Raw genomic sequence first — 64,233 nt, 5'->3', positions numbered from 1 at the left:
TTGAATATGTATTTGATTTGGAGTATCATTAAATTAACTACTTTTATTATTTTGAAAAAAGAAATGTTTCCATTTGTTTTAACTTAAAAAAATATGTAGGAAAGGAAAAGAATTTATAATTTATTTCAAAAAGGAAACTACGTTAAGTTGTTAAGTTGATTTTTTATGTAACTTAGATTTCATGCGAAGTCATCATTAACGTTGTTAGGATCATCTCCGAAAATTGTTAAATAAATTTGTTTCGAAGGTGAAAAAAACTTGGACTTTAAGTAAAAAAAGATTTTTAGTTGAGTTTAAATAATTAGTTTTTGAATGGGATTGATTTGAGTTATGTGATTTTTTTATATAAAAATAGACTTAAAAATGCCTAAAATGAGACCGAACTCACAATCTTTTGGTTGAGAGTCATACTTCTTTGACACTAAATCAAGCTAATGGTTATGTAATTGAGTTTAAACATTATATATATACATATTGTTTTTCATAAATATATATATATTAAAAAAAATCGGGCCTAGCGAGGTGTTGAGCCGAGGGCTATCGACCATCCTGCCCTCCTTGAGAGTCGGCGCTTAACGTCGCCAACACCACTACACCATCGTCATATAGGTGTGTCAAAGGCCTTTAAAGTGGCATGAACGTTAAATGTGAGATTGGGTTTACTGCTTTAACCAATCATCAACATCTTTTATTCGTTTATGCAATTTTTTATTTAACCAATATAACTTTGTGAAAATGATTGGTTAGTTAAAGTCTCACTGTCTATATAACAATGAAGTGACACTTTTAACAAACGCTTCAAGTTAAAACCATAACACATAGTCTAATATACTTAACATGAATAATGAATATGGTACCATGAATGTTGTTACTCACACAAGCCTATATTCCTATATTATTACAGGGATTTGAACTTTCATTCATTAGAAAAGCTAAATCTTATCCAACAACTTGAGACCATTACACTAAATTCACTCTCGTCCAGTCTTAATTTATTTAATCACGTTGTTTCAGTTCATTTTTATTAAAATTGTGACACTCTAGTTAAATACCTAGAAGCTACTTAAGTTATGTACTCATCATAGTCCATTACACATATAAAAGAAACATTGTTAACGAAAAATATGTTGATGTAATGAGTAAAATTAGAAAGAAAAAAATTAGTGTGCGTATTACATGGAAAGAATATAACTTAGATGCCATTGATAGTAGCCATTAAGACGTAAGCCTGACTTGAAAACGATCCATCACCTCCTTTCAAGTTGAAATTGTATTCATATTTATTAGTTTTTTACAATTTAATATATCGACACAGTAAATCTATAAAGAACTAGGTTGAGTTATCTAATACTTACATTAAGTCGAGCTCAAAACCTTACTAGAAACAGAACATGTGAAATGGTCGAGTTGTCCAAATTTGTTCTATTTTACAGACTACGGTATGTGTTTAGTAATATTATATACATTACTTAATCATGAAATTTAAACCGGCAGAATAAAAATGGTGACGTGTCAAACTTCAGCCTGGATCGACTAAGGCAAGCCTTATATTGAAGTAGATGGGTGTTTCCCCGCTTCTGATTCACATAATCCGTAAAATAACATTAGCATAAAGGTATTTCATCTTTGCTCGATTAATTTTATTGATCAGTGTCTAATTACTAAGAATTGATCCAAGATAATGACACTCAATCAACCAATATAAAGTCGCAACTCGTAACACTTCCATTTTAACTTATATTATATTCTTTTATATGATACTTAACTCATTTGGTACATGTCCAACCCATATGATTTTTTTTAAATTAAAAATTTTCCATGATGTTTGCAATATACAATTTTTGTTTGTCCAAAAATCTAAAATGATACAATTATTGAAGAAGTGGTTTGTATTTATTGGTTCTTGATAGGTTCAAACATGTATAATCAGCATCCATTAATCAAATCAAAAAAGTCTCCTAATAAATCCAGTTTTAGTCCCATCCACCCCTACTCTAGGAATTTGGAAATGCTTCTTTGTTGTGTGAGAGTTTACTTTTTGAAAATGAAAGATTATTTAAAATTTTTTTTAATATGTCATTTTTAATAAGAAAACTTGGTTATACATATTTAACTCATGATTAGAAGAACCGAACGAAAATGATCAAAGAATCATGTAAAGTTTAAAAGAGAAAATTAGTCACACTATTACAAATTAAAAGTTAGAATAAATTAAAATATTTAACTTCAAATTTTAACATTTCCATTTCTAAAATATAAAGAGCTTTTATAAAACCCCTTAAACGGTTTAACAGGTTAACTAATCTATTAAACGCGTCATGTTCCGTTTAACCGTTTTTTAACGTGCTGTGTTTGGTTGATACGTTTAGTAAAGTGGCCATGCTAGACTGCTAGCCGCAAAATCTATAAGTTTCCATAACGCATTTCGTTTCGTTTCATCTTAGGGATTACCATCTCTACTGAGATTATATCATTTTTCATGTTAACCGCTTATTTGTTGACACATTATTTAAACACTTGATCATGTAAAGTATTTATGTATTATTACAGTTTTTAAAATGTGGTACGAGTTATTTAACAATAAAGTATATATATTGAACGGATATACTTTTTGTATGTATTTATTTTTATGAAAAGTCTGTAGTAAAAACAAATATATCTCCATCAAACCATGTTCATCCATAACATTGTGCCTTCGCTAACTCCAATTTTCGCAATAGAGACATCAAGTTGATAACTATAGTTGATATCATATGCCATTCGACACGTGGCATATAGTAACTGGTTATTAATTTTTTTAACATAATTAATAAGATTTAAGTACACACAAATTATGAAGGATATACCAATTAACAAGTTAAATTGTTTAAACATATATATATAGTGTGAACGAGACAACAAAGTATGTAATACGATTTTATGACCGTATTACAAAGTATGTAATACGATTTTATGACCGTCTTATGTATGACAATTAAATTAATAGTTTTAGTATTTATATAATTCCGTAATCACAACAATTGTATTCTTTTTCTTTCCTCCAATCTGTTCCATCTTTTCATTTTATCGTACTCTCTCTCACAACATCAAATGCAACAACAAATGAATGCACTTGGAGTAGGACTTTTCCACCTTGTATATCTCGTCATTTCTCTCTCTCTCTCTCCTTTAACTCATGATTCATATCACAAATGCATCATCTAAATGCTTGATTGGTTTTGGTCCTAATAGTGTCATATGCCTAAATTGTGTTTAGACTGTCAAAATGGTGTATTAATTAGTTTAATCAACCATCACCAAATGGTCTCATGTTTAAACCTTCCTTGGGTAAACATCACATCTTGGATGACCATCACCGTTAAAAAACAAAAACCTAGTTTAATTTACAATTGTTGGTTTTTAATGGTCAGTTGCACCTAAATAAATGCTATTAGGGTTTTAAATTGCAATTGAAAATGACACAATATGAATTTAGCAAGTGTTTGCGTAGAACACGTAAAACGAAGTAAAGTAACAAGCCCATGCGCTTTAACTCAAATCTTTATGTTAAGATATGGTTTAGTAGATGTTTATAGTTATGTGCGTAAGAATGAAAAATGTTTTGTTAGGGTAAAATGGGTCAATTAAATTAACACATGAGTTAATTGAACTATATGTTATTTTGGTTTACTCTTAAGAGAGTCAACTTGCTTGAAGAATGTGTAATAGGAATAGGAAGGCTTTAATACAAAGGTGTCTTCATACAAACTCTAATTATTTAGGTATAAACTATCTATATTTTAGATAGTAAATAAGAAAAAGTTTATTTGTTGATGAAAGTTTATGCACTTGTTGTATGATGTTTGACTTGAAATGGATGTAGAAAACTAGAAGTGGTGAATATGTTTTTTTTTCATTTTTTATATTTTTTGAATTAATTAATTATAATATTGTTGATAACTTGATGAACTCCTTTTAGAACTCAAGAAGTTGAATGGTAATAAGTAAAGAGTTTAAGTAATAGAGATAACAAAACCGATTTATACATGTTTAAATACATGCTAACTAACTCCGTTATATTGTAAGTTTCAGTACTTGTCTGAAGAAACACTAAGTGACCCGGGGCAGATTACTGATAATCTGGGGGTTAAGTAATGTTTCCCACGAGGATGAGGTCCAGCAGAGAAGGTTTGTTCTTCAGGGGACCTGCAAAACAGACACCGTAAGCTCGTCACTGAGAAGGGGGGGGGGGGTTCCTCCTTGTGACCACCCTCCGGCGTGAGAATCAGACTAGATTGCTCTGAATATAAGTGTATATTAAGAGATTGCTAGATAAGATTGAGATATCAGATGATGTCCTTACCATTCCCAGGTGTTGGAGTATTTATAGCCGAAGGTAGGTTTCCTAGAAGGTACAGCCGGCTGAATAGTATTCCTGTTCCACCAACAGTGGACTACGCACAGGCCATGCTGGTTGGTGGATAGGTTACGGCTGACAGTAATAAGGTCGGCTGTACACTGTTCCTTTACTACCGGCTGCGCACTATTCCACCAACTGTAGGCTGCGCACGTCCCATCGTAAGGGTTGGTGAGTAGGCAGCGGCTAATAGTGACAAACAGTACTAGAGGGTGCTCCTCCTCGTACTGTTGTCGGTGAGCTGTCACCCTGTGATTGGATCATGGGCTGTTCTGGTCAAATCGTCTGTTCTACCCATACCTTAGTAGGTATAGTACAAAAGATCTTCCAGAAGCATACGGACTGGCTCATTTAGGCGGGAGTATTCCTGCCTTGCTCATTCCTTCATGTGACTACTGAAGTAGCTAATGCCTTGTGCGTGTAGCCTTTCTGTTAGTGCGGGTAGCCTTCCCTGATGGCTTGTATCCGCAGCTGCGGGAACAGGCGGGGTACTTCACCATTGGGAGGCTTTCCCTGCGGGTACAGCTGGCGTACTGCGCGTAAGGTTCTCTGAGCATGGTGGGTCCTGCTGGAGCAGTTGGTCGTTGCGCAGACGTCCCTGTTCAAGGTGAGTCTTGCGGGTCCAACTGGGCTCTGCTGGGACCTACCTCTTCAAGTCCCCCCAGTCCAATGTTCTTCTCATGAATTATTAATAAGTGATGTGAACTTTTGGACTTAGCAAGGGGTTTTGAAAAGGGTTTAGTTTTTAGGTTTTCCGTGGTGATTCTTCCCGCGGTTTTCCTGGTGTCACGCAGAAATTCCCGATTTTTCTGCTTGATCTTAGGGTATGAAGCGGGTAGGTTTGTAACCTTCTCGCAAGTCAGGAGCGTTGAGTCCCACTTGTGTGGATTCTCCATGGGGTTTTGATAGTTTTCAACATAGTGATCAATTATGCTAAAACCACCACTTCCATCTTAGAGTTTCAAACAATATAGTTCTCGACGTTCCCGTCATGCGGGGATGTTATTCCCGTTTCCGCAAGCATGGCCCAGAAGATCCTTCTTGGTTTGGATTCCCTGCAGAGTGCCAAGTATGTGAAGGGTTTTGCCTTGACACTGTACCCGCACTCGTCTTACGGTTACTTTATTCCCAAGGTATTCCTGGTGTCAATTCCCTGCGGGTGCTAAGTATGTGAAGGGTTTTGCCTTGACACTGTACCCGCACCCGTCTTATGGTTACTTGGTTACCAAGGTAAGGGGTATTTTCCCGCCTACTTTTGAATCTTTTTTTGAATTTTTTTGAAATTCGAAGAGTTGGTGAAAGGATAAGAACAGTCCAAACCTCTGAAACGTCGTGCGACGGTTTCTTCTGACTGTGTCAGGACGTGCAGGAAGTTATGGTGACGTGACAGTACATGGTCATTCTAGACGCTTTTTCAGGCGCGTGGGCGCGATTTTTCGGGCGCGTGGCCGCGAAATTAATGGTACGCGTCCTTTCAACAGCTGTTGCCAGCTTGCTTTTTGCCACGCGTCATAGTTTCATTGCACCTTCGATTTCTCTCTCCTCCGCATTAAATTCATCGCATTAATTGCGATTAGTATATAAAGGGGGAGAGGGTTCTTTATAATTCACACTTTCACTTTTCTCTTCATCTTCAGAACGATTTCCGGTGAATACTCAACTTTTCAGTCGAGCCTTTTCTCGAAATCGTTTTCTTTCATCTGCAAGATGTCGTCTCGTGATCTCGAATCTACAGCCGACGACAAGAGTACTGCTGGCGAGTGCCAGTGTGCTTTGCCTGTCGATCTGTACCAGTACGTCGTCAGGAAGTTCATGCTCGAGTCTCTCGAGCCTGAGTTTCCTGAACCCCATCAGACAGTGTACGATGCCCCCAGAGGCAAGATCGGGGTATATGCTGCATTCTTTGTTTATGGGAATCTTAGGTTCCCATTGACAAAGTTTGTGTACCGTGTCCTGGAGAGGCACGGTGTGCACCTGACCGAGGTGCATCCGATGGCGATTGCCAAGATCCGGCACTTCGAGTGGGTGTGCCGGATTCTGGGCATTGAGCCCTATGTTGACCGCCTGATGACCTTCTACTCCTAGAGGTGCATCCAGGGGTGGTATACGTTGATAACCCGGATTAAGGGTTTGAAGATTTGCGCAACCGAGCGCAGTCTTCGCTCGTGGAAGCGGGAGTTCTTCTACATCTCCGCCCGCGCCATCCCCCTTGCCATGAAGTTCAAAAATGGGCAAGCACTTCCCAGCCTTCACGCCTCCAACTACGAGGAGGCGGAATGGTTTTCGAAGATATCCCGGGTCCAATCTCCGGTTTACCGGTTTGCGGAGCCCGGGATGGTAATGCTCGGGATGAGCCGGGTGTGGAAGGATGCGGATGCGCGAAAGATCCCGATCGTCCTCGAATACGGTTCGAACTCTGTTCCTTACGGTATGCTTTGTTTCTTTTTGTTGATTTAGAATCTCTTCTAACTTTTTTTCCTGTTTATTTCAGAGGGGAACGACTTGCAGTCGCTCCTGCATCCGCGGGAGGCTGACAGTCCCGCTCGGATGGGTACTCGCGCTATAGACGAGAACGAGTTGCCCATCCTAGAACAAACGGCGGATCGGTTCGTGGAGGTCTACCCGCTAGGCCACGAGATCCTGAGCGCCAGGCGGCCAGGTAAGGCGCTATTCGACCCTCGACCCCTCAATGTTGAAACCTCTGCTGGAATTCCTCTAATCTTATGTTCTGATGAGGAATCCGCAGATGGTCCTCCGTTGGTGCGGAAGAAGAAGGCTGCATGCGGGAACGGGAAGGAGAAAGTGGCCTCCACTGCCGATCCGGTGCCTCGGTCTGACTCCGAGGCCGAGAGCGAAGAGGTGGCGGGGAACCCCGGTGGTGAGAAGACCACCGCTCCGGAGGCTGTGACGACTGTCACCTCCGGAGAGCCCCGGATGACGACGGTGAGCGGCGCAAAGAGGCCGGCTCCATCGGGTTCATCCCCGCCTGTCCGTACTTTCAGGCTCAAGAAAACCCGTAAGTACAAACTTCCTTTATCTTTAACTTCATAGTTTTTCCATCATTAATACTTTTCTTTATGTAGGCGTGGATGTTGACGCATTCCAGGGTGGAGCGCAGAGGAGTACCTCCCCGCCAATGACGGTAGGCTTGGTCAGCCTACCTGAGGCGACGACCCAGGCGCCTGCGCCTGCTTCCGCTGGTTCAGTTGCTCACTCCTTTGAGCAGACTGTTCCAGCTGTGATGACGTCACCGCCGGCTGTGAGTGCTATTTTTACAGCATCTTTCACTGAGCCGGCGGTTACTTTTGCTGCGGACTCCGCAACGGCGACCGCGGCGGCTGTTACCATGCCGCCTCCGTCATCGGCCACGACGGCCGATCCTTCAGGTATGCCCGGGGCTTATCGCCAACCTCTGCCTCCTTCCCATCTGCCTGACCTCTTGGATGGATTTCCGTTGGGTTCAGGTGATGGGTTTGGCGGCTATCGGCCTGTTATTGACCCTACAGGTGCGTAGGGTTCTTTTGGCCTATTTTATATATTTTTATCATCTTTTCCTAACTGCCTTATGTTTTTTTGCAGTGTCGGATTCCAATGAAGTGTATGTTCCACGCTGGAACATCCGCCGAGGAACAACCCTTCGCACACCTGTGGAGTGCGTGGAGTGGGCTCGTCACGCTGCTCCCAGTGGTGCGTTGGGGGAAGCCATGGCTAGCTACCAGGAGGGTAGGCTAAGCAATGAGCTTCGGGTTCTCCTGGCCCGGATGCAGCCGCGCGTCGAGCTGCTTTGTCGTGAAAACGACAAGTTAAAAGCAGCTCGCCTTCAGGAAGTAGCTCAGGCGCGGGCTGTCCGGGAGGAGAATAGGAGGCTTTCCGCCGCGGCGGCGGAGAAGGAGAAGGCGTTCAAGGCCCTTGAAGTTGAGGTTCAGGCCCGTCTCGAGGCTCGCTCCAAGGCTGCCCAAGCTGTTAATGAACAGCTTCGGCTGGCTAAGGAAACTGCTAGGAACGCAACTGAAAGGGCCACCAAGGCTGAAGCTGTTGCTGAGCCTCTACGCGTGGAGAATGAAGAGCTTAAAGCCAAATTAGAGGCTCTCCAGCAGGCTCATGATGCCTTGGCGATGGAGGACGCGAAGAAGCTCCAAGAGATCCTGGACCAGAGGGGCGTGCTTGACCACACTGAGCGGAAGCTAAAGGGCGTCGAAGAGGCTGCTGCAAAGGAAGTGTTGCTTGCCAACCTTAATAAAAGTGAAGCCGAACGCGCCTGTACCCAAGCTCAAGCCGCCCTCCAAGAAGCTCTGGTTGCCAAGGAATGGCTTCTTCGAGAAGCGTTGTCTCAGGTAAGCTTTTCATGTCTTTACGCTTTTCTTTGTAAATAGAAAAGGTTCTGATACTTGTATTTTTTCTTTGTAGGTTGTGCATCGGGTCTTCTCAGAGACGTCTTATGACGATGCTATGAGCGCAGCCCTCAACGCTTCTCATGAGGATGGGGAAAAGGCCGGCTTCCTGCTTGGTCTAGGGTTCGTTGAGAAAGGCATCCCGCCTTCCAACTTCCCTTTGTACAATGTTGATACTGAAGCTGTTTACGACCAAGCAGTGAATCAGTATGCCGCCTTCCCGCATCCGGTGGTGGAGAAGGTGAACGAAGTCGCTGCTGCTGATGATGGGCTAGCTATCCTTAAAGCCTTCCTTGAACCACCACGCTCTACTGATGGAGCGGGTCCAAGTGGAAGTGGTCCTGAAGCTTGATTCTGAAGATCCCTTTCCACCATTAGCGTAGATTTTTGCTTTTGTATAGCTATCTTTGTAATATTTGAATTTGATGGAATAAAGATTGTGTTAGTTCTTTGCATTGTTTATTTTACGCCTGTTTTGATCTAACTTAGCAACTTCTTTAGTACTTAGATAAGTTAACTTTTTAACGTGGTAAATTATAAGTTTGTTTCGCTTCCTCTTTTATGATTGTGCGGGTATGACCGTCACTTACACTTAGTAGGATGGCTTAACTTTACTTATATCTGACCTGCGTGGAAGTTTTCCTCATCTTTTCCTTTGAAATTTTCTAAGTGTTCAGAATAAGTTAACCTTTGAACGTGGTAGATGATAGGTTGAAGTTTTGCTTCCTTGTTCGTGATTGTGCGGGTAAGACCGTCACTTGCACTTACAAGGATGGCTAAACTTTACTTACATCTGACATGCGTGTAGGTTTTCCTTAAAACTTGAGATTTTTAGCGTTATGTTTATGCGGGTTTTGCCGCCTTCCACACGTAACGACTTACTTCTTCCCCCATTTATGCGGTGAATACCGGCACATCAGTGTGGGAAGTTCATAAGTATAAAGGTAAGGCTATCAACACATTGTGAAAGGAGAATCATTTCCATTAGAAGTGGCTCTAGGCCTTTTCTTTACAAGTTTGGAATTGATCTACATATAACATTTGCGTAATTGAGCTCCATTCGATGTTCTTGGGATGGGAGTGCCATCGAGCCTTTCGAGCCGGTATGCGCCCTTTCCCAGGACTTCTTTGATAATGTATGGCCCTTCCCAGACCGGGGCCAGCTTTCCTGGGCGTTCTTGGTTCGAAGCCTCGTTGTTACGCAGTATGTAGTCTCCTACATTGAAGTTGCAGAGTTTTACCCGCGTGTTGTAGTACTTTTGCATTTGTCGCTTGTAGTTCTCTTCACGCACTGCGGCTAAGTCTCTGCGTTCCTCGGTTAGCATAAGGTCCAACCGTCTTTCCGCATCATTGTCTTCTGGCTGAATCAAGACCCTTGGTGAGGGTAAACCAATTTCGACCGGGACCATGGCCTCAGTGCCATAAGTGAGGCTGAACGGGGTTTCTCCCGTACTGGCCTTCTTCAGTGTTCTGTTTGCCCAAAGGACGTGTGGAAGCTCGTCCACCCAGCCGGATCTGTGTTCCAAGAGTCTTTTCTTTATGCCTTCGACGATGCTCTTATTTGCTCTTTCCACCTCACCATTACCTTGCGGGTGTGCCACTGAGGTAAAGGTGTGGGTGATTTGAAGTTCTTTCAGCCACTGTTGTAGCTTCTTGTCAGCAAAGTTGGTGCCGTTATCGCTCACCAAATTCTGTGGAAGTCCAAAACGACAAATAATAAATTCCCAAATAAATTTTTTGATATGTTTCGCGGTTGTTTGGGCTAAGGGTTTTGCTTATATCCACTTGGTGAAGTAGTCGATGGCTACCACTAGGAATTGAACATTTCCTGCTGCTGTAGGAAATGGGCCTGTCACATCGATGGCCCACTTCTGAAATGGCCATGAAGAGGTGACTGGAACAAGTTCATTCTTCGGGCGGTGCGTGTTGGGTGCGTAAAGCTGGCAAGACCTGCATTTTCTGATGTATGCCAGCGCATCCGTATGCATCCCCGGCCAAAAGTATCCCGCGTTGTTTAGCTTAGCTACAACCGCGCGGGGACCTGCGTGTACTCCACAGATGCCTTCGTGTACTTCCCTTAGGAGGTAGTCAGCATCTTGGTTGTCCACGCATCTCAAGAGTGGGCCAAGAAAGTTACGTCTGTAAAGGATGTCATTGATGAGTTGATAATTTAGTGCTTTACAACGTAGTTTTCTTGCCTGTGTTTTTGACTCTGGTAGTGTACCTGCCGCAAGGTATTTTATTATTGGTGTCATCCACGTTTCCGTGTCGGTTTGGATGACACAAATTTCCTTGTGCGGGACCGAAGGTGTCTCGAGGAGTTCAATGCGGATATCCTTTCCTAAGTGGGTGAAGGCTAATGATGCAAGCTTGCTTAACGCATCCGCATATTTGTTTTCACTTCGCTTGACGTGTATGACTTTGCAGTCGTTGAAATCGCGCATAAGGGATTTTGCTTGTGCGAGGTACAGGGCCATTGTGTCGTTCACGGCCGTGTACGTCCCGTTGATTTGATTGGCTACTAACATGGAATCCACGTGGGCTTCCAAGTTTTTCACTCCCATCTTACGCGCAATTCTCAGCCCAGCCAAGAATGCCTCATACTCAGCTTCGTTATTCGTACTTGGAAAGTCCAGTCGAATAGCGTAAGTGTATTCTTGGCCTGCTGGGTTGGTTAGTTTCAGCCCTGCGCCTGAACCCTCGTTACTGGCTGCTCCATCAGTGTAGAGTCGCCAGACATCATTGATGTCTTGTGCTGGAGAGGGTTGAGCCTCTTCCTGGCACTCTTTTTCCCGCGATGCAGGCACTTCTGCAATAAAGTCGGCCAAAACCTGGCCTTTTATGGCTGGTCTTGGCTTATACTTTATCGCGTACTCCCTCAACTCAATTGCCCATTTGGCTAGGCGTCCCGATAACTCGGGTTTGCCTAGAACGTTTGCAAGTTTGAAGTTGGAGAGAATGGTGATTGGGTGACCCTGGAAATATCGTCTTAACCTGCGTGAAGCGTGTATAAGTGCTAAGACTAATTTTTCGAGGGTAGAGTACCGGGTTTCTACGTCTGTTAGGATACGACTGACATAGTAGATTGGCATCTGGATGCCTTTTCGCTCTACTAGCAGGACTGCCCCGGTTGCTCTATCTGTTGCGGAAAGGTATAGGATTAACTCCTCTCCCGCTTTTGGTGCTGTGAGCGTTGGGAGTTCGATCAAGCGTGACCGAATCTCCTGAAAAGCTGCTTCCGCTTCTGGTGTCCAGCGGAAGTGCGTTTTCTTTAAACAGTTTCTCAACGTTGACACGAAGGGAAACGACTTATCCGCGTGGTTTGCCAAAAAGCGATTAAGTGCCACTAGTCGTCCATTCAGTGTCTGAGCCTGTTTGATGGTAGTAGGTGATTCCATTTTGATAATGGCTTCGACCTTTTCAGGGTTCGCTCTGAAGCCATCTTTAGTGACGATGACCCCCAAGAACTTCCCTTCTTCCATTCCAAAGGCACACTTGCTCGGGTTGAGCTTCATGTTTATCTTCCTGAGCGTGTTGAAAGTTTCTTCGATGTCTTTCAACATCGCTTCTGGGTCAGGGCTTTTGATGACCAAGTCATCCATGTAGACTTCCAAGTTCCTCCCAATTTGGGCATGAAACTCTTTGTCCATCAGACGTTGGTATGTGGACCCGGCATTCTTAAGTCCGAATGGCATCATTTGATAACAAAATGTGCCATCGGGCGTCCGAAAAGCGGTTTTGTCCTGATCATCAACGGCCATGTGGATTTGATGGTACCCCTTATACGCGTCCAGGAAGCATTTAAGGCGGAACGGTGTCAACGAATCCACCTTAAGATCAATTTCAGGTAACGGATAACAATCTTTGGGGCATGCTTTGTTCAAATCCTTGAAATCTATGCACATGCGCCATTGTTTGTTATTCTTCGGTACCATAACGGGATTTGCAACCCAAGTTTGATATCTACTAACGCGTACGATGCCTGCGTCAAGGAGTTCCTTGACTTGGGTTCTACACGCGTTAGTTTGTTCTGGCCCCATTACTCTGCGCTTTTGTACGATTGGCGTAACAGCCGGATCGCATTTGAGCTTATGCTCTGCCTTACTTCGGGGTACACCAGTCATGTCGGCTGGTGTCCACGCGAAGATGTCAGCGTTTTTCTGTAATAAGCGCTTGAGTAAGGTGCGTGTGGGATCAACAACTGTTGGGCCAATGGAAACGGCCTGGTCGGGGTACTTGCCGTTGAAGGCCCATCTTTCTGGCTCGGTGATGGTTGGTTTAGCCATCTTTGGTTTGGGTTTAGATGAGACAGATGCGATGCATACCTGGGGAATGCCGGTGATCATCGCTACACCCTCAGCTGTTGGCCATCCCATCATGCCGTGGACTGAGGATACCACGGCGTTGAATCTTGCCATCCCGTCTCTTCCGAAGAGAATGTCGTATGTGTGGTGTGGCTTCCTCATTACGACAAAGTCCACGTCTTCTGTGCGTGAGTGATTCCCGTCCGTAAGAGTGACGGGGAAAGATAGGATGCCCAGGGGGGTGTTTGTGCTGCCATCGAACCCTTCCATCGAGGCGCAGATCGTTTCCAGGCGCTCTTTGTCTTCGTCATCAAGCTTGTCGAAGAACTGCCTGTACATCACCGTTGACGAGGCGCCGTTGTCAGCAAGAGTGCGGGAAGTGATGTAGTGCCCCAGCTGGCTTTTGATGACGATAGGGCCTTCTTTGCTGGGTCCTCCTGGCACTCGCGGGAAGCTCACCTCAGCTTCCTTCCACGCACATGGTTCTGTCGTTCGCCTTTTTCTTCCTCTGATTTTGCCATGAACCATGTTGATGCTGATGTCAACGGGCTTTCGTCCGTTGCCTCTGTACCGGTTGTCGTTCCTTCCTCCCTTCTTGATTGATGCCACCAGGTGTGCCAGTCTTCCATCCTTGACGAATGCTTCAACAATATCCTTCAAGGATGTACACTCTTCCGTACTATGACCTTTTGTCCCGTGGAAGTCACAGGATTTGCTCTGATCCGCATTAGGTCGCTGCCGGATCATTGGAGCTTTTGGCCATGGTAGCTTTTCAGTGGCAAATATCTCCGTGACGCTTTTGGTGAGTGGCGTCCACCGGTGTTTTTGGCTTGAAGGGTGTGTGTGATTTCTTCCGCCAACAAGAGGGTGAGAGCTGGATGAGGTGTCAAAGTTTACCCTAGACTGCCAGATACCTAGCTTCCTCTTTTTGTTCTGCCGGGCGATCCGAACATTGTTTTCTCTAGTCCTCTGCGTGTAGAGGTGTGTACTCTGGGGAAGATCCCTTCCCAGCTGCTTCTCCGTCTCGGCAAAGCGCTTGGCCGCCGTCATGATGGCATCCCATGTTGATGGCATGCCATCCTTACCCGTCAGTGTGCGGATAAGCTCTGGGTATTCGGCGCCCTGGATGAAAGCGGCGCGAACAAGATCTTCACTTATGTTGCCGAGACTTAGCTTTTTGGAGTTGAAGCGAGTGATGAAGTCTAGTAAAGATTCATCCTCCTCTCTAACGCAGTTGAGGATCGTCCACTGTTCTTCAGTATATTTCCTCTGCTGGCTGAAGTGCTGGCTGAACTTGTTCTGAAAGTCCGCCCAATCATAAATGCGGTGGACCGGTAAACGGTCGAACCATGCCCTGGCCGCTCCAACCAGAGTCATCTGGAACATATAACACCACGTGGGTTCCGTCCAGTTACTGACGGTTGCCCCCGCAATGAATCTGTTCAAGTGGTCGTCTGGGTCGGATAGACCATCGTAAGTGCCAATGTTGGACATTTGTTTGGCACTTCTCGGGGCGATTGCTTCCGCAATGTCCCTTGCGAACTTCGACTTTCCTGCATTTGTAGCACTTGGTCTAAAGGTTTTGGAGAAGTCACGCGGGTTTCTCTCCGCATTTGTTGGTTTAAAGGCTTCCCCAAAATTCCTTTTTGGTTGGAAGTCCGTTTCCTTACGCTTCCCTTTCGCCTTATGGCGAGGGTTTGCGTCGGTATCGGATTCTTCCCTCTCATCGTCTGAGTACTCGCACTCACTGTTCATATTGAGGTGTTGGCGAGTACTGCCGAATTCGTCAGCCTGTTGAACTGAACGCAAGCGTTCATCCAATTCAGCTTGGAACTCTTTTTGACGTGCCTCGGCCCACGCCTTAACTTGATCTAGTGTTTGGCGAGGGACCCTCGTTCGTTTTTCCAACTGGGCATCAGTGAACCCCAGTGGAATATTTACTGCACTTGCCCCGGCTTGGGTAACTGGGGTAGTGTTCGTAAGATTTGTATAACCGCCGGTGTTCCCCCCAGTTGCTGGGGTTGTGGTTACCGGGGTTTCTTGGTCGATTACTGGCCTTTGGACCGGAGTAACGTTAACCATTTCTTTAGAAATTTTCAAAAAACTAAGGATTAGTTCTAGCTTTTATGCACGGATGGCGCCAATGAAGAAACACTAAGTGACCCGGGGCAGATTACTGATAATCTGGGGGTTAAGTAATGTTTCCCACGAGGATGAGGTCCAGCAGAGAAGGTTTGTTCTTCAGGGGACCTGCAAAACAGACACCGTAAGCTCGTCACTGAGAAGGGGGAGGGGTTCCTCCTTGTGACCACCCTCCGGCGTGAGAATCAGACTAGATTGCTCTGAATATAAGTGTATATTAAGAGATTGCTAGATAAGATTGAGATATCAGATGATGTCCTTACCATTCCCATGTGTTGGAGTATTTATAGCCGAAGGTAGGTTTCCTAGAAGGTACAGCCGGCTGAATAGTATTCCTGTTCCACCAACAGTGGACTACGCACAGGCCATGCTGGTTAGTGGATAGGTTACGGCCGACAGTAATAAGGTCGGCTGTACACTGTTCCTTTACTGCCGGCTGCGCACTGTTCCACCAACTGTAGGCTGCGCACGTCCCATCGTAAGGGTTGGTGAGTAGGCAGCGGCTAATAGTGACAAACAGTACTAGAGGGTGCTCCTCCTCGTACTGTTGTCGGTGAGCTGTCACCCTGTGATTGGATCATGGGCTGTTCTGGTCAAATCGTCTGTTCTACCCATACCTTAGTAGGTATAGTACAAAAGATCTTCCAGAAGCATACGGACTGGCTCATTTAGGCGGGAGTATTCCTGCCTTGCTCATTCCTTCATGTGACTACTGAAGTAGCTAATGCCTTGTGCGTGTAGCCTTGCTGTTAGTGCGGGTAGCCTTCCCTGATGGCTTGTATCCGCAGCTGCGGGAACAGGCGGGGTACTTCACCATTGGGAGGCTTTCCCTGCGGGTACAGCTGGCGTACTGCGCGTAAGGTTCTCTGAGCATGGTGGGTCCTGCTGGAGCAGTTGGTCGTTGCGCAGACGTCCCTGTTCAAGGTGAGTCTTGCGGGTCCAACTGGGCTCTGCTGGGACCTACCTCTTCATTGTCATATGTTTGAAATTCAAAATCCTTTTAAAAAATTATATAAATATTTGGATTTTAAAACTTTTAGGTAAAACATTGGAAGACAATGTATTCTATAAATACCCCCACAAACCCATGTGTTACGAGAACATAAGATCCCTAAGATTACAAAAGCTTGTCTTCTACTCTGATGTAATAAAAAAAACATAAAGTCAAATATATTCTTTAGACTTTTTCTTAGAAAATACAATAACTTTCGATTTTTAAAATTCATAATTAAACAATGGTTTCATTACTTTTGTTCGCTAAATTATTTGAATGTGACAATTTTCAAGAAGTAATTTTTTTAAGAAGTGTCATTTTCGTTATTATTGTGGTTTGATAAATAATATGAATTTAGTATAAAAAAATTATTTTATTTATATAGATCATTCACGTTTTCCAATTCTTGCCAATACATCCAAATCACTAACCGCGTTAAATTTAATCGTTATGTCAGCGGTAAACATGTCTTTTTACTCTTTCTTTATTATAATACCTATTTCAGTGAATTGTGATTTTCGTCCCTGTCATTTGTCAAAATCTAAGGTTTTAGTCCAATAGTTTTAAATTTGTAATTTTCTTCCCTATGGTTTCATTTCAAATGCAACTAAACCCGAATTTATTAATCTCGGTAGGTCTGGTCGTCAACCCATCTGTGTGCCCCTCACGTGACTAACATATAATAATACAAAAATTCCTTGTTAACTATCATGAGGGTGGTAGTTGAAGCTTGTAATTTTTATGAATTCATATTCAAATCCTGACTCAAGTGATCCTTTATTGATGGTGTTCCTCGCCAGTCATTTCTCACTTCTCGAACATCAAAATTAGTATAGACGATTAAATGTCTTGGTCGAACAAAATTTCGATTCACAGTTCACATAAAACTTTCTATTCTTATTACATATATTTTTTTATTTTTATTTTTAAATATTAATCCTTTTATATATAACACAAACCGAACTATTTATTTTCGGTTTTAAGTTTCGTAACATAAGTACATAACTAACTAACGAAAAAGTAGGTACCAAAATTGTAAATGACACCGAAGTTGGTGGGCGGTCGTATGTCTGTCACGGACCCCGGGACCACCTATAACAAAAAGATTTACTTGAATTATTATTACTTAATAAATATATAAGTACTACTAAAGTAGAAATATTCTTTTTTCCTTTTTAAAATAAACAATTTTACCAAATATCAACTAGTATAAGATGACCATATCGTTGTCTAAATTGGGTATTAGATGGCCTAATGACAGAGACAGAGTCTCTTAGTTATTCAAAGATTATGTGCGTTCAAATTCGGGGTGTAAACTAGCTGAGCCGTTCACTAGCTGCTCGAGATCCAGATCAATACAAAATCGAAACAAACCGAGCCTTATCGAACGTGACCCTAAAAAAACGGGTCGGGTTTAGTTAGAGTTTCACCCGAAAAGATCGTCTAGGCTCTTTCGTCACATTCGTTAAGGTTTAACAAGCCTAGTTTATTTTCTTAATTTTATCTATTTGTACTTCTTTATATTTGTCACACGCTACAAAAACGAGCTCGAATCGATCTTTAGCTTGTTTAAGCATTGCACATAAGCCCTAAGTCCAGGTCAAGCTTAGTGCCATGAAGAAATCCTTAGATGCCTAGTGTGATACTCGAAGGCCAGTCGATCCTTCTCAGTTATGATAGGGCCCATCGGTTTCGTCTTGCATTGGATTCATGAGGCTAGCGACAACAGCCCGTGACCAGCGATGCGTTCGTTGTGCAAGCATAACTAGGCATGTACGCGATAGTTATCGCACTAAAGCCGTGCCTAATGAAGTTTGGGACCAGCCAAAAGCAATCCGCCTATCCAATAGTTGGCCAATGCATTAGGCTTATTAAGGTTCTTCTCAAAATATATAAAACCTAATTAAAAATGAATGTAATTTAAATAATAACTACTAAACAAGCGAGACCGACCATGATAAAAACTTTTCATGAGCCGAGCTCGAGCCTAGTCGAAAATGCCCCTCAACAAATTCCACTGTTACAACCACGCTTGTAAGCGAACCGTTCAGTGGGAAGTTTGTTTATGTTCCTTTATTTAACAAACGAACACGAACAAAAATTGTGTTCGTTTAATTAAACGAACGAACGTGAACACATGTTGCGTTCGTGAACATTTGTTTATTTATGTTCATATATGCCAGTTTATGTATGTTCGTTTACATATTAATAGAAAATAATTAAATACTGTATTACTTAAAGAGTCATCTAATGGTTTTATTTATTCATTTAAGTGTGTTCATTTTTATTCGTTTATGTTCATTTACATCTGTTCATATAAGTTTGTTTATCTTTGTTCAGTTATGTTCGTGAACAATTCATATAACAGTTAAACAAATGATCATAAACGAACACAAACACGTTCATTTTTTAAATAAACCCAACACGAACACGAAATATGTATTCAATTAAGTCACTAAACGTTCATGGTCGTTCGGTTCATTTACGGAACTGATTACAAGAGCACTGGTCCTTGCATATTATTATAATAATATTCCTATAGTATATTTTATTTAATTAATATAAAACAAAGCGCCTCCATTCTCCAACGAATAGACAAACAGTTACAGAGCCGGTACCGTACGACGGCGTTTACTTCACCGGAAAACCACAGGTCCGGTATATTATTATCATCTCCACATCTCATAATTACTATACATATATATACTTCGTAATTTAACTGCTTAATTTCATCGATCTGTATATATAATACGTAAATTACAGCTTGTTATTCGCTTCGAACACTTCAATTTCGAATCTATAGGTTGTTACAGATCCAGTATACTTTACTGATGTGAAATTGAAGTCAAATCCGTGAGTTCGAGCTCGGCTCGGTTATTATTTATTAATTAGTTTATATTTTAAGTGAGTCTAAGCTTAGCTTGAGCTCAGTGACTGCTTATTATTAATTAATAATTAATCTATATACGTTTTTGATTAATTAAGATATTTTGAGAAAAACATTAAATGAGCCTAAGCTTAGCTTGAGCTCGTGTAGTACTGATTATTTATTAATTAATATTTAATCTATATACGTTTTTGATTAATTTAGATATTTTGAAAAAAATTTTAAATGAGCCTGAGCTTAGCTTGAGCTCGTGAAGCACTGCTTATTATATATTAATATTAATTAATAATTAATCTATATACGCTTTTGATTAATTTAGATAAAATGAGCCTAAGCTTAGCTTGAGCTCGTGCAGTATTGCTTATTATATATTAATTAATAATTAATCTATATACGTTTTTGATTAATTTAGATATTTTGATTTTTTTTAATGAGCCTGAGCTTAGCTTGAGCTCGTGCGGCACTGCTTATTATGTATTAAATTATTAATTAATAACTAATCTATATACTTTTATAATTAGTTTATATATTTTAAGAAAAATCTTAAATGAGCCTAAGCTTAGCTTGAGCTCGTGTAGTACTGTTTATTATTTATTTATTAATAGTTAATCTATTTACTTTTATAATTAATTTATATATTTTGAGGAAAACCTTAAATGAGCCTAAGCTCAGCTCGAGCTCGTTTGCTATATATTAGTTAATTATATATGTTTTTAATTATTTCATATATATTGAGAAGAAAACGTTAAACGAGCCAAAAGCTTGGCTTGAGCTCGTGCACTCGTGCAGTACCTAAAATGAGCCAAAGCTTGGGTCGAGCTCTGTTGTGCGGTGTGAAATTAATATATAGATGTCTAAAAGAGGTAAACCTAAAAAAATACACAAGGCTTGATGAGCCAAAACGAGCTTTATTTGAGGTTGGGGCTCGGTTCGAGCTCGGAATGCTCAGCTTGTTTCGAGGTTTTTTTCGATCCGATCTTGAGTAGCTTGCGAGTGGCTCGGTTAATACATAAAAGTCTAAAAGATGCAAATCTAAAAATACACAAGGCTCAGTGAAGCTCAAGCTCGACGAGCTTAAACAAGCTTTCCCATACAAGGCTCGAGCTCGGGATCGATAATTAAACGGTTTTGTTTGAGGCTCGGGCTCGGATTGAACTCGAAAAATCTTAGCTCGTTTTGAGTTGTTTATCGGTTTAATCTTGAGTAGCTCGATAGCGGCTCGGCTTCTTTGCAGTCCCTAGCTATCCGGACATTAATCAATGTTACTTGGTTAAAAATAAGAACTTAGTTTATTTATTGCCCTTAATTGTTCAAGATGTTCAGTACATGCGTCAAATTTTGTAATTGAAAAGTAGGGCTGGCATAACACAACAAGACATGATTATCTGTGGGGCTAGACACGAACATGACACGATAACTAATCATGTCATTTTTTCCAAACCGAAACTGTTCAGAAATAGGTTAAACGGCACGGCCTGTTTATGGGAACGATAAATAAGGGGCTAAGGCAGTAATGCCAATGGACCTGTTTTGGTAGATAAGAGACCTGTTTAGGGACATGTTTATATATTGTTTATCGAGTATTGACTGAAGTTAAAGGCCATAAGGGCCTAAGGCAGTAAGGACCGTAAGGTTAAGGGTGCGTAAAACTAAGTAGGGCGTATATTTTATTTTTTAAAAAAAGATTAAAACATATAAACAGGTCATTAACAGGTTAACAGGTGTTTAGCCTGTTTAGACACAAATTTAAACAGGTCTTAAACGTGTAGACCTGTTTATAACACGAAACTTGTTAAGCCCAAACCCAAACATGTTTAACTCCGTGCTGTTTCGCGTCGTTTAACAGGTCTGTGTTAGAAATTTTCAGCCTTATAATGAAAAGTATATATTTCATGTGTGGATTACAAGTTTTGTTTTTGGGGAAACGAGGGAGTAATTTGATAGATATTGTTCGGGTAAATTGATAAATTAGTTGAACTAAATGTCTTATGCATACTTTTAGGTTAAATTTGTCGACACAAAGTCTATCTTCGTTGAAGAGATGTCTTCAGGTAGCATTTAGCTGAGATGAAGAACAATCAGGTTATGACATTTACATTTTTTACTTCAAAGCTATTTGTTTATAATGTTTAGTATGTATTTAATATTTATGTGCAAGCGAGTATGGATGGGTTGTGTAGCTGTTACCTCGTTAAAATTGTTGCAGTCAAAGTCTTCTATATGGTTGTCTAGTTTCCTATAATATTTAAGTATAGAAGTTATTATAAAGTTAGTGACTGAAAGTTTTAAGATATGCAGGAGTCCCTCGATACACCGGAAACAAAAGCTTCACACGAGTCTCAAAGCGACCGTCATAATAATGCAACAGAAGCTCCTGTTCCCGATTCCGGGTCGGTTTCCATATCAAGCAATGACAACAGAAAAGTTTCCCGTGAAGATATTGAACTTGTATGGAAGTTCTATATTTTGTTTCACATATTATTCTCTCTTGTAGAATTTTATTAAAAGTCACGATTTGTCTTTGTTGATACTGTTATTGGATGTCATAGGTTCAAAACTTGATAGAACGCTGTTTGCAGCTGTACATGAATAGAGATGAGGTGGTGAAAACATTACTTAATCGTGCAAGGATTGATCCTGGTTTTACAACTCTAGGTAAAAAGTTGTAGACTTGTAGCATAATACAGTTTCTGTGATATACTTATATATATTATGGGTCAAGTTATTCTACAAAGGAGAACAAAAATGAGAAGGATGAGAAGGAATTCTAGCCACAAAAAAAACCTCTAAAAAAATTAAAAAAAATCATAACTCAAAATTTAACAAAAAAACGAAAAAAGTAAAAACACAAAAATGTTTCCACCGTCTTTCTCGTCCGAATAAAAAAAACACCACAATGGTAAGTGAAAAAAGTCGCTGTGTCTTTTTGTTATCATTGTGTTTTGTGTTTATTTTCGTTATTGATTGTGTATTTTTTCCTTGACATTGTGTCTTTTTTTCTTTATATTGTGTTATATTACTTAACATTGTGCTATATTTTGTTTGGCATTGTGTTATATTTTGCAATCTATTGTGTCTTTTTTAGTTATAATTGTGTCTTTTGTTCATTTTCTTCATTTTGTCTTTCATCTCGGCATTGTGTCTTTTCGTCAAAATTTTTTATTTATTTTGTAATTTTTTTTTATTTTTTTTGAACAGGAATGATGGCGGAAACATTTTAGTTTTTTATTTTTTTCGTCTTTTATTTATATTTTGAGTTATGATTTTTTTATTATTTTTTTTAAATTTATTTTTAAGGGGTTTTTTTTGTGGTCACAAATCTTTCTCACATTTCTCATTATTGTCTCCATTTAGGGATGGCAAAAAAACCCAAACCCGATGGGGAAAACCGAAACCCGCCCCGAACGGGGCGGGTTCGGGGACACTTAATCGGGGACGGGTCCGGGTTCGGGTTTTCCCCGTTTAAGTTAATCGGGTTCGGGGCGGGTATGGTATAGCCTGTACCCGCCCCGTATACCCGCCCCGTATACCCGTTTAAAACCCGTTTAATTAAATATAATTTTTATATTTATATATAATATATTATTTATTAAATATAATTTTTATATTCGGGTATGACTTATTATTTACATTAATTTAACTTTATTCATTAATTGTATTAACTTTATTTATATATTAGGTGTCACAACGGAGCTTGATTTGTATCTACAAGAGAAAGTTTGGATAAAAGAAACTGAGATTGACCTTTTAGCTTGGTGGAAAACAAATGGTGTCAAGTACCCAAGGTTGCAAAAGATTGCTCGAGATATATTGGCGATTCCAATATCTACCGTTGCTTCCGAGTCCGCTTTTAGTACAAGTGGTAGATTGGTAAGTCCACATCGTAGCCGTCTTCATCCAAAAACATTGGAAGCGTTAATGTGCGCCCAAAGTTGGTTGTTGAATGAAATCAAAGGTAAACAAACATTTTATTTTTTATTTTTAACTTAGCTACTATATAAACTTTTGACTTATGTGATATGAATATAGCAACTTGTTCAGAAGAATCCGAGGCATATTGCCAAACTATTGAATATGATTGTGACGATGGTATTGAGGTAATACATATATATATGGTTTATCGTTTACATTTTAATATGGTTTAACATTGATTCTTATATAGTTTCCAATTAATATGTTAATGTTTGATTATCATAGCAATCCGGCGTGACAAGTGTTTGAATGGTTGAATGGGTGCGGTATGGACGTGTAAGAAGGATCAATCATGAAGTTAATTTCCGTTGTGATGGGAGAAATAAACATTTTTATGTATTAATAATGTCTTTTGTATGTGTAATGTGTTTGGATATTGAACTTTTTGTGTATTAATATTGTATTGTAATTTTGTATCATTTTCTTACAATCGGGTTTTAAACGGTGAACCCGACGGTTAAATGGGGATCCCCACGGGGAATTTAGCCCGTTTAAAAACCATTTATGCTAGACGGGTTCCCCGAATACCCGCGGTTTTCCCCGAATCCCCGATGGGGATTCCCCGTTTAGTCCCCGCGGGTTTTTAGACGGTTTTGGTAATGAGTTTTATAAACCGGGGCGGGTATGGGATTGGCATTCCCCGCCCCGAAACCGCCCCGTTGCCATCCCTATCTCCATTTGTATTTTAACTTTACCCTATGTATTATTTCTAAGTTTTTTTTTGTTGGATAGTTTGGCAGAAACTGGAAGAAGAGAATGCGGATTTTTTCAGAGCTTATTACATACGGTTAAAGCTGAAAAAACAGATCATTCTTTTCAATCATTTACTTGAGCATCAATATCACCTTACAAAGTATCCCATGGCTCCGAAGTTACCTGTGGCTCCCATACACAACGGGATCCATCCCATGCCAGGTAACCTGATTATATCGTTCTAAATGATCTTATTTAGTTTACTGTGAAATCTATGAATATGACCTTTCTTTTAGAATGATTTTATATGAAATTGCTACTTTGAATTATTTTTACTATTATTCAATACTACTCTTTGCAGTGCAGTTAACAATATGCCAATGGGATACCCTGTTCTACCACAACCTCAAATGGCAGCTGCGGGTCAACCTCATATGGATTCCATGGGTATGTCTAGCTGTCATGTGGTCAATGGAGTGCCTGCTCACAGTAACTTCCAACCCATGCATATGAACTCTGGAAACGAGTGAGTTGTAATTAAAAAATGTTTATCTCATGTACCTTTAAGATTTTAATTCACTGTTGAGCATAGTTTTGCAAATATATAGTTTCCATTTAATATGTAGAAGGGTGCAATTTTGTATATGAAAATCCTTCTACATGTTTAAAATTTCAAGTATATTTTTCCATATTCTATATCACACATACCCTTTTCCAAACACTTAAAAATTTCATAATTACTCATTTCAGTTTTTTTTTTTAAGTAAAAACAGTTACATAAACATACATAACAGTCTGTTTTATGCAAAATATGAATAGAATATTAGTGCCACGATGATTGATAATAATATTGTTTTCTTATTTGCTTGTTTATTGAAGAACCATACTGTTATAAATAACTATTTTAATTTTTATCTACTAGACGGTTAAATATGATATTTTTCGTGTTTTCGGAAACGTATATACGAAATTAGTATGTAGAAGGATTTTCTTTTTTCAGAAGGATAAATATAATGATTTTTATTTTATTAACTCTTCCTTACATGTGGTGATGGTTGTTTTATCTGTTAAATGAAGTATGGTAATGGACAACAATGCCCCTGGCGTGACACCTGTTCCAGCTAACGACGCGATTTCACCTATGTCAGATTTGCCAATGAGTCCTACATCAGTGGCATCAAGTGGTCATTTTCCTTTTAATGCATCTGAACTATCGGGAATGGGAGTTGACACATCAGCACTTGACACGGCATTTACATCTGATGTGGCAACTTCAGTAGGATTGCAACTGCTACCAGATAATGGAAATTCTAGATCTTTAGGTCAAATCCCGTGGAATTTCAGCCTCTCGGATCTAACTGCAGACTTGTCAAACCTCGGAGGTAAATAATTTAAACACGTCATATTCATGATTACAATCTTGTTTGTCTGGATAAATCACATAGCTCTAATGGTATTCTGTTAAGACTTACAATTCCGAAAAGTTTTTGTACACGTAAGCATTTTTAGCATATGTTAATCTGACGTGGTGGCTAGTATTGAACCACACCTGCAATTTACAGATAAAATCAGTTTCTATTTTGCGCCTAAAATGTTTTATCCAACTGATTATATATGCATAGTAATCTTGGTTATACGCTCAACATATTTATCTCGTTATTTTAATTCAAATTATTATATATATACACATTTTTTCTGTTATGCTGTTTTCAGATCTAGGAGCTCTCGGAAACTATCCTGGTTCACCGTTTCTGCCTTCGGATTCAGATATATTGCTTGATTCTCCTGAGCAAGATGACATCGGTAAGAACATTGTTTCTATCTTCAGTATGACTAAATCCTTAAAATTGCAATGTTGACTTTGACCCACACGCCCTGCTTGCGGTGCGCACATATAATGTATATGTGTGTGAACCCTCGGGTGGGCAAATGTGAAATTGCACTAATTTTGAAGTTATTTTACTAATCTCGTTAAAATAACGTTAAAAGTGGCGGAAGGTTAATCAGGCATCATGTAGTGACGTTGATAGTCGAAAGACAAGGGTACATGCAACGATCAGCCAGTGTCCCAATGATTGAGTGCTATGTGCCTTATGTCCAAGGCTTGATGCAAAAGTACTATCGAGCTGGGGGTCTCACCGGAAGCAGCCTCTCTAATCTCTATGCCTATGGGGTAGAGGTAAGGTTGTCTACATCTTACTCTCCTCAGACCCTACCATAGCTTTGCTATTTGTGGGATATACTGAGTACGATGATGATGATGTTGACTTTGACCCTCCCATAATTAAAAGAAAAAGGTTTTTTAATATCCATGTAGGACACGCTTAATACAAAACCAATTTTAATTTAGAGAATTGAGGGAACCCCATAATGCACTTGTACGTGCTGCTGTAACCGCCTTATGAATTACAGTTAAAGCAAAAGATGTATATATGCAGCTATCAAGATTCATATGCAAAGGATTGAAATGACCTGGTCCAGTGGTCCCCTTTATAACACGGCTCGTTTGAACCGTTTTTTTTGCTATTTTTTATATTAATAATATTTTTTAATTATATGTTCAGTGGACGAGTTCTTCGTTGATTCGATTCCCGGACCACCGTGTTCACAGTCTGATGAAGATAAGTCCTAGTTTAGATTTGAAAATGTTTCTGTTTCAAGAAATTTATTAGGAAAAAAATACTATAAAGGTCTGGTTATTTGGACCGTTGGATGAAAGTTATGTTATCATTTCATTTGTTGTTGTTAGCATATATATATCTCAGCATCTTGTTAATTTAAGATTCTTAAATAATGTCATGTTAGCATATATAACGCGGGAACGTGGTGGAAACTTAGACGGTATTGGGTTGGTTTGTTACGATATTGGTTCGTATTATATTAAAAACTTGTGGGGTGGTTTGCAAACTAGTTTGCGTAACTTAATGGAACAAGAGGGTTATCATATAAAAAAGTCATAGGGTTAATTGTGTAATGAGTAAACTGCAGTTTTCGTCCATGTGGTTTGTCTAAATATGCAGCACGGGGTTAATTGTGTAATGAGTAAACTGCAGTTTTCGTCCATGTGGTTTGTCTAAATATGCAGTTTTAGTCTAATAGTTCAAATTTGCGATTTTCGTCCTTGTGGTTTCATTTAACTTGCAATTAAACTCGACGCCACTAACCCCGTGAAATCTGGTCGTTAAACTCATCAGCGTGCCCCTCGCGTTAGGGGCAGTTTTGTCCCTTTTTTTACAAATACCCTCCAACCCCTTACGAGAGGGGGCTTGTGAATTAGGACTGAGGATTATTTGGGGAGAAAAAAAGGCAAAACTGCCCTTACGCGAAGGGCACGCTGATGGGTTTAATGACCGAACTTAACAGGATTAGTGAATTCGAGTTTAATTGCAAGTGAAATAAAACCAGATGGACGAAAATCTCAAATTTGAAACTATTGGACTATAGTCTATAAACGCATATTTGAACAAACCGCATGAACAAAAACCGCAGTTCAGTAGACAAAAAAAAAATAAGTAGTTTATGCTACATAAAGTTAACTAAGAGCAATGAAAATACCTAACTTTATATTAATATTGTTTTATTGAAAGAAATAGTTATAGAATAATAAATTAATAATGTTATCTTGATGTTATAAAGTTGGAATAAAGTGGAATGATTACCAGACAAAACATCCATCTTTCAAGGACAAATCTTTTTTAATCAAGTCAGGGAGACATGTCTGATTTTCACTATCAATTGACATATCTTGTTGCCAATTGATTATATGATTTTGACTTCATGGACCAACCATTGGCTAAATTCAATTAAAGGGTAGGTAAAAAGGTGATGATAATAAACAATATATCCATCAAATCATTACTTTATGTCAATATCAAAAGAACAAAACTTAATACTTTAAAGAGTTTTAAAAGTTTATGATTAATGGTCTAAGGATTAGGGTTTAGAGCATCAGACCCAACGTGATGATGTGACTACCATTTGGATTGCAAATGAAACACACGAACCGATGTTACCATTGGAGGTGGTCACATGGAGTATAAATGTAAAAAAAAAAACGGTTTAGGACTAGTTCAATGCAAACCACTGAATTGGACTAGCTTGATAATAAAATCAATTTCACCCAACCCAACCCACAAGTTTTAGGATTGGTTCCCCTTCTGAACTACCAAACTGGTTTGAAGGAAAACCGGTTTTAAACCTAACATAACCGATTTGGACCAGTTCGACCATTCAAGCTCCTAAATCGTTTTCTAAACCGAAACGGTTTGAGTCAAACCGGTTTGGACCATGGTTTGACCAAACTAGTTCGGCTTGGAAAAAAACGGTTTTGTACACCTCTAACATGGGAAGAAAGAGAGAGAGAGAGAGAACTGTTTGAATCCACAAAACTCTGTTGTGAGTGGGAGAAAGAGCGATGGGAGAGAGAAAGGGAGAAGATGAGAGAGAGCGGAGTGGTGTTGATGTTGAGCTGTTTGAATTGGCAAACGGTTTGCAACCATTGTGAATGCTCTTAAGGCGTGAATGTCCTTGGTCGATTTAGTTTGAGCTGGCTGGCTGCCAAGTGCGGACCGTAGTTAACTAACCTGTTTGGCTCGTATAAAATTCTGAGCCTAACATTCATTTCTCATTTCCTTTTACACTAGTAATACTGTGTTATTTGAGACTTGTATAATTTGAAACTATTGTTAACTTGTTAACCGAGACTTGTACAAACACAAAATACAAGATCATCAAAGTCTTAAAAAAATGAACCGACTCACCAAGCCAAGAGTTGAAGCGAGAATGAATATGGGCAATGCAAACTGAGTTGTCGGCTCAAATTGGAGATGTTGACTCGAGTCAACTCCCCTCGTATTGTTATTGACTCGAGTCATTGATGATGTTGGGTCAAAAAGAGAAAACTGCAGTTTTAATCCAATAGTTTCAAATTTGCGGCTTTCGTCCAAGAGTTTTCTTTTCACTTGCAATTAAACCCAACTCCACTAATCCTGTTAACTATGGTTGTTAAACCCATCAGCGTGCTCCTCATGTGAGGGGCAATTTCGTCCTTTTTCTTCCACGATGTTAAACCCATTAGCGTGCTCCTCATGTGAGGGGCAATATCGTCCTTTTTCTCCCACGATGAAGATGAAAATGGTATTTGGGAATTAGGGTTGACGTTTGTTTGAGAAGAAAAAAGACAAAATTGCCCCTCATGTGAGAGACATGCTGATAGGATTAATTAATGACCAAAGTTACTGAGGTCGAGTTTAATTGCAAGTGAAAACATAACTATTAGACGATAACCGTACATTTGAAACTATTGGACTATAACCGCAGATTTGATCAAACCACAAGAACAAAAACCGCAGTTCTCTTAGTCGCGAAAATTTAGTACATTTGCAACGGTTCAAGTCTCTTAACACAAAACCTTTATGACACTTCATGCATACATAAATTTTCTCAAGTCATTCTTTCACTCGACTAGTGCCTTCTGATGAATATAACGGGATGTTTGGACGCGCCTTAACGAAACGCTTATTCCAAACTAACGAGTTATGGTCAAAATAAACAGAATAAGATAACCAAATATTGAGTTGATCAAAGTCAAAACACATGCAATATTTATACTCTACTAGGGTTCTTGCAGCATGAACAAGAAGCACAAAAATATGGTTATAATAATAATAATCAACTTATTAACTGTTATCCGCGATACAGTCAGTAAATCAAGAAACTCAAATAATTTGCTAAAAACACTCGAAAACAGTACCGGCAACAATGCCAAGAATTACAACAACTTCTAATAATAACGAAAAAAACAGATATTATTGCTCTATTATACTGCCCTTATTAAAGGGATGCACAATATGTAACTCGTTTTCGATTTTACAACTTTGATCAAAACCTAAATGTCAATTAGAAAAATTAAAATTCATAAACGCGAACAAAATCCCATTTTTTAAACTTCTTTTCTTGATATGTATAAATGTACCTTATCAAGAATCCTCTCAGATCAAACTGCACCAACAAAGATGCTGACGTGGCGTATGCTAACAGGGATATGTACCAAAATCACAGTCCAGTTCCAACTGAAATGCTCCTCGTGCTAAAGTCGTATTACCGTATGCAAAACATGAAAACTTCTATGCAGCAATTTCTGTCAAGAAATTAAAAAAAAAATTTAATACTGATTCTTCTTATTAAAAGTTTATAAAATAAACTTCTGCCGTTAAAAAAAAGTTCATAAAATAAATTAAATATGAAATCATATAAAATACATTTGATATTATTCAGTTATTTATTTATTTATTATTATTAAAATTATTATTATTATTATGATTATTAGTAGTATTTTGTATTTAATCACATAATTGGCATGTGTGTTAATAAGATAATTAAGGCAGTCAAATACATAAAAGACAATTTTGCCCCCTTAAACTCTTAAAACTAATGTAAAAAGACAATCCCGTCCTCCGAAAGTGTATTATAACCTAATAATGTAAAATAGGTTAATACTGACCCTTCATATTAAAAAGTTTATAAAACAAACCTCTGTCGTTCAAAAAAAAATTTATAAAATAAATTAAATATGAAATCATATAAAATACATTCGATATTATTCAGTTATTTATTTATTTATTATTATTATTATTATTATTATTATTATAATTTTGTATTTAATCACATAATTGGCATGTGTGTGAATAAGATAATTAGAGCAGTCAAATACATAAAAGACAATTTTACCCCCTTAAACTCTTAAAAAACTAACGTAAAATGACAATCCCGTCCTCCTAAAGTGTATTATATATATATATATATATATATTAAGTATAAATGTATAAACAAAACAAAAGGATATTTAAAAGGAATATAACAAACATAAACATACCTCTACTTGTTTGTCTATTTGCAATACTATAATTCCCAACATACCCTTCAGAACTCCGGCCCACCACATCTTCTTCATCGTCAAGCCCAAGCCCAAACGAACCCGGCCCATCAACCTCATTAACCGAAGCCTCCCAAGCCGCATCTCCATACAAAGAACCCTCACGGTACAAATTACCATACAACCCCTGATGACCATTGTTTGACCCATTAGACATTATACTCCCACCCGTAACACTGTTTCTTCCAACCAGCCCATAATTACCATTTTCGCCCCTAAACCCGTTCATATTTCCATTATGAGAATTTAGCCCCCAACTTGGCCCGTTGTTCGCAAACAACCCGAACCCGCCATTTCCCGAGCCCAAATACGAGCCCGACCCGTTTGGGCTCGTGAGCCCGCCATTCCCCCACACGCTTCGGGTCGATGGCCCGATAGGCCCCTCGGTCCTCCCATTACCTTGATTATATCCAATAGGAGTAAAGTATCTATTTGTATTTAAATTTCCACTCAAATACGGGCTCAAAACCCGCCCGTAACCCGACGACCCGTTAACTCCCGACGGGTCAACGTTGGGTTGATCGAAACCGGGCGAACCGAACTGCGGAAACCCGGTTCGGTTACCGACAACCGGGCTGAACCGAGTGTCCATTCTAACACCATAACCGCCAATCGGGCTCATGAGAAACGTGTTCGGTCGGTTTAACCCGAAATTATATCCGAGTAACGGGCTACGGGCCGGGCTTGGAGATAACTCTTTAGGGACGGCCCGTTTGACTTCAACCATTTTTCCATTTAGTTCATGGAACGTTTTGTATAATACTCGATCGACCGATTCCTCTGAATCGTATGTAATGAAACCAAAACCTCTTGGCCTTTGAGTGTTGTGGTCATACATTACCACCACATCTGTGATTGTACCAAACTGATCAAAGTAAGCTTTGAAGTCGGTTTCGGTTATGTTTGATGGTAAACCACCTACAAAGATTTTTTTTGTGCGCCCCCCCACGGGCCCCACCGGAGATCCTTGAATGCTACTAATGGTTCGGTTGAGACCGTGGTGGTCTTCCCTTGGAACCGCCTTTTTCGCTTCAACCTGAAAATTTAAAACCAAAATAATAATTTAACAATGCAAACACTAGAAAAAAGGTTTTATTTTTTCAACCTTTACAAGATTGCATTTCAAGATTTAGGGGGCGGTTCGATGTGTATCTTTTTAAGTGATTACATGAGGTTGATTAGAATAATAGATTAGTAAAAATCATTTTTTTAGCGTTGAGCGTTTGAAAAATTATGAAGTAGATCAGAATCGCATAATTGCAATGAAACATGAGACCAAAATATTAATCTAACATGAACTATGAAAGAAACAATGCAAACCTAAAACTGGTTTCTTTTTTTAATATTTTAAGATACTTTTCAAGATTTAGAGGCCGGTTCGATGTGCAGTTGCTATGTGATTACATGAGGTTGATCCAAAAAAAAAAAAAATTGGATATAAAAATCACTTTTATAGTGTTTTAGTGTTTGAAAAACTATGAAATTGACTAGAATCATATAATTGTAAAAAACATGGTGCATGGGACTTTAAGTATGTGTTATGATGCTTAAACATTCATGTGCATTTTAATCTTAACATGAGAACGTAGGAAATAATACTAATTTATAAAAAAAATGAGAACGTAAGAAACAATACCAATCTACATAAACAATGATTTATAATAACAAAGAAAAAAACCTAAAAATTACAACAAAAGAATCAAAATCAAGAACAAAATAATAACAACAAATACCAGCAAATACTTATAACAACAAAAGAAAAAAAATATAATAATAACAACACAATATAAATCAGCAAATACTTATAACGTCTCATAATCGAAAATTAGCAAATATGAACAAAAAATAACAGCAAACACCTATAAAAATAAACCTAATGATAACAGCAAATTGGTTCTCACTGTTTTCATGTTAAAGATAAAATGTATTTGATCCTGTTTCGTGTTATGTATTTGCCAATCTTTACTTTCAATATTACACAAGATACATTTTTTGAGTGTTTGTATTAAGCTATTTAAGGTTGCTTATTTCCAACTGATTATTCTTGCAGATTCAAAATTACAAATTTACCAGGCGTAACTTATTATTGACTACATTGTGTTGCATAGGTGTTTGGACACGAGAAACTTACAGTTCGGCCATCAATCATATGTTTTTCCTTCACAACTCTCTCAGAAACAGCCGGATCAACAAACACTACGAATCCAAATCCTCGTGCACGACCAGTCAACCGATCTCTCATAATAACAGCCTCAATGATCTCACTGTAACTACTAAAATACTCTTTCAAACGATCTTCATCGGTATCCCAAGAAATCCCACCAATAAACAACTTACCGTTATCCGGTTCCATCTTCTCCACAATCCCATGTTGAATTGCCATAACTTTACGATAATTGCTGTTGCTACTGTTATCTCAATTTCAACTACAATTCAAAAACATAAACAAACGGTATATTGTAAATATAGAAGTTGGATTTAATACATATGAGAGTACTCGGACATGGTAAATATAAAGAAAATTAATTTTTGGATATTATATATATGTCAAAATATCATAAGTTTACTAATATTTATAACAAAATAGGTGAATATCAATATAAATAAAAGAAATACATTTTTAAATATAAAATATTCTAAAAATTACTAATCATTAATTAAAAAAATGATATTTGTTCTTTAATATTATTGAAATAACAATTATGTTTTATTTTTTTGAGTCAAAATCGGCCCAAGTTCACCGATAAGATGTGATTCTGGCTGAGGTTAATCACATTTGACCGATTCTTAGTAACTAGGCGGATTTATAGAAACTCAAATCGGCGACATACCTTGTAGCGAGTGCTCGGCCTTGTAATCCTACTTTTACAGCACTGGAACAAACAAGCCAAGCTTTTTCGAGCTCGAGCTGACTCTGGGCGTCAAATAAAGCTAATTTAGTCATCGAGCTCGACCTCAAGCCATGTATGGGAAGCTCGTTTAGGCTCGTCGAGACTTGTGTATTTTTTATTTTCACCTCTTTTGATATTTGCGATCCATATTTTTTTCAAAATTACTTTTAACCTAGCGATTAACATTGTGTAAACTTTATGACTATTTTTTGAAAACCAAGTGTTTTTTTATTATTTATATTATTATGGATTAACTTTTGTAAGTATTTTTATTATGATATGATTTTATTATGTACTTTTGGTTATTTTCAGAGTTGGAAATTGCATTTATATGAAATTACAGGTAGGTAAACTATTTAAATTTTAACCCATTGTACTATTTTTTATCTTAATCCGGTACAAGTTAAAAACCGGTTTTTAAAACTTTGGTTTCATTAACAATTCATAAACACAAATATTACTCATCATAAACCCTAGTTCAACAGATCTAATTAATAATCCAAAATAAAAAAAAATAACCTAAACAATAATAATAATAATAATAACAATAATCAGTTAATCAATCAGCTTATCTTGATGCAATTACTAATCAATTCATGAATCTGAACACAATTTCAATAATAATAAAGCAGAAACATATACATAAACATTACTCATCAAATCATCTAATTACTTAAAAAAAATCTAAACAACAACAACAACAACAACAATAATAATAATAATAACAATAAAGCAGAAACATATACATAAACATTACTCATCAAGTCATCTAATTACTAAAAAAAACACTACACAATAATAATAATAATAATAATAATCATAATAATAATAATAAAGCAGAAACATATACATAAACATTACTCATCAAGTCATCTAATTACTAAAAAAAACACTACACAATAATAATAATAATAATAATAATAATAATAATCAGCTAATTTTGATACAATTAAACACCAACTACTAATCCGATTACTAACATTAACAGTAACCAATCAACACCCACATAAAAATTCGAACTTGAATTGAGATTCATAATAATAATAAATTAATAATCTTGAATCAAGATCCAATTGGGTTGATTGATTGAGATGGGTTTGAATTGAACAAAACTGAAAGAATTAAAGATGAATTCGATGTGGGTAAGAACTCACCATTAATGGAAGGTGGGTTTGAGATTAACACGATGAAGAAGAAGAAGAAGAAGAAGAAGAAAACATATAAATAATAATATTAATATTAATATATATATCAATTTATGAAAAAACAGAGGAGGAGGAGGATGTGTTGTATCATGTTTTTGTCCAATGAGGGTGATTTTGTTTGAGTGTTGAAAGTTGAGGGGTGTGTAAGTACTTGTTGTTAAGGGTGTGAGTGGTGCGGTTCGGTGCGGTTTTCGGTTAAAACCAAAACTTCGGTTTTTGGAGTTTTTGAAACCATTCGGTTTCGGTTATTTTAGTTTTGCTTTTTTGGTTTTTCGTTTTGGTTTTGGTTCGGTTTCGGTTTTTTCGGTTTTCGTCATTTGAGCTTGAAAATTTTACGTCGAAAAAAAAGTTGACAAAAAATAATAATTTAGGTATAAATAATTTTGTTAATTGAAAAATAATAGACTATTATACATTTGATCAAAAATATTGGAGTTACATATTTATTAATTCTTATAAATTACTGAATATAAGAGATAAAAAAAAACAAAAATTTAGGAATTCGGTTCGGTTCGGTTTTTATTACATGCGAAACCAAAACCTAACCGTCAGTTCGGTTTTACAAAAACATCAAACCAAACCGTCGGTTTTTGTTTCGGTTCGGTTTTTTTGGTTTGGATTTTTCGGTTTCTTGCACACCCCTAGTGTAAGTAGTTGTAATAATTGTAGGTAGGGCTACAAGTGGACCGTGTTTGTCCGTTAAATTTTTTGTCGAACAAAAGCACGGTTCAAAAACACACTATCGAACGGAAATTCGTGTCAGTGTCTGTTCGTTAGTATTGTAAACGAAAGCTTGTAAACGAAAGCTTACATACACTGATCTACAAACGAACACTAATGGACAAACGAACACTAACGGATACTAATGGACAAACAAACATAAACGGTTACGTATTAATTCAAAAAGAATAATCATAAGTCCACACAAGTTCACCCACGAATTCGGAATTACACCACATGATATCCAAAAATACTTAACATTTAACATAGTAATCAGTGTAACACCCCGACCGTGGGTGGAACATGCCAGTGCGGTACTTTGATTGTTCACAAGCTCGTAATTATATTTGTAAAGTTTTCAATTTATTTTTTATTTGGGTCGGTCTCAAATATAATTATTTAAATGTAATATCAATAACTTTATTCCAAATAAATTTGAGTCTAATACCAATTTTTAAGTCCAATAGTTCAATACCCAACCCAATTATACATGCACCAAAATTTTTAAGTCCAAAACCTAACTCTTCAAACTCTACCCAATTTTTAGCCCAACAGTACCCAACCCAATTCTAATTTGTATGAAAGGAGATAAACGATTTGAAAACTTAATTGATTTAGCAAGTCTTGTTCAATTGATAGTTCAAACAAAGACACACCATTCATTTGCATTGGTGTAACATTTATTAATGTTAGCTCTCGTATTACCCTCTCAACCACAAGCGTTGAGAGATGCTTTTCGACTACAAACCACGTGAAATTTGATTTGCGTAATCGGGTCGGTGATGAAAAATTAAGCGATAGTTATATTTGTTTCATTTAGAAAGTTTTGCTTCCGAATGTTAAAGTAGATGATATAATAGTTAGATTTAAAAAAAATGAGAATATAAAAATAACAACTTTAGATATATTGCATTTTAGTTTTGCCCAACTCGATTCGACCCGACCAGAACGATCAAACTTGATCAATAAAAAATTATATACCGATTTGACCTGACCAAATGGTCGAATCAGAATGAAAAAGGTATTAATGTAACGATGTACCGACCCAAAAAATTTCCAACACTGACTTAACGTTGAAATTAAACGGAGTTAACAATTTGGATGTAATTGGCAGAAACGAGAAACCTCGATGGTCCGATTGCACAAATTAAACTTTTTAGACGAAAGTCATTTTTGAGGAAATATTTTGACACTTTACTCTATATAATAAGAGTTAAATCACTTTTATCTAACTAAAATAATAAATAATCATAAATTTCATATATATGAAATGAAAAAGATATGAAGTAAATATTATATAACTAGTTTGATCCTCCCGTGTTACGGGTTTTATTTAAGTTTTTGTTTTAATCATTTTGATATTATGATGATATATTTTATTTAACGTAGTTTTGTTTTAATTTAATACATATATATTAGTTTGTTATTATATTTTTTAGCGTTTGAGTTTTCTCAATTGAGATGTGTAGGTTTTTTAGATTTATAACGAACAAATATAAACGGACACGAGCATGTTGATTTTTTAAATGAACAAACATGAACACAAATATTTGTCTAATGAAAAACGCGGTGTTGTGTAGTTGACAATGGTGGGTAATATCGGAAGTTAATCGACGATGAAGATGAACAACAACAGAGAACATGTAAAAAAGATAGATTAAATTAGGGTTTAATGATGAAAGTGTTTGCCAATAAATATGATCTTATAACCCATGGAAATTATTCTTTGATGGTTAAGAGGTTATTTCACAAATAAATTAGATGTTATAACCCGTTTAGGAGTTATCTGGGTTTGGTGAGACCCATGACCCGCAAAAATTATTGTTTGATTATGAAACAGTTTCATAAATATATGAGATGTTATAACCCATTTAAATACTATCCGGGTTTGGTGAGACCCATACCCACGAATTCGGATTAAATGCATGAGAAGCCTCCATTTAAAAATCAAGCAATTTGGTGGCTTTAGAGAATGGGGGGAACAACCTAAGAGCGACACGTAGGATTTTATGGTAGGCAATTATATAGATAGTTAGATGAAATCTAAATTAAAAGTTCAAACTTTATTACGTTTATATGCTCATAAAATTTTGCTATATATAAAAATAACCACAATATTGCTTTGTACTTTCTTACCAGTTACTCAGTTAGTATAATAGTTTAAATTGAACTTATATTTACGCTATAATCAGTATATATATCGGATGGCATGAACTTCCCACTAAATAGTTCACGAATAATTCATAAATGTTTAGTATGGACATATAACTTACACTTTAAAGTTTTTGTGTTAACAATATATCTATGCAAGAAAAGAAATTAAGCTTGAAATTCGTAAGAAAAAAATCCACAATTAGCAGCTCTATTCATGATTACTTTAATGGTTTGATTTAAACTCCAAACCCTAGAGATTAAATTAACCATTAAGCATGGAATCATAAGGTCCCTCCCTGCCTAGCTAGCTAGAGTTTGTTTGCGCGTGGGGTGGTGAAAGTGATACTAAGCCTTATGGATCTGATACCATGTAAGATAACAAGACTTTTATTTAATAGAAATATAATATATGATGAACCGGTTTCATGGGTCTGATACTAATGAACCCTAAATACTATAATTATCCAATATCCATAGTTTTTTCTATTTGTTCTTTAATCGTTTCTTAACATTGGTTCATGCTTCAGTTTAACAATAACTTTGGTTTATGTTTACATGCTAAGTGACTTTGAATCATTTTACACATCAATGAGCTTTAATTGATGTGCCACTATTTTTTTTTGAAAGGTCAATTTTATTTAAACTAAAAGAAGGACCGCTTACAAAATAAAAGTAGCCCAAAAATAAACAAAAGCAAAAACAAAATCAAAACATACATCTAATTATATCACTACTTATTTGAAAGAAAAGTATCATCTAGAGTTCTTGCTAATGAGTTTATGCTATAACTTTAATCTATACTTCAATTTAATAATAGCTTTAGTTTAACTTTATTTATGTATCTATCTAATTAATGTCTCAACATTCTTTACTCTGGTATCAAGTAACATAAATAAAACTTCAAAACCCAATTAAGAAACTTAATTATTAGTTGGAAAAGTATAAGTATAATATTTAAAAGAAAAAGTTAAAAGAGATTCACTTCATTTCTTGGATTTTCCTTACGAATCATCTTTTTTCCTTACTATAAGAGTCATAAGAGTCTTGTTAGAGATATCTAATTAACTATGATGAATATATATGAACACGAGCATTCATTAAAGCTCGTTGATTTACAGGAAAAACGAGAAGAATCTGACGATGAAGAGGAGGCTTTTGTTACAGAAGAGTTTTTATGCACTTGTAAGCGGTGCGAAGAAGAAATCAGCGAATATCATAGGTACTACTACAAATGTAGCATAGATGTATGTGTTTTCTATCTTCATAAATTTTGTGCAGAGATTCCAACAACGTTAGAACACACATCACACCCACACCCTTTTACCCTTGTCTGCCAATCTAATTTCCCTCCGTTTTGCGCTTCTTGTCAAAGATGGAAGAAGGTTGCTGAGGTATATTATGTATGTATAATATGTTATATATGTTTGGATTCTTGTTTGTTCACCCTTAATGTTAAATGTATTGTGGAAGAGGACATAAGAAGGATCTATCACCCGAGTCACCCACACCCACTAGTGTCTCTCCAATCTAAACCCATTTTATGTGAATGTAATGCGTGTGGGAAAGAACATAAAGGAGTGTTCTTTCAATGTACCACATGTTTAGACTTCGCGTTACACAATGATTGTGTTAAGTTACCGAAAACTTTGTTAATTCAAACAACAAATGGCATTTATCACCATACTCATCCACTCACCCTTTCTTATTCCTTCCCTAGCGCGAAAAATGAAGCTAAATACTACCCAAACTGCAGAGTATGCAGTGGTCATTTTTTTAACCACGAGAATCTTTGGATTTACTACACCCATGTGGATTGTGCAACATCAAGAAGAGAGTCATTCATGTCCATATTATCTATCGGTAATTAAAAATTCCTTCTTATACGTAATTTATTCCTTTACTTAGTTCGTTATTTGAAATATTATAAAATAACCGTGTTATATTGTTTCCAATATTTTAGACAAAGGTGCACCGACTGCTAAAAATTTTAAAGATGACGACTATCCTCGTATTCTCCATCTACCATTTTCTGATCAAACTTACAACATACCCAAGCATTTATTTTTTAAAGAAACCGTGCCAACAACCGATGAGGTAAGCCTAAAACGTATCAATCATCTACATGATCTAATTTTAGTTGATACATTGATCGTGTGTCACAACTCAATGAAAAAGATAGAACTATTATGCAATGTATGTTTAAGACCAATCACGAAGATGCCATTTTACAAGTGTGGGGCCCATGAATACGAGAGTTGCAACTTTGTTATTCATGAGTGGTGTATGCAGTTGCCAGAAAAAGTTGAAAACCACCCAGGTCACCCTAAACATACACTCGTTTTAACACCAAACATCTCGTGTGTGTCTTTCAAAATATATGTTTGTGACGCTTGCGGCTTACCTTGCAATGGATATGCTTATGGTTGCGAGAAATGTAAGTACTATGTTGATGTTAGTTGTGCGTTTATCCCTGAAAAAAATCACACATAAAGCTCACCCGGGTCATCTCCTTTCACGAGTTAAAACGATTCCCACAAAATATTCGTGTGTCATTTGTCATTCAAGTTATATTCTAGATCTTAAAAATGATATTTATTTACCAAATCTGACGAGTTACCATTGTGGCATTTGTGATGTATATATACATCTAAGGTGCGCTTTATTGTTGCCTGAGACAATTAGACACGCTTACGACAAACATCCCATGTACTTGAGTTACCTCCCTGTCGAAAACCACAAAAGTGAATACTTTTGTGAACTCTGTGAGCAAAAATTGAATCCTCATTACGGTTTCTATCATTGTGATGAGTGTGCTCAATCAATACATTCTGCGTGTGCTCCTTTAATACTTTGTTGTGAAACGGAAACCTATTCCTCCTTTGGAGGCTCCATTTATAGGTACTTAAATGTGAAGTTTGGGGGCAATCATAATATCGATAGTCACCCACATCATGTGTCGTTTGCTCAAGGGATTGCAACCGATGGTGAATGCAGTATGTGTCATACGCAACTTCAGTACAAGATGATATATAAGTGTGTCGAGTGTGAGTTTGCAATTCATTATGAATGTTGTAACGACTTAAACCATTCATGAAGTTTGTGATTTCTATTATTTCAGATTAATTGTATTTCTTTACTAGTTCGTATATACTTTCCCTCCTTTTATGTGTAAAATGAGGCAAATTATTTGAAATAGTTATGCGAGACACAACCTTTATGTTTAACCCATCAATTCAGACATGCTTCTCCTGCAACATATTATTAATATTCCGATAAAAACATTATGTAACACGTATGTATAGACGAACATAACATGAATATTAGTGTTATTAGTATTTATGCCGAGATAACTCATTTAAATTATCGAATCAGGAGTGAGACGCGTTTAATTGGGTTCATGTATGCAAAAGGAAGTACTAAATAACTAGTAACGAAAATTTAGAAATTATAAAACAATATTTTGATATTAAGATTTGACTGAAATCAAGTGTAACAACAAACATGAGAGAGAGAGAGAGAGAGAGAGAGAGAGATGAGCGTGTAGGCGAAAACACATAAAAGTAAGGAAAATAGTAAAATGCAATTTTGTTCTCTTTCTTTTTGAATTAAATACTATTTTTTTATACATATATCATTACATTTGCTATTTCGCACGATATCAAAAAATGTTGAACCGTCTCATCGTGTTGTCACCTAAAGAGCAAAAAGACTTGAAGGAACTTGTACATGTCTTCTTAGTGATGCCGATCTTAAGGAGATCTATTCGATAATGGCTCGTCGGGCATAAAAAAGTTCAAAATGCAAATTTATTTTGAAGGTTTCGTGCCCAGGGAAGAAATATTCGTTAACGGTTCTCGAGCATCATTATGCACAAAACATAACTGTCAATGCCGGATCCTATTGCTTCAACAGTAATCACTACGAGTACAACCTTTGTTATAAACAATTTAACGTCACCCACAAACCAAAACGACCCCTCTAAAGTTCCAAATGATGACCATTAGTAAAACAATACGACACGATGATTGGCCCCGCCATGTCACCAAGCAAACAACCTGAAAAACAATGCAGCCATGTCAAAAATTATTAAAAATCTATGGGAGTGTTAGGATATATGTTTTAAAAAATTGCTTGATACCAAATGATATGTACAAATAGGGCCGGCTCTTTTGGTGTGCAAGTCGCACCCTCAGCCGAGGCACGTTTTATTTTTGGGCCAAAAATTATACTCCCTCCGTCCCATTATAAGTGTCCACATTTCTGTTTTTATTTGTCCCATTACAAGTGTCCACTTTCAAAATTTATTAGTCAATTTACAAGTTTACCCTTAAACACACACAACTAACATTAATAAACAATATTGATGGATCCACTTTTCAAGGGCATTATTGTCATTTGGTAAGAAAAAAAAGTAATCATTCAATCCACCTTAAACTTTGTGTTTTTCAAACCTGGACACTTATAATGGGACGGAGGGAGTGTGTGTGTGTGTGTGTGTATTTAAAAAAACTCATAAAATATAACTGGAGTTTAATCATCTTTTTTTATCGGGCCAAAATTTTTTTTTATTCATAATCCATTTAGTAAAGTTTAGGTTATTAGGCCCAAACCAAAATCTATTTGGTAAAGAATGCTAGGAGAGCTTCACGGATCACGAATCAGTGGTTAGCTGTTAATGTATTTGATTTTATTACTATATTTTTGTTATATTTATTGTTATAACGTTAATGCCGTGTAAAAAAATTAGCTTATATATTTCGTTACTCGTTAGGGCCTACGGGTACTTTTATTTAGGCGCTACCGAGGTACATAAATTCTCGGAAATGGCCATAATAATTTTTTTATTATTATTTTTGAATATTTTTTTGAGGGTTTTTGATCATAATAGAAAACCCCTCAACAAAAATTTAAAAAAAAATAATTAAAAAAATCATAACTTAAAATATAAATAAAAAAAAAAAATCTAAAAAAAAACAAAATGTTTCCGCCATTATTCTCGTTCATAAAAAAAAATCAAAACCCGGTTCGACCCTAACCTATTCCGACCCAAACCAAAACAACCCTTTTTTTAATTGACCCGTTCTGACCCAAACTCGTTTTGACCCATGACTCATTTCAACCCTTGACTCGTTCGACCCGACCCAACCCATTTGCCACCTCTAATTTTAAGTAAACTATATAAAAATGTGACTCTAATGTTTAGATTTGTGATAATATAACAGATGGTCATACTTTTTAAGTGTTACACAAAGTGTGAAAAAATAAAAAAATTATGCAGCCATTCAAAAAAATATATAAAAAAAAAGATAAATATGATATAACTTTTTTAAGTGCTTACCAACTGATTGACCAGATGACGGGCGGAAAAGAGTAGCACCAATCCCGGCTCCTATGGAAGCGAAAACTAGTGATGCCCCGCATCTAACCGTGACACCATACACCTTTTTACCAAGAACTTTGACTCGTTCCGACTGGTCAAAGTCAACATCAACATCTTCCTCATGGTTGGATTTAAAAATATCACGAACAAAACGATAACATTCAATCCCAACTTGAACAAGCCATGATGCTGTAACTCCTAAAAAGTGACCTGCTCAAACAAACCCATCGTCTTTAGTGTTTTGAGATACGTGGCGTCATTGCAAGTAAATAAAATATTTTTTCCACATGTAGAATATTAAAATTTTCGAACTTCAAATTTTAATCTAGGCACCAAAATAGAACAAACTTCAGATTTTAACTGATTTTAGCAACCAATCTCACTTTAACATATATAAAATGCATACTAGATGTGGCACTAGTTCATGTATTGCCAGCTGCAACATATTTATCATATATTATAAAAACATCATTGTTATACGTAAGTATGAATAAAGCAACTAAACTGATGGCTATATGCGAAGAAATGAAGCCAATAGCGTATTAAATTCCATTCATTAAGCAAAAAAATTTATTTCTAACACCATATATATAGTCACGTTGTACATAATCATGCATTTGCCAAAATGCTTATATAAAACACAAATACATACTAGAATGATATATTCCATTATTTGTAATACCGGTTAAACAATTTAAATCATAATCATCATCGTACTCAGTATATCCCACCAATAGCAAAGCTATGGTAGGGTCTGAGGAGGGTAAGATGTAGACAACCTTACCTCTACCCCGTAGGAATAGAGAGGCTGCTTCCGGTGAGACCCCCGGCTCGATAGTAGTTTTGCATCAAGCCTTGGACATAAGGCACATAACTCTCAATCATCATGATTGGTGCATGTACCCTTGTCTTTCGACTATCAACGCCACCACATGATGCCAGATGCCTGATTAACCTTCCACCACTTTTAACGTTATTTTCACGAGATTGGTAAAATAACGTCAAAATTAGTGCAATTTCACTTTTGCCCACCCGAGGGTTCACACATATGCAGTTTTCGGATTATAACATAATATATAAAGTATGATTAGATAATCATGCTTTTTTTTCAATAAAAACTACATTGTTCAAAACCTGAAACCAGTGAAAACACAGTGGTACATAACTGACCTCTAAATGTTGTTCTGCTGACACAGAAAAAATAAGTATAAAATGGCATTCCCCTGTTAGCTTTGCGCACCGCAGACTTTGGGATATCTAGCATAAACAATAAAAATTACATTTTTTACTATGTTATAAAAAATTAGCTTGTGACAGTAACAAGAAAGTATGTATGTACCTTTAAGAAGCTTCCATGCAGCACGCTGCGAAAAATGGTGAACAGCAAGTCGTTCTAGAACACGTCTAGTAGTAACAACACTAGTCTGAAATGAGGTATAAAATATCATCCTAATGCTTAACCATTTGAAAACAATTAAAAAAGGCAATTTCATATTAAATATCCATCCAAGACATCCAACAGTTCATAACTTCGATTATAAATACCATATTTACCCTTTCAGAACACTAAAATATCAAATATTTCCATTTCATGATAAACAAAGTAAACCAATTGCTTATAACTAAATTCCTTATAATAGAACAAAAAAGAACGTTATCGGATGAGCTCATTCACAATAATAACATCTTATTCGTTTATTCAGTAAAGTAGACTGTTATAAGTAACTGATATTTTATTTATTACAGATTGAAAAGTAACGAAAGTAATAGCGTTTTGCAAGACTAAATACAATATTATTGAACTCTGAAGAATATATATGAATATTTAAACTTTTATATTGATATATATATATATAGGATTAGGATCATGTGAGAACTATTTTGTAATTGAGAACTTTGAGAAACATTTTGGACCACAAAAAAAATTCTTTTTATAAAAAATAAAAAAATATATAAAACAAAAAAAAAACAGGAAAATAAAAAACCAAATTTTTTTATTTTTCATCCCAATTTCATAAAAAAAAATACAACAAACAAAAAAATATATATTTTTAGCAAAATTATACATATATATAATACTTATTTTTTTAACTTTTTACAAGTTATTCTTTATACACATATGTACAATTAAGATAATTGATAATTATGTAAATTGATATTAAATTAAAATATAAATATGTGTATAATTAGGGTTTTTTTTATGAAACCGCGATGAAAAATAAAATTTTTTGTTTTTTTTACTTTTTAAAAATTTTTGTTTTTTTTTTGTTTTATAATTTTTTTGAAGGAGTTTTTTTTTGGCTTAAAATGGTTCTCAAAGTTCTCAATTTCCAAAGAGTTCTCTTAGGATCCTCACCCTATATATATATATATATATATGAATTTAGTTCACGATTAAACGACCAGGCCAAGTATTATTGTTCAGACAGTTATTATACTCGATTAAAAAATGCTTGGAATCCAACTCATCCAAAACAAAATACAAACTTTAAAAACACTTTAACATGTAGAAACAAGTTAATACTTACTTCACGAAGAATTTGCTTTACTGATCTCTTGAAGGGTACAACCAAGTCAACACGATGGTCATCGGAAGAATCTGGTGAGAAATCGTCGTCGTCGTCATCTTCTACTTTAGGTACCAAAATGGGCAGATAAAATAATAAGAACGACCTCAATGTTGTTAACGCAAAGGATCTCGGTTGGAAAGCTGAAAACAATGGCTTTAGCTCAATGTAATATTCTTTTGTCCTGTAGTTGAGTGTATCATGTCTAAAGATTGTTTCGGATGCAGTCCTTAAACTCGAAAGGTAATCTTCAGTCAAAAGAGGCGGTGTCGCACCAGCATCACAATATGCAAATCTTTTTCCACTGAAACTGTTTCATTGATATGATAAATTATTAATAATTTAAACTTATATAAGCATATTGTTGTATCTGGAGCCAAAGGCCCATTCCAGATACGTGTTATCCGTGACGAGCCTCGTTGGGCATTTAACGCATTATTGCACAAGATCAGGAATTAAAGAGTCCCTCCTGACCACATTATGCAATGCATTTAACACGCATCATTTCTGTCTCATATAAAAGGAATACCCTTAAGATGAAAGAGAGGCATTAAACAAAATCTGCCTATTACTTGATACGGGCATTAATTATCATTTACTTTTGTTTCTTCCGGTCCTGTCTGGCCTGGAATACGTGTTTCAACTGTTTTAATTGTTATTCACGTTAGTTTCCCAGATCCAATCTCTCAGATTTGTTATACATAGTGTAAATTAAGCCGTTTTCGACCGAAAATTTAGGCCCGGACCCTTTTTTTTGCGTGGTAGTGTAAATTTACCCGTTTTTCATCCGAAATTTGTTATACGTAGTGTAAATTAAGTCATTTTCGACCGAAAATCTAAGCCTGGACCCCCTTTTTTTGCACGGTAGTGTAAATTTACCCATTTTTCACCCGAAATTTGTTATACTTAGTGTAAATTAAGCCGTTATCGGCCGAAAATTTGAGCCCGGCCCCGCGCTTATAATTTTTTTAAATACATTTTGAGTCCGGCCCCCGATGTCTTAGTCCAAGCTTCGCCACTGGTAACTCCGTTTGATGGATTTTCATTTCTATAGCAGTTTGTCAGCTAGAGGTGCTCAGTATTCGGATCAGACTCGCGAAACTCAAAATTTGATTCGAGGTTGTTAATCGAATTCAAATCCAGCTTCAATGTTTCAAATCAAATTCGAATTCAGTGATGGAATTCAACTCAGCTTTGAAATTTCAAAATTTGAATAATTCGAGCAATCGAAAGTCAATTCATTGAGCAATCCCAAACACTACTACAAGTTTGTACGGTTCAGTTAAGTTCGGTTAAGGCCAATAACTGAAACACGATCAGTTTCCGTTAATTCGGTTAATGGCGATAAACCAAACACTTAGGCTATCAAAAAGCCATAACCTTTTAGTTTTGATAATTCAGTTAATTGCAATAACCGAAACCATAACTGAGCATTTCAATTATCATAAAGCCATAACCGATCGGTTTCGGTTAGTTCGGTTAATCCGGTTATTTATTTCCTCAAATCGCCAAAAGTTAGGTATTCAACAACACTACCAAACCACAACAACAACAACAACAACAACAACAACAACAATAATAATAATAATAACAGAAATGAACACTATAGATCATAAATAAATCAACAAAACAGAATTGATAAAAGAATATACCCGAACAAAGCTGAAGATGCTGCGAATGGTGTGACGTAAGCTGTGGCGGCGGAGTATAAGCCGGTGGAGTGTAGGTTTTGGCCATTGAGGCTGGGGTTATTTCTCAATAGATCCATTAGTAGTATACCAATTCCCGCCATTCTTATTCTTCACTAATAATAATAATAATAATAATCAGAAGAAGCTGTTGAGATCAACGACGGGATTGGTATTTGATGCGTTTGAAACGATTGAATTAAATTCAATTGAATGCTTTCAGTTCGATTGATTGAACAAGTAGAAGAAGAAGAAGAAGAAGAAGAAGATGCTGATGAGTTTATAATAAGTTATTAAGTAGACTGAACCACGTGTAGTTTAGTGTTATGTATTGGTCTAACTAGTTGACATTACGGGTGTTCAAATTAGTTCGGTTTAAATCTGTAAAACCGTTTAAACTGATCGTCGGTTTGGTTTTACGGTTGAAAATTTTCAAACCGTAGCGAACGGTTTAAACTGAAAACGGACCGTCTATAACCGGTTTGATTTGATATATATTTTTAAAATATATATATATATCTATACTATATATAATACATCAAAGATGGACAAATGAAGACACCAAATTTTTAAGTAATTTACAACTTTTAATGTACAAGGTACACTTTATATAGCATGTAAGAGAAGGACAAACTTGTCAATTAGAAAATATGTTTTAAAATATATCAACATTGCCCCCTCAACTTTACTCAAACTTTATAAATTTAAGAAATAATTAATGATTTATACCTTATTCTTTACCTATATATTCATTTTAATTTTAATTGTTAATAACTTCCCACCAACGATTTTTCAACGACCATAACTTCTTCATACGTTAATATTCTTTATAAAAAATTACACTAAAAAAATGAGCATTTTGTTGTCTTTAATTTGGGTATGGTATTGTTATAATTTTTCAAATAAAAAAAACAACACATTACGTATGAATGTTCACAGTTCGGTTTTTAACAGTTTCTAAGTTATACAGTTAGCCAAATCGTTGGTTCGATTTTTTGTTATTGAGAACCGAAACTGAACCGTAGAAACTTTAAACTGAATCGTTACTAATGGTTTGGTTTCACGAATTAAGCTTCAATAATAAGTTTACTGTCCGGTCCGTTTTTTATGGCCATATTTCTGCATAAACCATAAACCAAACCGTTTGCTATGTTTGAACATTCAGAAACCGGCTGACCAAAAGTGATTATTAGTTCAAATGTTATTAATATTTCAAACAAACATTGAACATCCACAATTCTTACATGATTACTATGATTTTTGTTTTCCGTCGCATCGCGCGGACACCTGTATAGTGTGTATAAATATATAGTTAGACATATATAAAATTTTGTATTATATATGCTATGTAAATATACGTTACTAAATATTGATGCATATTGACAGTAATGTAACATGTGAGAGATAAATTCATAAGCAATAAGCAATAAGCAATAAGCAATAAGCAATAAGCAATAAGCAATAAGCAATATACATGAATTTATGTGTTTTCGTAGTTATTTACTTAAAAAGTTAAAATTACTTTTAAATTTAAAGCATTTGAGAATCACCATTATACGTTTGTATTATTATAACTTACGAGTAATATTGCAAAAGTCGTTAGGCGGTTTTTAGGCGGCCGACCTTCTTGGAGGGAGTACTCGGAGAGTACTCGGACATGATAAATATAAAGAAAATTAAATTTTGGGTACTATATATATTTCAAATATCATAAGTTTACTAATATTTATAACAAAATAATTGAATATCAATATAAATAAGAGAAATACATTTTTAAGCACTAAATTATTCTAAAGAAATGTTAATCATTAATTAAAAAAATGATATTCACTCTTTAATATTATAGTTATACGAATTATATTGTATTTTTTAAGTGAAAATAGACCCAAGTTAACCGACTAGATGTGATTCTGACTAATGTTGACCACATTTGAACAATTTTTAGTAACTAGGCGGAGCTAAAGAAACCCCATCGGCACCAGACCTTGTAGCGAGTACTCTTCGAGTACTCGGCCTTGTAGACCTACTTTTACAACATTGCTTACAAGTGATAAAATGTCGATAAAAGTTTTTATTCTCAAAATCGATTTATGTGTTTTGAGAATCATTATTGTTTCGTAAGTTTAATAACAAGTCATGGTTTCTTAATGTATATATCATGAAGGTTGTGTAACCATCATAAACGTCATGTTACCATGAATAGCACTTGAAAGATAAGTTTGATCACGATAACCATGTGCATACGGTTTTTTAATTATTTTTGTGGCTTCCATTTATAGAAAGTAAAACCGATACATTTTCGTGATCATGTATAGGACTGTTCAAAGAGTAAGACCCGACCCTTTTACCTAATATCCTACCTGGACCCTTTACCCTTTTAGGAAGAAACTTGGACCCGAGACCCTACCCTCTAACCAATAAAAGGGTCGGGTATAAATAAGGGTTTCAAGGGTCCAACCCTTTACCCCTTAAGACAGTAATCAAATCTCCTTTTTCTGCATTTACAAGTTACATATCTCATAAATAACTTTAATATATGAATCATAGAACAATTATACTTTATTATAATAACATAGTAAAATTTAACTTCGAAAGTTTATTAATCATTTGAACTGATGCAAGCAATATTCACATTCACAAATTACTTGTAGAGAACAATTCAGTGATTTTCATATATATGTTTCTATTCAGTAGTGTGACCCTTTATTTTTATTTTTCATAGTAGTTGGAAATTTCTGATGAATCATATATGAAATAAAAACCTCTCATAAATTTTATATTAATCGTGAATATGATGTATATCTATCTAGTAGAAGGGTCAAGGGTTTGAAAAAGGGTCGGACCCTTGAAACCCTTTTACCCTTTAAGGTGAAATTTAAATACCCTTTACCTTACCCATATTATTTATTCGGGTCTAATTAAGGGTTTTAAGAGTCGAGTAACCGGGTTTCAAGGGTCCGACCCTTATCTTGCTCACCCCTAATCATGTGCATCTTTATCGCTTCGATTATCATCCGCTCCTATTCTTGGAGCCTCTACCTTCATCGAGGCTTAGAAATGCTGGATATGATATGATAGAATATTATTAACTGATACATTTTCGTGATCATGTGTATCTTTACTGCTTCAGTTATCATCCGTTCCTATTTTTGGAGCCTATACTTTATCGAGTCTTGGAAATGCCGGATATGATAGGATGTTATGAGCTTTGAAGTTAATGCTTTACACTCTTGCCAAATCTAGGCATTGGTGTTGGCTCACTCAATCCACCATTGTTGGCATATAGGATTGAGAGACATTGATTTGTCGGTATATATAAAGTCGTTTGACAAAAGTGTATCAACTATAATGAGAAACTTAGCCTGGTTGTCAAACTAACCACTATTGAGTTGGTTTTATCGGTGCCCTTTTCTTGTGGATGAGATATTTGGAAAGTCGATGTCAACAACATCTTTCTTCATGAATAATTATCTAAGATGGTTTGCATGACAAAATATATTGTCTTTGTATGGGCTTAAACGAACATGATATTTAGTTTTCCAAGCTATTTAGTACTTACAACTCTTGTTATTTGTTATATTTTTGTTTTTTTTAAAGTGGATAACTTTTATCATTATATAGAAACATAGATATTACATCAACATAGTAGGTAAGCGGGCAACAAGCTGCTCTGCCACCCCTTTTTGAATTGCAAACCCTAACCTGAATTTTGGTGTATGAGTTGTACATACTTACTTCATTTTAAGTCTTTTTATTTTAAACCCTGTATTTTTTATTTTTACCTTTAACTCCTATACGTTTTATATCTTACAAGTTTGTCATAAAGCATTTTTATTTTTAACCTCAACACTTTTTCACTTTAAACTTTGATCATCAATATTTTTCATCTTTTACAAATTTACGTATAACGTTTCGGTCTAAATTTTGCGTGTGCACGCCGCGACAGGCGTAAGTGGTTCAACGTTTTTATGTCTATTTTCCCCTTTTAACAACTCGTCATAATGGGTTGGTCATAAGTTAACTTAGAAACCTGTTTGAAATCAATTACGTAGAAACCGGTTTTGAACCGATTGAAACCTTATGTTCGGAACCGGCTTGTAATTTTCTCCACCAAAACCAAAACCGAATAAAAACCGAACCACAACTGATCATAACTTGGTCAAGAAACCGATTTCAACCTAAACCCAAACTGATCATAAACCCGTTTTAACTTTTGTTAATCAAACCGAACTGGTTTGAATCCAACCCGGTCTATGCACCTCTAACTCTAAGACTTATCTCCATGGTAGGGGGCATCGATGCCCTTCTGCATAACGCCCCGTTGTGGTTTAAAGCCCCTTGGGCGCCCCGATACACACACACACATATATATATGTATGCGTGTGTGTATGAGAGGGAGACATACACGTGGCCCCACCACCACTTCCTCACCACGCCCATCGTCTGAACCATGCCCCTCCCGTCGGCACCCCTCAGCAGTGTTTGGCGTCCAAAAAGGTCTCCCAAAGGCACCCATAGAGGACAACTAACTAGTTTATGTATATTAGAGGTGGACAACCCGACCCGAAAACCGAACCGGTTTGAAGCCGATTATGTAGAAACCGGTTTGGAACCAATTGAAAACCGTTGGTTTGGAACCGGTTTGTAGTTTTCTCCATCAAAACCGATTACAAACCGGTTAACCGAACCAAAACCGGACAAAAATCGGTCAAAACCCGAACCGAAACCGATCAAAACCCGACTGAAATCGATCGTAACATGGTAAGAAACTAGTTTCAACTCAAACCGTAACCGATCGTAACATAGTAAAAAACCACTTTTGATTTTTGTTGACCAAACAAAACAGGTTTTTAACCCAAACCGATTTTAAGTTTTAAACCGGTTTGTACACCTCCGATGCTTATCATCATGCGGTTACAACCGGCCACCAAATGCAGATTTTGCTTGGTGTCATCTAATGGGCCCACAGGGTTATTATACTCAGTAAACTTGCTGCCTCCTCTTCACCATTCACATCAATGTAAACCCTCACCTTCCAATATCATCATCTTCATCTCTTCATAGTTTCTTGCCTCTTCACCACCACCACCACCACCACCACCACCTGCAAATTTCCAAATTTACCCTTCTTGCCCACCACTATCTTTATACCCATATATGCACAGCTGCACACACACACACACACCACCATACTCTTTACAAAGCCAAGTTTCTTAGACTGTTTCTTGAACCTAAACCCACCATCAAACCACCATAAAGCTGTGACCTTTAGTCTTATCAAGACACCTACACATGGTTCTCACAAGGGTTTTCAAAGTTTTGACCTTTTTGTAACCTGGGTCAGAATTCTTTTGACTTATTACAGTCAGATCTTCAAGAATTAGTTTAAAGTTTGGATCTTTTTTAGTTTTGCAACATACCCACTTCTTGTTTCTTGATTTTTTTCTTGATTTTTAGGGTTTTTTTAAAGATTTTGGGTATGTATTTGTTAAGGATTTGGTGTTTTTAGCTTAAAATTGTGCAAGATTGTTCCTTTTGACCTAAATATTCATCTTAAGGTTTCAAGAATTTTTTTCTTGATTTTTAGGGTTTTATTCAAGATTTTTGGTATGTATTTGTTAAGGATTTGGTGTTTTCTAGCTTAAAGTTGTGCAAGATTGTTCCTTTTGACCTAAATATTCATCTTAGGGTTTAAGAATTGTAGGGTAAATTGTTAGTTGTTAGATGTTTATAAGGGGTTGGGTGTTGGTTACAATGCTACTTTAGTAAATTAGGGTTTTTTTAATTTTTTTAATCTTTAATTTTTATTTTTATTATGTTTTTGGTTCTAAACTTCTAATATGTCCTGTTAGTGAAGTGGGCATATTTAGATTATTATTATTTATAAAAACATGGCTGTGAATAGTCAATGTTTTGTGGAATGGAAAGAACAATATGTTTCGAAAGAAAGGGGTAAAAGGGTAGTTCACTATTTCTTGAAAGACGTTTGGGGTGAGTCAGTTTTAGCGGTTGTGGGAACCGAAAGGAGTGTTAGGCATATGCTTTATGTGGTTGCTGAGGAGTTCTTGAAAGCCAACGAGGCCGAGAGTTCGGTCATGGTAGGGTACAGATGGAGGTCAAGGAGAGAGGTTGTGAATTGGCTTACTTCTATGTTATCAAAACAGAATGTGCAAGGTGAACATTTTAGTAAGTTTCTTGAATTCTTACTAAGCTGTTGCGTACATTGTACCTTGAAATGTTTATAAATGTTCCGCCATTGTTTTTTCTCTATACTGTACTTGAAACTTTATGTATGTTGTCATGTTCATGTTGAGAAGCTTGTTTTGTAACTTTTAATGATATATTAACAAGTTGTGGTGTGAAAGGGTATATATGTCATTCTACATTTATCGCAATGATCGGTTTTTTATCGGTGTTCAATGGTAGTATTCAACTGGATTTGTTACATGGGTTTATAGGTCTTAAAATGTCTTATTTTTGGATAACATTTTTTGAAATTTTGTTGGTTGGAAAGGCTGTTTTGGATTATAAACATCTACAAAATATCATAAAGATTTGAGATGACGTTTTGTTTGTCGTGTTTTTGTGTCGTATGATTTTTCTCAATATTGGGGCGGTCTTCCATAAATATAATAAAATCTACCAATTTCTATAAATGTGTGGTATTTTAAAGGCGATTTTTCCGATGTCTAGAAAAATGTTGTGCATTGTGCTATCTCCGTGAAGTTTCTAAAGTAGTAACAAAGTTTATATTAATTTTTAATGCAGTGTCCCCTAAAAGTGATCACATCTCGGGAGTTGGTGCTTCATTTCAGAATCGGCTTGCAAGAAATTTAAACACACGGGTACCGGATATAGTGTGGTCAGGTGCATCGTGGATCTGCGGTAAACAACTCAAACATTTCCCAGCATTTTGCAGAAACGGGATTACAATAGTGGTAAGTTTGTTACTTTTGGTTTACTCTATATATTCACTTTTTATATAAATGCTATATCAGTCATAGTTAACATATATGAATCATATATGTTTCATTTAAAAAGTGGACAAATGTGAAAACAGAGACGTAAAACAATAAAATGGAAGTCTTTTTTTTTAATAATAATATTTAGTTTTCCACATAGAGCTTGTTAGGTTGTGCATAGAGAAACACATATGGTAGTATTTGCTTTAAATATTTTAAAGAGTAAACTGCGGTTTTCGTCCTTGTGGTTTGTCCAAATCTGCGGTTTTAGTCCTTTTTATCCTTTTTATCTCCAAATAAAACCCTAACCCTAATTCGCAAGCCCCCTCGCGTGAGGGGCTGAGGTGTATTAGGAGGGGGGAGGGAAGGACAAAATTGCCCCTCGCGTGAGGGGCACAATGATGAGTTTAACGATCAGATTTAACGGGGTTAGTGGGGTCGGGTTTAATTGCAAGTGAAATGAAACCTCAGGGACAAAAATCGCAAATTTTAAATTATTGGACTAAAACCGCAGATTTGGACAAACCACATGTACGAAAATCGCAGTTTACTCTGTTTTAAATTTCTAGGCATAATTAAATTGTGTAAAATTTTCAGGTGCAATCATTTGTTTATGTTATGGCCGAAGAGGAAAAATCTCACCTTGCATATCTTGAAGATATGTACGAAGACCGAAAAGGTCAGAAGAAAGTCAAAGTCCGATGGTTTCATCACAGTCAAGAAGTACAAGCTGTCATTACCCTTAAAAGTCCTCACCTAAAAGAGGTTTTCATCACACCTTACGCACAGGTCATCAGTGCCGAGTGTGTGGACGGTCTGGCCCTTGTTTTGGCCCGTGAACATTACGAGAAATGCGTGTTCACGCTTCCGGAAGATTTATTGAACCGGGTCCATCTTTGTTGGAGACAATTTAAAAACAACCGTGTGAAACCGTTTAAAACGAGTAAATTAGGTGGTTACTATGACCAGCCTGTTTTTTCGGTTTTTGATACTGATATTCTTGAAGATGACGAGAATAGCCCGGGAGGTAAAAGATTTAGAAGTTCTAGAGGGCGACAGGTGGCGTTGTGTGATTCGTCTAGCTTGGATGAGGTTTTGAGAAGAAAGCTTATTCCAAAGTACGTGAAGAATCGGGATTCGGATGCCGTGTTTATAAAGGTTAATGAGAAGATAGAATTATTGTGTTTGGATAGTGGGATTCGTGGATGCTGGTTTAGATGTACCGTACTGCAAGTTACCAAGAGACGGTTAAAAGTACAATACGATGATTTGAAGGATGAAGGTGGAAGCGGTAATCTTGAGGTATGTGATTGTCGATAAATTTCTTCTTTTTAAGTCTTCTTTATGTTTATGAAAGCGGTGTGCATACTGCATAGGTCTGTTTTGGGCCCAAACCGAAACAAAACCGAGAATTTATTTTTTGTGTTTTTGAAAATTGTTCGTTAATTTTTCCGGTTTGACCATTTGGGCTTGAAATGCTCGGGCCGAAAATTTTTTGTTCAAAATAGTGAGTTTGGGCCTGAATTTTTTAAATTAATAGTTGATTCGTCGATCAATTTCTTCTTTTAAGTCTTCTTTTTGTTTATGGAAGCGGTGTGCATAGGTCTGTTTTGGGCCCAAGCCGAAACAAAACCGATAATTTATTTTTTGTGTTTTTGAAAATTGCTCTTTTTTTTTCGGTTTTACCATTTGGGCTTGAAAAGCTCGGGGCGAAATTTTTTTGCTAAAAATAGTGAGTTTCGGCCTGAATTTTTATATATTAATATTTGAATCTTACACATTTGAAACTAATTTTTTTGGGCCATACCGTTTATCAGTTTCTTATAATTTACTTAAAATCGTTGTTACTGCGGCTTTTTGTTTTTCTTATAATTTACTTAAAATCGTTGACTTTTTGACTTTTTTTCTTCTTTAAAGGAATGGGTTCCGGCTTTTAGAATAGCCATGCCTGATAAACTTGGGATAAGATGCTCGGGCCGGCCCATCGCAAGGCCCGCTCGCGTGGAAAGTGAAACAAACGATGCTTTCGAGGTTGGGTCCCCAGTAGATGGGTGGTGGAGCGACGGGTGGTGGGAAGGGGTTGTGACCGGCGTTAACGCATCCAATGGGGATCTTCAAGTCTATATTCCCGGTACGTTTCTTGATTATATTTATAGAAAAAAACCTTAGCTTTATATTTTGGCTCGTACTTTTAATGACCCGTTTCAACCCGTGACCCAAAAACCCTGTTAATATTGTATTTTCGCTTGACGGTTTTTTTTTTTTTTTACAGGTGAAAATTTGTTTCTTGAACTAGACAAAAAGAACATTAGGGTTTCAAGAGATTGGGTTGGAGACCATTGGGTTGATCTAGAAACAAAACCCGACATTCTCTCGTTGATTCCCGCCAATATTAACGAAATCAAGCCCGGAACTTTCCCATTTTTATCCATAGAAAACGCCAATATTAATGAAGTCAAGCCCGAAACTTTCCCATTTTTATCCAAAGAAAACCCTGAACCCGTTGGCCCGCTTGAGCCCGTCAACGGTGGTGACTTGGGCCATGAAAAAGAAGACGACCCGAGTTCAGCCCGTGATGATGATTTACAAGTTGGTGAAAAAGGAGAGCATACAAGCGAAAACATGGAAGCTTGATTACCCAAAAACCGAATGGCGTTTATGTAAGTAAGTGACAAAAGTGAGGGTAGATTTGTATTTTTTTACTGATTTGTTTTAGGGAACACCTAACTAGGAGAAAGAGAGACACCCTATGGTGGTTGTCTCCAAATTTGTAAGTTTTCTTTTAGTAAAAAAGCAACTAGTTCTTGAGCCGGAATGCTTTGATGACTTGTACATTGTGCATTGAAAGATGTACGTTAGTCGTGTGAAAAAATGCGGGACCTTTTGATGTACCATTGTTGATTAGGTTATGAATTATGATTATTGTTTATTATGTTTTTGCTCTTGTTGTATGTTCTAGGTAGGGGTGTTTATGGGGCGGTTTATAACATATTCGTTTACCGTTATAAGGGAGTTTATGGGGGTGTCAAACAGGCAACAAACTGCGCAAACTGTTTTTGATGAAATTTTGGGTCGAAGTTATAGTTATTTTTTTTTACATTGTAATGGAATGCAAATAGGCAAACTCGGTTAGTTGGGTTAAACTCGAAATGGAAGCTACTAACCTTGCATATTGGTTGATTAATTAACATGTTTTAGCTAACTCCCCTTGTTCGGTTGACATTTTAGTGGACCGACCGTTTACATGTAAAAGTGTTTGGATGTGGTTGGTTTAGAAACGGTCGTGTGCCGGATAGATTGGTCGGATGTCAGTTCTAAACAGCTAGATCCGAGTGTTTAGAAAAGTGGCCATTTTGGGTAATTTTTAGTTTTAAAGGGATGGTCAAGGAATCTTGTTGGTAAAAAGAATTATTTTGATGTTTTTCATACATGTAATTATAATAAATTTAAGAACACTTGTATGTGCATATAAATTTTATTACTAAATATTTAACAAAAGTTAACTTTTAGCAAATATGTCATAGAGTATGTTAAATACAAGTATCAATGATAATTATTTGAGGCAAACAATTCTTCAATCAATACCCAAATCAACTTCAACAATCTTTTTCATCACTCCTCCTTTGTCCGGAAATCCAAGAAAGTTTTACCACCCATGAACGGCTGTAAAACTTGCGGTATTGCAACACCTTTTTCTGTCTGGTAATTCTCTATAGTGCAACAAAGCGTCCTCTCGGTTGCGATTAGAGTTGAGTTTAAAAGATGACAGTATTGCTTCACCTGTTCATTACCTGCAAATGTAGTAACTTATATTTATTTTTGTATTTTATTAAACAAAAAATCGGTTATATTAACTTATAATGTAATTAATAAGACATGTATGTTGAATAAGATAATAATGAAAGAAAACAAACCTTTTGTCCATATCTAATTTCCAACTTTCTAAACTGATAATCTGTGCAATATGAACACGACACGAGTTCTCTGTAAGTTTTGGATGCAGGAAACCATGCTTCCAAGTCATACTTCTTCGTTGCAGCTTCATATAATGAACTTGTCGAATCTACTTCACAACCCGCAACTTGGAGTTTGGTTATTTTTCTCATAATTGTTTACAAAGGAAAGGCTCCGAGTATTTCACAATCAAACCATTTTTAAAAGCTTGCTTGACATCGTTTGTCCGCCTAGTATAAATATTATAAACATTAACTTTGATTAGCACATGTGGATTCGACACCTTACTTGCCTAAGCTAGTAGATGTATTCTATAAATGTTTTTGATTGACTTTTCGACATCGATCAATAAAGCATGCATTTTTCAAACCATTGATAGAGAATATGGGGAGCACTGACATGTGTCAGTTTGTGATTGGTTGTTGAAAACTCACGGGGAATTTCCCAATGTCATGTGGAAGACGGATTTCGAGGGCTATTTTGAGAATTTTTAAATTTGGAGGGCTATTTTGAGGATTCCTTCTTCTAAAAATGGCCATTTTGAGAATTTTTCCTTTAAAAATGATAAATGTAATATTATTCCTATAATAAATGTGAAATTAATTTTTCCAACCCTTAGCATTAAATAGAAATTATTTTGTATTTAATACGTATGTTTTAACATTATTATTCTAAATATAAAAAGAAAACTAATTATTACATTATACTTATGATGTTTGCATGTTTAGTGAGTTTTGGATTCTTGCTATTAAATAAAAAAACAACTTTGTTGTGACCACTGATTGGTTGTTGAGATTGGAATCCTATCGTACAAGAAATAATGAAAAAAGACAATAAAAAGAAAGATAAAATATTAAAAACTAAATAAGGATAGATTAAAATTAAAATAATGAAACGTAGGAGAACGCGCGCCTAATATAACACATATCTGTAGTGGAAAATGTCAAAACGCTATCACCTTCCTTCTCCATTGGTTGCATACGTTAGACAACCAGGACATATCGCGTCAAAGAATCTACTGGTGTATAAAATTATCAATCTATTTAATGCTCAAATTCAGAGAAATTAATTGTGATATCTTATTCATTAAATATTTTTGTAATTAAAAAAACATTATAAATACATTTATCGACAGGGTCATAGTTTTGCACAATTCTGTTACAATAATTTTACTTGAAATGGAGAAAAATATAATGTTTTTTATGATTCTTTACATGCTTTGTTCAACTCTTATGACTTGTATGGCTTTTCCCCCGCAAGGCCTATGGTATTTCTTTGTTGCCATATTGTTTTCCAAATGATAATGTTGTTTTATTTGTTTATTAATATTTTAAAACCTTTCTTTTTTTTGTTAACAAGCAGGTGCTGAGTTTTGTGGTTATTCTGTTGATCATGCACCAAAACTTTGTGATTTTTCCATATGTGCACAGGAATGCCTTAAATATGTGCCGAAAACGCAAACCATATATAGTGCATTTTGTCGTGGTACTTTTTGCGTTTGTTGCTCCTATGGATTAGGATGTCCCAATTTTTAAGTAGATTATATTAAATAATCTAAATAATATGTTTAATTTATATGAAATGTATGAATATTTCTTGTGTTTCAGTTTTTTACACGGATTATTAAAAATTTACGAATGGTATTTGCCCAAAAAAATGCTAAAGCAAGTAGTACAAAAGAAAGCTTAGTCGAAGTAACATATAATAAAAACATTAGCAAACATCAAAACACACCTTATTTATCAAATATTACAAGTTTTCGCGTAACGTTATTTTAAAACGCTAGCATTCTCATGTAAAATCTTATGCATGCACTCAAAAATCATTAAAAACGTTAGAAGCGGTAAGCAATTACGAATTCCATAAGCTAGATCGAATGTCTTACTTGCTTACGTCGAAAGAAAAAAGATAATTCATAACCAATTCCACAATATTATGCAGACGTTAGGGTTTTAATAACAACACAATTCCTTTGTTCGCATTTATACAAAACGGTACAACAACGGTTTACGGAAAATTGGATATATATATATAGGGGAATGTTAAGATAAAAAGTTAATACCACTAAATTCTTGAGAACTCATAAAAATCACTTTTAAACACTATTTTTTTTTCATTTTTATATGTTATTTATCTTTATCAAAACAAAAAGAAATTGACAAATATATGGAATTCGCGAGAAATTGCATATACGTAGCTTGTAAATCTACATATATTTACCTCATAGGAGATACATGCGTATGCTTCTGAAATCTACATATTTTTAAATCTCTTTTTGGTTTTGACAAGAAAAATAAGAACACATGAAAATAATAAAGGCATTAAGCCTATTATCCATTTGACACTAAAAAAATTCGTGTCAATTTTGACCAATTTAGAAAGTTGAGAGACCCATTTGTAATTTAGTCAATGTAAAATCTGCGGTTAAAAATGAAAATTCTTATTCTGAAACCATAAAACCTGGAGGACCGCCAAGAATCGTTGAGGACCTCCAAGGAATTTTAGAATTGGGTGAAGGACCGCCAAGAAGCGTGACGGTCCGTTAAACGCTTCAAACATGTGTTCAACACATGTTCAACACGTGACGGTCCACCAAGCGTTTCACCTACCAAACTTTGATTCTCTAGATATCTTGTGAAGGTTTAAGCATTTCTTTTTTTTTCTTTCATGAAACATGAAAATTTTTAATTTGTTTATAAAGCAGATAAGGATGATTTAAGCTTGCTACATCAAATAAGGGTGTGTTTAGGATTGCTTATTTAAGTGAAAAATGACTTTTTGCTAAAAGAACTTATAAACTTATAAATTTTTTAAAAGAAGTTAACAAAAAAATGTTTGGATTAGCTTATGTATTGGGGGAAACCAAAATGATTAAAAAAGACACTTTTTTTTAGTGAGTGTAATGAGTTTTGAGGGTTAGAGGGGTGTAATATGTAATTCAAACCCATTAAGTTAATAAGTTACACATTCCTAACTTTTCAAAACCCCTTTAATTTGTCTTGTCCAAAAGTTAAAATCCATAAGGCCTTATGGTTTGCCAAACACCTTATACCTCTTATTAACTTTTCAAAAAGTTTATAAGTTATAAGTTGATGAAAATAATGAATCCCAAACACACCCTAAATAAGAGTAAAGTGTTATTTTCGTTTTTGTGGTTTGACAAATAATGCGATTTTAGTCCAAAAAGTTTATGTTTTGCATATGGACAATCCACGTTTCCCAATTTTTGCCAATTACATTCAAATCACTAACCCGTTAAATTTAATCCTTAAGTCAGGGGTAGACATGTCTTTTCATTATTTTTTTATTATAAATTTATAATACTTATTTCAATGAATTACGGTTTTCGTCCATGTGGTTTGTCCAAATCTGCGGGTTTAGTCTAATATTTCAACTTTGCAATTTTCGTCCCTATCATTTTTTTGATTTTCGTCCTCGTAGTTTCAATTCACTTGCAATTAAAACCGAAATTATTAACAACGCTAAGTCTGGTCGTTAACTCATCTGCGCGCCCCTCACGTGACGACCGGTTTTGTCGTTTTTCTCACCAAATAAACCTCATGTGAATAACACACTGATAAGTTTAACGATCCGACTTAACGAGATTAGTGAATTAAAAAAAAAACCTGTGGGCTAAACCCATCACATTATTATTATTATTATTATTATTTCGGCCCAAAGTCTTCAACCAACTAATAACCAACCAAACAAACGCCGCCGTAACCGTTACCGGAGTTAACCTCCGGCCACCGTAAGATGCTTCCACAGGCGAATATAGCCAAAATCATAGCCTCTATCTCAGTATCCTTATGTTCTCTATACATAATAACAAGCAGCCGCCGTCGGTCAACGAAAGTCAAAACCCTAACGGACAACAAACGGAAGAGTAACGGCGTCGTTGGCGCCATTGGAAACACTCCGCTTATTAGGATTAATAGCCTCTCAGATGCCACTGGCTGTGAAGTAATTATTATTATTATTAATTCATTTTTTTAATTACGAGAACGCTCGGTTCATTTGAAACTCTTTTTTTAAAGCTCGAGGTTGACTCGTGAGTTGCTTTTTTCAAGTTTGGGCTCGGCTGGTTTATTATTTATCAATATTTATGTATGTTTTTAATTATTTTTATGTATTTTGATATAAACGGTAAACAAGGCTAAGCTCAGCTGGAGTTATGTGCCTTATGTCCAAGGCTTGATGCAAAACTACTATCGAGCCGGGGGTCTCACCGGAAGCAGCCTCTCTATCCCTATGGGGTAGAGGTAAGGCTGTCTACATCTTACCCTCCTTAGACCCTACCATAGCTTTGCTATTGGTGGGATTTACTGAGTACGATGATGATATGTTTTTTCTAATTTGTGAATCGATTACATGATAGTAATATGCTTTTCAAGTTTTTTTATAGCTTCCGGTGACACCAAGTTTGGTTTTATTTTTCAGTCTGAAATATTAGAGGCCCTTGGAGCAACAGTTGAGAGGGTTCGGCCGGTCTCAATAACTCACAAAGATCATTTTGTTAATATTGCAAGAAGAAGGGCGTTAGAAGCAAATAAACTCGCATTGCAGAGCATGAATCAAACAGAAACCAAAAATGTTACAAATTCAAATGGATATTTGTTAGAAAAAGAGTATAAAGGTGGATTCTTTGCAGATCAGTTTGAGAATTTGGCAAACTACAGAGCTCATTATGAAGGAACTGGACCTGAGATTTGGGAGCAGACCGGTGGCAAATTGCATGCTTTCGTTGCAGCTGCCGGTACAGGTGGCACAGTGGCTGGTGTTTCTCGTTATCTGAAGGTCTGCGATCTAACAGTTTGAGATTTGTTTTTAGTAACTAATATTAATTTAGGTGTAAAATAGAAACCAGCTAACAGTTTATAATCGATTTTAGCAACCAGCCTCAACTTAATAGGTTTTATCTGTAAATTGCTGATGTGGCAATGGCTGATGCCATTTAAGATGCTACATATTCTAGAAGGCTTATGTGAACAAAATCAAACATAAAACTAATTTACATGTTTTGAAAAAACTATCTTGTTTTTTATGCATATTTTCATTGAAAATAATCATCAAATATCAAATCAGAGCGTATACACTAAAATGATAAATAAGATGACACGTCAGCAGTGTTTGATAAATCTGCGAAGGCTACTTATTACTGGTCGAATCGTTCTGTTGCTATAAGCGGTAATTAAATGTGATTTTGTCATATGAAGAAACGTGGATCGGCTCACTGGTAGACGATCAACTTTCCTCGGGTATGAGTGTGCTATATCACCGATGGTTCTCCGGAGTATGAATTCTTCCACCTACAAAATGAGCAGCACCGTGAACTTACCCCTCAGAAAGGGACAGAGGGGTCCTCTTTGGGGTAACCCTCCGGTGTGAGAATAAGAGATTGTAGGAGAAGAAAATAATAATCTGAGAGTGAGTAAGGATTTAGAGTGTATTTTCTTGCTTACCTCCCCTTGTGGAGGTGGTGTGGTATTTATAGTGTTAGGGTTTCCAATGATTGGGCTCAGATCCCATTAGGGCCTTTTTGGCCTCCTCCTATTGCTTCGCGCCACGTGTCCTTAGGACACCTGGTGCTTTTTCATTGATTATTCTCTGACCAAGGTATTTCACCTGACCCATGTGCAATCACGTGGTAGCACATGGGTTTTGCTGAGTTGTCCACCTTTCATTGGCAGCTGTCAACATCAGCATATTCTTTATTCCTTAAAGGATACCTTCTGGAAGGTTGTCTGATGAGCACAATCAGGGTTGTCCTTATCCTGATTTGGATAAGGACGAGGTTGATTATGTGCATGTGTGATATGCGCCTATCCTGAGGATGCGCGAGGTCTTCTCTTTATTCTCACGCGCAGATGTTTCATGCGCAGATGTTTCATGCGTGAGCATATGTGATATGCGCCACGCGCAGATGTGATATGCGTGAGCATATATGATGCGTGAGCATATGTGATATGCGCCACGCGCAGATGTGATATGCGTGAGCA

General features: G+C 36.5%; 4 protein-coding genes and 2 pseudogenes across 5 annotated transcripts; 3 read left to right on the top strand and 3 right to left on the bottom strand.

Moving 5' to 3' along the window:
- Positions 1-18,751: 18,751 nt before the first annotated feature.
- On the top strand, positions 18,752-26,481 carry LOC143635810 (uncharacterized). Of its 2 annotated transcripts, none has more exons than XM_077103550.1 (9): positions 18,752-18,880; positions 21,117-21,196; positions 21,413-21,562; positions 21,664-21,769; positions 23,819-24,001; positions 24,146-24,305; positions 24,857-25,161; positions 25,493-25,582; positions 26,344-26,481. In XM_077103550.1, the coding sequence occupies exons 2-9, from the start codon at positions 21,182-21,184 to the stop codon at positions 26,409-26,411; spliced, it is 1,077 nt and encodes a 358-aa protein (XP_076959665.1). In that variant the 5' UTR covers positions 18,752-18,880; positions 21,117-21,181; the 3' UTR covers positions 26,412-26,481. The 2 variants fall into 2 exon arrangements, with proteins under 2 accessions (XP_076959665.1, XP_076959666.1); XM_077103551.1 differs by lacking the exon at positions 18,752-18,880 and adding an exon at positions 19,032-19,080.
- A 2,991-nt stretch (positions 26,482-29,472) lies between these two features.
- LOC143635860 (heterogeneous nuclear ribonucleoprotein 1-like) lies at positions 29,473-34,810 on the bottom strand. The gene is made up of 4 exons (XM_077103588.1): positions 34,759-34,810; positions 32,845-33,139; positions 30,654-31,749; positions 29,473-29,918 (listed from the first exon to the last, which is right to left on the bottom strand). The coding sequence occupies exons 2-4, from the start codon at positions 33,094-33,096 to the stop codon at positions 29,905-29,907; spliced, it is 1,362 nt and encodes a 453-aa protein (XP_076959703.1). The 5' UTR covers positions 33,097-33,139; positions 34,759-34,810; the 3' UTR covers positions 29,473-29,904.
- Positions 34,811-41,561: 6,751 nt separating this feature from the next.
- Positions 41,562-47,517, bottom strand: LOC143635809 (uncharacterized). The gene is made up of 6 exons (XM_077103549.1): positions 47,283-47,517; positions 45,592-45,940; positions 44,403-44,487; positions 44,234-44,320; positions 43,022-43,273; positions 41,562-41,738 (listed from the first exon to the last, which is right to left on the bottom strand). The coding sequence occupies exons 1-6, from the start codon at positions 47,420-47,422 to the stop codon at positions 41,662-41,664; spliced, it is 990 nt and encodes a 329-aa protein (XP_076959664.1). The 5' UTR covers positions 47,423-47,517; the 3' UTR covers positions 41,562-41,661.
- A 4,987-nt stretch (positions 47,518-52,504) lies between these two features.
- LOC143635859 (uncharacterized) lies at positions 52,505-57,191 on the top strand. Its single transcript, XM_077103587.1, has 6 exons — positions 52,505-52,876; positions 53,036-53,504; positions 54,087-54,256; positions 54,878-55,582; positions 56,198-56,411; positions 56,553-57,191. Exons 2-6 carry the CDS (start codon positions 53,210-53,212, stop codon positions 56,912-56,914), a joined length of 1,746 nt encoding a protein of 581 aa, XP_076959702.1. The 5' UTR covers positions 52,505-52,876; positions 53,036-53,209; the 3' UTR covers positions 56,915-57,191.
- A 701-nt stretch (positions 57,192-57,892) lies between these two features.
- Positions 57,893-58,386, bottom strand: LOC143635842 (serine--tRNA ligase pseudogene; annotated as a pseudogene).
- Positions 58,387-62,605: 4,219 nt separating this feature from the next.
- Positions 62,606-63,052, top strand: LOC143635841 (cysteine synthase 2 pseudogene; annotated as a pseudogene).
- The last annotated feature ends 1,181 nt before the right edge of the window (positions 63,053-64,233 follow it).

Source organism: Bidens hawaiensis, unplaced genomic scaffold (genome assembly GCF_021521415.1).
Source record: "Bidens hawaiensis isolate Kalapana, Puna unplaced genomic scaffold, B.hawaiensis_p1.1 tig00007737_1, whole genome shotgun sequence".
Lineage (NCBI taxonomy): Eukaryota > Viridiplantae > Streptophyta > Magnoliopsida > Asterales > Asteraceae > Bidens > Bidens hawaiensis.
Note: the sequence above shows the minus strand (reverse complement) of the source record. Positions and strands in the feature narration are given on the sequence as shown.

Coding starts and splice junctions, on each gene's coding strand:
- LOC143635810 (XM_077103550.1), top strand. Junction 21,770..23,818: donor TCCTGGTTTTACAACTCTAG/GTAAAAAGTTGT, acceptor TTTGTTGGATAG/TTTGGCAGAAACTGGAAGAA. Junction 25,162..25,492: donor AGACTTGTCAAACCTCGGAG/GTAAATAATTTA, acceptor TGCTGTTTTCAG/ATCTAGGAGCTCTCGGAAAC.
- LOC143635809 (XM_077103549.1), bottom strand. CDS start 47,422: ATGGCGGGAATTGGTATACTACTAATGGATCTATTGAGAAATAACCCC. Junction 44,321..44,402: donor TGCATGGAAGCTTCTTAAAG/GTACATACATAC, acceptor TGTTTATGCTAG/ATATCCCAAAGTCTGCGGTG. Junction 41,739..43,021: donor GTCATCTGGTCAATCAGTTG/GTAAGCACTTAA, acceptor ATTGTTTTTCAG/GTTGTTTGCTTGGTGACATG.
- LOC143635860 (XM_077103588.1), bottom strand. CDS start 33,096: ATGGCAATTCAACATGGGATTGTGGAGAAGATGGAACCGGATAACGGT. Junction 31,750..32,844: donor ATATGATTGATGGCCGAACT/GTAAGTTTCTCG, acceptor TTAAATTTTCAG/GTTGAAGCGAAAAAGGCGGT.
- LOC143635859 (XM_077103587.1), top strand. CDS start 53,210: ATGGCTGTGAATAGTCAATGTTTTGTGGAATGGAAAGAACAATATGTT. Junction 53,505..54,086: donor TGTGCAAGGTGAACATTTTA/GTAAGTTTCTTG, acceptor TTTTTAATGCAG/TGTCCCCTAAAAGTGATCAC. Junction 54,257..54,877: donor GAAACGGGATTACAATAGTG/GTAAGTTTGTTA, acceptor TAAAATTTTCAG/GTGCAATCATTTGTTTATGT.